General features: G+C 40.2%; 1 protein-coding gene across 1 annotated transcript; it reads left to right on the forward strand.

Moving 5' to 3' along the window:
• The first annotated feature begins 23,810 nt into the window (after positions 1 to 23,810).
• ECHDC1 (ethylmalonyl-CoA decarboxylase 1) lies at positions 23,811 to 60,517 on the forward strand. The gene is made up of 7 exons (XM_057409139.1): positions 23,811 to 23,859; positions 24,320 to 24,343; positions 31,768 to 31,989; positions 36,563 to 36,705; positions 41,410 to 41,462; positions 43,269 to 43,349; positions 59,893 to 60,517. Exons 3-7 carry the CDS (start codon positions 31,770 to 31,772, stop codon positions 60,296 to 60,298), a joined length of 903 nt encoding a protein of 300 aa, XP_057265122.1. The 5' UTR covers positions 23,811 to 23,859; positions 24,320 to 24,343; positions 31,768 to 31,769; the 3' UTR covers positions 60,299 to 60,517.
• Positions 60,518 to 61,150: the final 633 nt, after the last annotated feature.

The raw sequence follows: 61,150 nt of genomic DNA on the forward strand, positions 1-61,150 counted from the left end.
CACAGTAACTGTATGCTTAAGTGTACATGCAACAGCTTTTTATTTTAATGATTCTGTGTCTCAGTGCTTTCTGTCTGTGAATTCTGTAGGCAGAGCTCAGGAGATGAGATCCCAGCACAGCACAGACCAAGAGGAAAAAGAACAGCTGAGCACACCAGTAAAACAAAAATAGACATGGTAGCCCTCCTGAAAGGGGCATGGCTCTGCAGCCACACAGTCTGGCTCTGCATTGCCCTCAGATCAGGAAACTACAAGTGGGAGGGAAGAATCCACTCTTCCTATACAGTTTCACCCATATTCTGCTAGGGACAGATGCCATTTCTTTGACAACATTGATCTGGCTAAGGAGAAGCCAGAACAGCAAATATCGATGTGGGCAAAATTCATAAAGCACTGCCCATTTTTGTTTTCTTGAAGTATTACACAGCAGCAATAGTAAGTGGGTCTCTCTCTTCTTTTAGATGCTTTCAGGGAAATGCGTGGATTTTCTGATTTTCCTTTTTTTTTAATAGGGAGGAGCAAAAACCTTCATGTTTTTAATAGTCTGAAACCCAACACGCTTGAAACTATTCCAGAGCATTTCTGGGCTGGGATGTTCTTTGGAAAGCACCTCTGCATATCAAGAAGTTGTTCATGATGTTCATCTAGAATTTGTCTTTCCTCATTTAGCCTTGTCCCCCTGAGGTGAATTTCACAGAATTGCATCAGCAATTCTGATAAGCAAGCTAAAGTAATTTCTTTCTGCTTCTTTTATGTAACAGGCAAGACATTTAGCCATTTGATTGCTATTGATTTCCTTGGGAATTAGGTATCTAATACTTTGGGGATTTCAGCCAAAACTCCTTGAAGAGACCTCCTTTTGGTGCTTACAAAAATTCTTGTCAGTCTATCCACAGCTAAGTGCCATAATCAGCATTGAATCTTAGGGTTCTCAACTACTTGTCCCATATTCTTTTGCCAAGATTGGAAGGCCAAAATCAGTGTTAGACCTGTAAACTGTACAGCTTGGTAAGAAAAGGTACATGGGTAGAAGGGCCTTCCCCTGCTGCCATCCAGGTTATGGAGTGGAGAGCCATTCCATGTACTGGCAGCTCAGGCAGAATGAAATGGAGATATGTGGGGATGTCCATCAAAGGATGAAATTTGCTTGGATTTAAGTTGTTCAAACAGGAGGCTAAGAAAAGTAAGCCCCAAAGCAAACAAAATGCAGCTGGATGCATTTACTAGCGTTAGCTGTATCCATTCTCTGGCCACTTTGGGTTCTTACACCACAAGTAGTAACTAAAGGAGCTTTTTGAAAACTGAAAAAACCTGGCACTTTAGTGCTACCTTAGCTGGCTTTAAAGCATGTGCTTTCTTGCACTGTTTCTGCAGAGCGGATTTTGGAAGACAGTTCAGCTTTGACAGTGTGTCCTTTTTCAAGGGCTCTGCTGACCTTTCCTGAAAGCTAACAAGACAGAAGTGAGCCACCTGCATCATTTCCCCATCACTCCTCGACAGTTCCATATAAATAATAATACTTACAACTGGCAGCTGACATTTACATTGTGTAAAGAAAATTACCTCAAAGGAGAGAGGCCTCCTGACATGTGAAGTTTGTAAAATGATAGTGAACTTGTGTGTTCTGCAAAGGAAAATACAAAAATAGGTGAGACCCAGTATGGGTTGAATAGCTCAAGTGAAGTTTGACAGTTCTACTAGATATCTGTGTTTCATCACAACCCAAACATCTCCTTTCTGCCTTTAACAGCTAGGGTAGTTTCCTCATTAGCGTTTCTACTGCAGTCAGGAAAACCAGGGCATGCAGAAGCAGGCTCTGAATTTGCTGTCTCCTGGCTGCTCAGTTTTACCATCTGCCTCTGAAATCCAACTTTAACCCTGGGTTATACCTGCCCATTCATTTCCTATCCTGCTAAAATCTTCTGTCAAGTGCTGATGTCACATACTGGGTACTCCCAGACCCCTCTAGCACTGCCAAACGTAAAGCAGTGCTAAGGCAATATTTGATATTACATATGCACATATTGCCAGTATGTACTAGCAGGTACATGATGGCCTGGATTTCTAAATGATGCCTGTGCCTATGTGAAGAAAGACTCTGGTCTCTTTCCGCACCCAGGATTTTCTTAGCACTTACATTTCAGCACTCTTGGGTCCATAATCTCTGTGTGCTCCACTGACTGATATCATTGTCACCTGCCAGAGGCTGGTCCTAGCTTTCTACACACATTGCTGCAAATAGGTATCACCAGGTATTTACCAATTGCAGCTGGGTATGGTGGTTGGAAAAGAGCTCTCCTTTTGGAAAAGAGTCAGGGAACTCCCTGATTCAAACAGCCACAAGCATTTCTGCGTGCTCCTACAGTGCTGTAATTGCCATTAGATCCTGTGAAGATGAAAGCCAACAAGCCCTAACCCCTCAACATGCTCATACGGTGTGGTGGACCAGTGTGGTTTTACACAGGGTTTGTAGACTACTTCTAAAAGGTCTGTGAGAAGGCATTAAGGAAAGCAAGCCTTTTGTCACTACATTTAAATGAAGAGGCAGGCTAGATACTTGAAAAAAGATATAATTAAGAGTCAGCAAGTCAGGAAAGTTTTCAACCCACAGACCTAGGATATATTATTTTGCATCAGAAATATGCAAGTTAAACATCAGTATCAAACTGTAAGGTCCACTGTCAGCCCTTAACTAGATATAATAGAGATTTCTATGATGAGTTACTGTTGCTGTGGCAATTCATGAAGGCAATAGGCATGAAGGACCCCAGCAGAAATTTTTAGTAACATACTGAGGATGATACAGTTTATATTCTATCTCCTTTGGGTTTTATCTTTTGTCTTTTTTCCACGTCTCTGCTCCTCAACCATTTACATGGGAAACCTGTTTAGATTCCACAAAATGCATTGCAATCTGCTTTTCACATGTGACTTTCTTTTGTTGGATTAATATGTATGAATAAAATCTATAAGAAATGCTTGTAAAAAGCTGTGTGCAGCCTTCTGCTATGCTCAGTCCACACAGCCTCGCCAAGACACTTCATAAGCCACAATACAAAACATACCCTCCAAGAAAAGGATGGCACATCCACGAGTTAGTCCTTCCTTAGGCACAGAGGAAGCCAAGGGTCGCTGAATATGTGGCTGAAATCTCCCATATCACGGTGTTTCCAGAGAATAAGGGCATCAATGTAAAACATGAGCATTTGTGCTGACTATTTTGGTTGGAGCTTGCTTTTTGAGTAAGTATTGCTAATACTCCTGCTGATGGTGCTAGTTTGTTGTTTCAGTGATTTAAAGCAACCATTTGTTACTGAAATCTGGCTTCCTGTACACAACACTTCATCCAGCTACTCCAGTACTGAGTGAAATAGTTCATTTCTGACCTAAAAAGCTTCTAGAAAGAAACTAAAGACAACAGCGATGGAGAATCTGTTATACCATTTAGTATGTTGTGGATTGCTGGGTATATATATAGGTATGCACACACACACACATACACTAAGATTTATCAGAAATAATTCAAGAAAGCCTTTGATCTTTAGCTTATTTTTGTATGACTCCTGGACATAAGCCATCAAGACTCAGACTGTATTGCATATTCAGATTTCAAAAAATCCTATTTAAATTTTTAAAGAAAAATACATTATTTTTTGTAACATTTTGGAGTATATATTGATTGCAAAACTGTGTGGGCTTCTTTAAGGAGAATTGATTATGGTTTAAAAAATATCCTTTTCATTGTTTTAGGTAAATTGAATTCACTTAGAGTAACATATTCCAAAGCAGGATTGTGGAACACAAATCCATTACATGAGAAAAAAGCATTCATGGTCAAGTACTGCTTATTACTGCAGATGGAGACAAGGCTTAGCTTTGTAAGAAAGGTGCGGCCTAAGGAAACTGAGAAAAAAAACTCTCTTTTTCAAATAGCTTTACTATGCAAATCAATGCCCTTAACTTACACTTACCATTTAATACAGACAGTGCAGTACCTAAATTCAGCACTGTAGGTGAGACCATGTAATCTTTTGGTTGCACTACCCTTAGAAGATGATAAAATTTGTGAAACACTGTATTTTAATTATGAGCCTTGTAATGCAGGGAAGTCATGGAACCAACTTGTAGTTGGGCATCCTTTGAGGAAATGCTGGATAGAAAGAAATCTCAGAAATATTTCAGGAAAATTCAGGAATATCCCTACGTTCCCAAGAAATTATTCTGGTCTTCTATTTCTTAAAAGAAGACTGTGAAACCAAGATTTAACTGTAACTTCACTTGTCTTTCCCGTTGACACAGTTATTTACTCACTGTGTGTGAATAATTGCTAGAGACCAAACTGCTCTGTGAATTTGATCTTTATTTGCCTGCAGTACAGGTGTGTCTCTTTCAGTGTGTTTCTTGTCAAATCTGCTCATGCACTGGCATTGTTAGAAACTGCAAATTGGACACAGAAGCCATTCCTCCTGACACTGCTTGCCCTCAAGTGACAAGATTGCTTCTGATGGTTGGCTGTCAGGCTCCAATTCTGGCTTAAAAAAATCCCACTAGAATTTTCTTTTCTTTTTTCTTCCTTTTTTTTTTTTCCACATTAATTCCTGGAAGACACCAACATTACAGGAATTAGGAACTCCAGAAACTCTGAAGTAATTTCTTTTCCACCCAAACATGCTGTATGTGGGACATTTTTCCAACAATAAAGTGTTCTGTCAGATTTATTGCCTGGGTTCGCAGTTTGCATTGAATTTCCCCTCCTCACCATCACACAGGTTTATTGCCCTGTCCATATGGAATAAACAGCAGAATTGGAGATCCAGATCCCTAACATGCCTTCTACAGCTGTGGCAACTCCTCCTATTCAAAGGGAACTTAAAGCATCTTTAATCCCTGCATGGGAGCAAGGCATTTAACCATAAGCCTTTCTTGAATGATAAAGAGAAAGCAGATCCAGACCAGAAGATGGAGAAGCCAGGATCTCATACAATCTGTTCTGGTTTGAGAGATACTTCCTTGGTTTGATAAATTTTACTAAATAGGCACCCTAAGGCTAGCCTGGTTCATGCCAGAAGATGGTTTGTCTTCTGCATACTTCAGCATGATGGATTGGTAATAGAAAGTGCTCCCTGGCAAGTCAGGAGGCAGCTTTCGAAACAGAGGCTGATCCTCCATTCAGAAGAAGAGGCAAGTCTCATTCTGATGATTTTCTAATTGTAGAAATTGGGCTAAAATCCTCATTTGACATGTTATTCTTTTAATATAGGGGCTCATCAGAAGGCCTCTCTACTAGTTTGGAAAGCTAAATTACACCCAATTTCACTTTCCACACTGTGACTGTGGGCATATTCTGTTTTCTGGAATGTTCCTGCAGAAGATATATTTCTTCATTGGAAAGGAACCTTCCAAGACCACAAGAACAGCTGGAATGCATTGATTTTTAACTTATGACAAATATCCCTAGTTATGGTTTGCAGCAAGAACCCATACTTCATTACTTCCTAATGCAAGAAAACATTTTGTCTGCCTTCCTGATTGGGCTGCAATAGGTTATTCATTTCCCAGGAATGCTAATACAGTGGCTCTCTTCTTTCTCTTGTTATGGTCAAACCACCCAGGCAAAAGTTTGGGAATATCCAAGATTATTTTAAAGTAATTAGCACTCTGTATTTCATTACACTGCCTCGTTGAACTGCTCAGCTACCTAGGAGCAACCAAATGACAACATCATGCAAGCATGTCTTCATTATGTCAATCCATGAGCATAACAATGCTCATATATGTATACATATATTTCTAGCACTCGCAGCTTGTAGGTTGTAAAGCTGATGTACTAATCTGAAGCAGAAGGTTGGTTTGGCCTCTACTTCTTTTCTGTAGAAACTCAGAACCACATTGTCATACGGATGTGTTCTGGAGCACAGTGTTAGCACAATATACAGCTCTGCTTGCTAAGCATGTGCCACTGCTTTGAGACAAACCTGAAATGTGTGGCTGGGATTTTATTCTTCACCAGGGTGCTTAGGCACTATTAGAGTGATGAGGAAACTTTAAAAATGAGAATCGTGACCAGTGAGCCTACAGGGACTTTGACGAGCCACATTGCCACAGCAAGCCTCTGTCAAGCTTATTTCGGCTGGTTTCAGTGTTTTATTATTAAAACCAGAGGAAGCACTGTCACTTGTAGAGCTGGGCAATCTGTTAAACTGAACCCTATAATCTTTTGATGAATGGATTAATGGAAAACTTATCAAAAGGAATTTGTGTAAGAGCCAAACTATGCCTGCTTTTGAAGGGGACTGATTTTGCATGAGCCAGACTGTTCTGTTTTGGTTTCTTTCAGGTTTGGTTTGGTTTGTTTGTTTTGTTGGGTTTTTTTTTCACCAATACAATGAAAAACTTCAGTTTCCTCCTCTGCACACAAAACCAGAATTGTTTGAAGACTCTGAGTTTTCCTAAGGTCTTAGGGATTTGTTTCACCCTTTCTCCTCTTTTGCTTTATGCTCCCCCAACAGAGTTTGTAGAGCAACCTCAGTCTTAATCTGACTGAACAAACCAAATGGTTGAAAGGAATGCTGCCCTGCAAATAACACAATTCTTCCCCCTTGTGGCATTTCAGCAAAAATCACAGTTTGTGATATTTATGGTAAATATCTTGCAAAGCTGACAGAAACAAACCCTTGTGTTTCCTTTGTAGCTACAGGCAGGGAGAAGGAAGAGGAGAGCAAAGGTCTGAAGCAGCATTTGAAGATGATTTGTGTCTCATTTGACATGGTACCTCAAGGTATGGTAGTGACATTGGCTGCCCTATGGTGCACTGTCTGATAGGATGTTGTCAGGCCCTGTTGAGAGGTTATTCTGTTTTGAGGGGTCTTGTGCTCTACCAGTGGCACCATTTAACTCCACTCTGACCCAGTGATCACGGAAGTTAGCCAGGGTAGCATGTCCCTGCAGAGAAGAATCATTCCTCAGCAGTATCTGATAAACCTGCTCTTCTTTACCATGATCCCCTGCCATTCATTGAAGTAGATACTCTGACGCTCACTGAGGACTCCTGGCATTCAATACATTCAATGTGTCATTGCAGAGCACAGAGGAAGTTTCAGAGGAGCAGCAAGGATGTAACACCATGTCATTAATTTTATGAAATTATCAAAACATAATTTAAGGGAGTGTTTCGCTTGTCCCTGGTCTTCCTGTAGTGACTTGGAGCAATAAATCTGTATAGCGAATAATTCTGCTTCCCCACATTTAGACTCATTCCTTAATGCCAAATCCCTGCAACAATATACATTTGAGCTTCTTTAGATTCATAATTAAAAAGAAGCCAGACTCCCTGGAGAGGGGATGGAACACTCTTGGGTCACATTGCAGAAACTCTTGAAAGTGTCATGGTTTAAACCCAGCCATTAACTCAGTACCATGCAGCCGCTTCGCTCACTCCCTCCCCTTCCTCCTCCTGCTCCCGGAGGGATGGGGAGGAGAATCGAAAGAATGTAACTCCCACAGATTGAGATAAGAACAGTCCAGTAACTATGGTATAATACAAACCACTGCTGCTACCACCAATAATAATAACGATAAGGGAAATAACAAGGGAAGAGAATACAACTGCTCACCACCTGCTGACCGATACCCAGCCCAACCCTAGCAGTGATCTAACTCTTCTGGATAACAGCCCCCCAGTTTATATAATTGGCATGACATGCTGTGGTATGGAATACCTCTTTGGCTAGTTTGGGTCAGGTGTCCTGTCTCTGCTTCCTCCTGGCTTCCCCTCCTCCATGGCAGAGCATGAGACTCAGAAGGTCCTTGGTCAGAGTAAACGTTACTGGGCAGCAACTAAAAACATTGGTGTTATCAGCACTGTTCCCAGTCCAAAAGTCAAAAACACAGCACTGCACCAGCTACTAAGGAGAAAAGTGACTGCTACTGCTGAACCCAGGACAGAAACTCTAGTTCTTACTTCAGCCCCAGCACATCTTCAAGCCCTGTCAGCAGTATTCTACCTCTCTTGGAGACTTTCTTGTACCAGTGTGTGGCTGTCAGAGTAACTACCAGGGGTTACAGACAAGGCATAGCAGTGATTTAACAGCAGAAAAACACCCCTCCTGTTAAATTCTTTGCAACACCTTTAACTAAAGCAGAGCTGGGCTTCACTGAATAGCATCTGCACATTAAATTTCTTTCACTCCATGCTGCAGGCGAGGTAAGTGGCACATATTTCCACTGCATTTTTTCCTGCTTGGAAAATCAGAGCCTAAGTCTGCTTTTGATATGAAAAATAAAACCCCATGTGTACTTTTCAGTCTGTTTCAAGAGCCTGGCCTGGTGACTTTCTGTAAATTCACTCTGCTGCAGCAAACCAGCACTTTTATTTTTCATTCTGAGTCTTGAAATAGTAGCAACCTCCTATTTAATTTCCCTGGTAACTTGTACAGAAGAGAATAGAGTACTCCCTGGCATAGATCTGCAGAGCAATAACTGAACATCATGATGAGCAATTTCAAAGCATCATAAGTCTTTTCCACTGCAGGATATTTTTTCCTCAATTCTCCCATAAAACCCTGCCCACAGTCAACTGTTTTTACACCATCTCATTTGTTCCCACACAGGTTACCAAATTTACTACCACATTGGTCAGATCCATAAGTCTGCTACAGGTGTTTTGTAGCACCACAGGTACACAGTGGCCATAATCCCAAAATGTGCTTTGTAGCTGGTGTGTGTTAGTGGAAGTCTCAGGTCATTAACTAAATACAGCTGTAGGCACAGAGAGACTGAGATCTGGTCCTAATGTGGCAGCTTGGAAAATCTCAGTTTAAAATGACAGGTACGTGTGTTCTGCACAGAATGTTAGAAAATTGGGTCTTTTGTCACCTTCTCTAGTCAAATCACTTAGGCACCATGAGGAGCTGAATCACTAAGGAAAAAGCCAAGGCTGGGTTGAGGCAGTTATATCTAGGGTGGTGGAACCAGCTGCTGAAACAATGGTCATTTTGCAAATCCCTAATAAAAGCCAACTTTGTCAGGGTTATACAGCACCACTTTCCCTGTGCTATTAATCAGAGTCAGTCACCTCTTCTATATAGTACCTTGGAAAGGAAGCTTGTGACCAACTGGCAGCTGTTTTCTTCCCACAACAGGACTGGGAAATAGGCTCCTGCAAGACAGCTGAAAACACATTTAATGGAGCACATGTTGGACTATATCACAGTGAGGTGGACACATACCTGCCTCTATCTGATGAGTGTGTCCAGGCCATTTTATAGTTACGGTGATGTAACTTCTGCTACCTGCCTGTGATGGTGTGAGTGGAGGCAGGCCAGCTAGGGAGTATGATACTGGATTACTGAATTACAGAGAAACAGCTGGAACTTCTGACTCTGGCAGCCACAGCTGTACATAGGCTTTGTAGAACAGTCACGTTTTCTAGTTTTGAACACCACTGAGTGAAGTTTAGGTTATATCATCGTGTATTCCCTGGCATTTTTAAAAATGCTTGGTTTTATCCTCAGGGAGCATTTGTCCTTCTGTAACACAGTGTACTCAAGACGGCACTTGGTATTAGATATTGATTCATAAACTCTGGGAACCATCTCATCTGACCAACTGAACAAAACAGCATTTCACCAATTTATTCCTACGCTGAGTGTAATTATTTGAGAATTTGACTGGAAAATGTTTGAGTCAAATGCACACTAAAGGCTAAAAACTCACTGGTTCCCTTGGCATTTATTCCCATGGTTAATTTCCCGCTCGACCCCTGTGCTTAAAAAAACGGTGTTTATTTTCTCACATGAAAACATGAAGGATTTAACATCTGGTATTAACTGATTCATATTGGTTCACATCATGCTGGCATGAAGTGCCATATGAAAGTACTTCCCAGTACGTCCTCTTGGTGTGGACGTGGGAGTGATCTTAAAAGTCTTTTACAACCTAGCTGATTCTACAATTTTATGACAAAATTGAGCCAAGGCATATATGGTGCACAAACTCAGTGTGGCTCCTCTAAGCCTCCCTGGTGCAGACAAGTGCTTCAGGCGTGGGCTGTCTTCCTTGCCTGCTCACCCCCATCACTATCTGAGGGTGTAATTACCTGCCTGTCTGTGTTATTACTCAGGCATCCCCACTGCAGAAAGTGTGGCCATATCTCATAGCTTGGGTGGAGACATCAGTAAATGAGGAGTAAATGTTTCTAGCAAGAAGCTGCAACTCCTGAAATCTCCACTCTGAGGTAAGCCTCAGACGGAAAGCTTCATTTTATTTCCTTCTTCAAGTCAAGCCTGTTTACTGAATACCAGATCAAACTAAAATGAATATTGATTGCTGTGTTGCCTTCCCTGGAATTGTATCATTAGCTTCATCAAAGCACCAGCTATGGTGTCCTAAGTTCCTCTGTCCTGCTATAAACATTCCTACAGGGAATTTGAATTGGTTTATTATTCTAGAAAAACTGTATTTCCATTTTGTTTTGTTAAATTATCACTCAGTTACTTTGGGAGCGCATACAACTACAGTTAATAATTAATAACATTGTTTAATTGGGAATAAATGCTGACACAACCAGAAGCTCCTCCATTATTTGTTTTAAAGCAAATCCTGTGATTGCCCCAGACCCGGGTCTCAGATTGTCCCAGGTAGCAGCAGGAGCACCACAGCTTATAGCCTCTGCTTCTGGCCTCGGAGCTGTGGGCAGCTGTGCTGCAAGCTCTCTTCTTATGTCTGCTATGGTTGCTGCAACTCTTGCAGGGGAAAAAAGGGGCAATTCCACCCCAGGGAAATGTAGGCTGAGTCTGAGATCAGGCCACGTGGTGAATGTTGCTGTGAATCACATTGTTTCTGTGACTTTTGAGTCCCTGGGACTAAATGGAGCCCCTCATCTCATTTCCCTCTAGAAATTCAGTGCAGCACATGAGCCTAAGGATGAAGGATGTGTTTGGACATGAATCCTGTGTCTGCACTCAGCATCCAAGCTTATCTCAAAAGGCAGGTCTCAGACGAGGGCTATCTTGCTGTTAAAACTATCATTCTGGTTTTATGCTGAAGCAAGGTTACGTAGAGTACATACCTCAAGATTATCAAAAAACACCATTAGTTCAAAGAGCATGGTGAGATTGAACTGGACCAATTCTTTTGTAAATACACATGTATCTGTATATGTATCTATCTATTTATCTATCTATCTACAACACAGATTGCTTCCTGGTTTCTTCTCCAGCAGGGTCACAATGAAGTGCTACATGCTAGAGAAATTCAACTCAGTTTTCTCACCCAAGCCAAGTAAATAGATTAGGACCTCTGTCAAACAGCTATCCCAGAAAGGATGACCACCTGAGCATTGATATATGACACAGACAGCGTCTACTTGGCAGCATAAACCTTGCAGCAGCAAAGCTCAAAAAGCATGGCCATACCAAGAGATCCTTCTGTTTCACATTAAAAGTGTTGACCAGCCAATACCATCTTTGTTAATAGATTTGTCTCCTGTCTTGGTGAGGCTCTCTGTGCACAACACCTCACCCATCTTCTTCCCCTTCTCCTTTTTTTGTTACTCTTCTGACACTTCTCTTCTGCCTTCACTGTATAAACTTGCCATTGTTATTAATGTCTTGCTCCTTGTTCCTTCCTGTCTTGACTTTATAAGGCAAGAATACGGGAGCAGCCCCCTTGGAAATAGTAATTGTTATTACAAGGGGCTGAAAACTTCACTCTGCCCTGAGTGTTCTAGGTTCCTGTATTGCTATTGTGCTTCTGGGAGAGCTAGAAAAGGCAGCTACAGTCCTCAGACTACCCATATCACATGAGCTATAAAACCTGGGAAAGTGTGCCAGGGAACCCTGAACATCTTGGGCAGATGATCTTGTTACAACAATAAATTTCTTCTATGAGCTCATTCCGCCTGCAGGTGACAGATAGGCATGCAGTCCTATGATTTAATGCAGGCCTTAAGTGTGTAAGTCTGGTGTCACAAGAAAGCTATATTTACCAGAAATAATGCTAGGATCTGATTGCCTGTGTAGGAAGAGGCAGAACTGCTGTAAGGTGCATGCAGCTTCATGTATCAGACTGACTGGATCAAGAAAGGGATCTCAGAGCACAGGGTGATGCAGATAAAATGTCAAAAAGACATTAACATACTGAGGAATGGAAAAAGCAGGAAACGTTATATTTATTCCTTTGAAAAAGCTGTTATGATAGCTCAGACATATGCCTTGGCTATGTTGTGTCATTGTAACAGATGTATTGCATTATTGTTGGAATTTATTTTATTTTTACAAAGACAGACAGGCTGCCAAGAAGGAATAGTTTCTCTATATCTTATTGAAGCATGAGATAAAATTTGGGCAGGAATAATCAGAACTACTAGTTCCTGCTAAAGTAGCCTGGGTGATGGCTCTGTGGACCTTTATTCTGCAGCAGCGCTTGCTGAAGTGGCCCTATCATTCTTCTCACCTTCATGTTTTGTTCCTACACTGCACTTCCTTCCTTCACTATGCCTAGCAAAACTTCTTGTACAGTCACACAATGGATTAGATAAGAATTTATCTGTCTGAGAGTCAACTTTCTTTTCCTTGGCTTCAGTCAAAACAAACTATTGATTTGGTTCATGATCTGGATACACAAACCCTTGTGCCAACATGATGGAAGAGGCTTGGGTTAGGAATAAGCTCCTAGAGGAAGGTAGGGTACTACAGAAACTGCAGCAGCACTGCTATCAAATGTGGGGAAACTATTCATGCAAAGTCTGTAGTCCCTCAGCCACTGTTAGTGGTCATTCAGGCCAGCACATTAAGAACACAAGTCTGTAGTCCAATCAAGCACATACCAAGAGGTGTTAATGAACCCCATTCCTTGGCCTTGCTTCTCTTGCTGCATCATAATTAGCTCAGATGTTACTATGCTGTAAACAAGTAACATATACAAATCCATGTATGTAAATCCATGTATGTTCAGAGGGTGATGTAAGCAGGTAATCTGACAATTTGTGTTCACTTGCACTAAGACTAGCAACAGCCTTTTGGCCAGGCGGAGTTTTACAAAAGCATCTTTCTGGAAGCAAAGACAGACAAACCTCCTTTACTGCAGGAGCCAGGAGAAAAAGCAATGTAATAATTAAATCATAAACAGAGTGGGCAAAAATGGAGCAAAACCATGTAAAGTAAGTTTCTTTAGGTTTCTTTCCCAGGTGATCTGTCTCACTCCAAGGCTTGCCTTTCTTTCACATTGCTTGCCTATCCCTGCTGCTGGCCTACGCCCATAGTGCCAAATACTGTAAGCAGGAATCCCTGGCACCTGTGGGCATTTGTCCCTATACCAGACTGCATGATGGCAGATGCAGAGGCTGCCAGTGAGGATATCAGATGAAAGAAACCTTTACCAGTCAAATTCCTTACCTGTAACATGGGGAAGAAAGTGTTTACCCACCAGGACTTCCCTAAACCTACAGCATCTGGTAGTAGTAGGCAAAATCTAACGTGCACTCACCCTTACCTACTTACTCAATGACTTTATTTCCAAGGAATTTTGCCGGGTTAAATTTCCAAACATAATTTGAATTATTCTGTGAGAATATCCATTTTTAATTTTTTAAAGTTCATTTTTAGTCCTTCTTCAGCAGTCTCAAAAATGTGATTCAAATTATCATAATGACTCCAAAGAATCCAGATAAGAAACACAACGTATGTGTGAATATCACATTTATGACTATGATTTTTAGCCTGAAAATTATTTTTATGAGATTATGCTGTCTGCACATCAGTCAGTCTACACTTCCTTACAGTTTCTCAGTCCTTTGCTTATGTTAGCCAAGTCTGGCAGAGGTCTCCAGGTCTCAAATGTATTCAGATTCCCTAAAGTTTCATGTAAATGCGCTTAATGTAAATCAGTGGACTCGAATTCTCCTTCAGGGGAAAGTTAAGCAAAGCAACCATTACTCCCTCTTTCTGGCAGTGGTCATCCTCTGCTGGCAGCCAGCCAGCACACATGCTGGGGTGTGTTGCCTCTGCCTTAGGGTGCCCTATGGAAAATATTGGGCTGTTGCAAAGGAGCTAGATGAGCCACCAGGCAGGCACAAATCCATTGGAAAGTACATCTTGTTCTTCTGGCTTACAGAAAATGCTATCCAGTCAATCACAACACTGAGCCTCCTGGGCTTGGAGTACAGGGAGTAATGAATACTGGTCTTGCTGTGGTCCATTGTCTTCTCTCAGCATACAGACTCAAATAGCATTATGATTTCGTAAACTAAGATGGAATTTCAGTGGTCTTTAAAACAGTATTGATTGCACTTCAAAAGCAATGTGGCAGAGTAGAGGCACAGTAGTATATAAGGGACCTGAAAAGTCCCAGGTTCTTTTGTGGTGGCAGGGCAGGGTAGGAAGAATAATGAACTCAAATGGTAGTTATTGCAGAGAAAACTCTGGAGAATCACATCTAGTATTTTCTACTTTCTACTTGTCATGTTTGACAAAAAAAGAATCCTGAAAGAAAGGTCTACTGAAAGAAATGTTGCTAGCCCAAAGCGCCCTCCTTCCAGCTTCTAGTATGGAAGAGCTTATTTTTACACATTAATAACTTCTACTTGGTAAGAATGTGTTGTTCTAGCTCTTTGACAAATGGCTGTGATGCAATGGAGTGCAACAAAGGAAGAGACTGAAGTGCTGTGGTAACGGCATTAATACATGTCAGCACTGATGCTACTTACAAGGGTGTTTACCCTTGCTGTGTGAGCTGGCACGTGATCAAAGAAGCCTTTCTCATGCACTGCATCCTGGTAAATTTCCTGGTTCACTTTTATCCTGCGTGTCCCATCCTCCTACAATGACACAGCACAGCAGCTTCTCTGAGGCTCCAAAAAGTTGCAAAAAGGCTGTCAAGTCCCAGACAGGATTTTAACCACCTAGGTTAAATAGGCTTGAGATGAAGCTAATTCCCTGTGCAGCATCTTTGTGCAGAGTCTGTAGGAAGATTCATTTCTGTTATTTCCATTTGCAGTTGCTTTTTTTTTAGAGATATGATTATGCTCCCTACCCATCTCTTCCTGCTCGGATAAGGAAACAGAAAATGGAACACTGAAGAGCATGCCAGATTAGAAGCTGCTAAAATATATATGGCCAAAAATATCTGATTGATCACATTTAATGAATAATATTACCTAGTGATACAAAACACTTTATAAAGGATGTCTGTCTAGCCACCCATCTATCATTCTGCAGGAGGAGAAGGGGAGATGAGTGGAAAGGCAGGAAGTGCCCCTTGCCCCGTCATCAATGAGGCTGTCCAGGTTCTTTGCTCTCAGCAAAGATGTCATCCCAACCCCATGGGCAGAGCATCCTCCGCAGCCAGCTCATGTCACTCCTGTGCCTTCCTGTGAAACTGCACTGAGGTCTATACTCAGCACTGCACCAGGATGCATGCACACACACATGGGGCCCAGCTACCCTCTTAGCTGACTGACTCAGCCACCCAGTAATGCCTGGCTAACCAGTGTAGAAAGAAAACTAACACTAACCCTAAACACTTTTGGAAATGGTGACATAGTATCTCATCACCAGCTTTATAGCAGTATTAAAATAAATATATTAAATAATTAATTGTGATTTATTCACCCGATTCAGCAGTTAAAAGCTTGCAAAATTTGTTTTCTTGATATATTACTTTGTATGTTGGTTGTATATTGTACTTGGTATATCAGTTGTTTAAGCAGACAGAAAAGCATTCTGTGAAGATTCAAGCTTTTTGTTAATATTTTTAATCCTATTTTATTCACATGTATCTGAAAGACAGTAAAGAGAGATGATAAAATCTATGAAGTGTTCTTTATGCCATTTCTTGTCATGGTGGGCTGGTTATATTTTCAGATGTACTCCGCAGCATCATCCTGAAATAAAGTTGTCTGCATGTACAACCAGATTATGCACAACCAATGCAAGCAGGAGAAGCCCTGCTCAGGGACACAGAGCATGTAAATTTACTCTCAGACTGACTCCAGCCTGCAGTCTCCTGGTTAACTTTGATAGTCCAGGGATTTTGCACCTCTGTTACTTCAGGCTAGCTGGCAATGTACACCTCTCTAGATCATCTTCACTAAAGTAAGGTTTGACTGCACTGCTAGTGAAAACATGGCAAGAATGATAAGCTAACTCACAGAAATGCATATTCCATTGTTACTCATGTTAGGTCTTATTTTAGGCTGAAATTATTTATTGAAGAAAACCTAAACAATGAATTGAGATTTTGCATATTGTTTGTCCATCTTGTCCATATTATTATCATCTGTTGACAGGGGGAAATAAGCCAACACAGGAAGCATCAGTGACACAACAGGAGTCTTAAGAAGTTTATTTTCCTTCCAATTTTCTCTGCATTTGGTTTTAGCTTTCAATTAAACCACAAAAGCAGTAAATTTTGATTGTGTGATGAGTTAGAACATTAGACCTGTACAAGACTATGCTTTCAATGGAGGAAAAGTGAAAGGTCTGGTTAATCTTCAAAGGCTTTAAGGGCAGTAGAAGTTCAAGAATTTTTTCAATGCAAAACAAAAGCATACACAAACCCACCATTTTACAATATTAAAAAAAACACTAGCATGTAGGTATAAATGAATTTATCCCTAAATTAACTGCTTCAGAGACATGATCACAGCCATTAGCAGCTCTTTAATACAGTTAAAAAAATCTAGGTTTTAATACCATGAAATCTCTGGTGACAGTCAGAAGTTGCTTTTTATTAATTTCCTCTTTTACCATTACAGTATTTTTATGCACTTTGTGATTTAACTTTGTGTGGTCTACCACAAGATAAACTCTAAGCTGACCAGCTTTCCCATGTAAAGTCAAGTCCAGCACTCCTGGTGAACCTGGGGTCACTGGATTCAGCAGGCTGCTCTGCCCCTGCCCAGAAGAGAACCTCATTATCCATCTTTTGAAATATTTCAGCTGTGGAAGTGACACACTTACATAACACCTACTTTAGAAAAGTAAAACCATTTCTGCTTTCAAAGAGGAATGCTCTCCAGCTCCCGCCACTAGTTAATTCTCACAATTTCCTCTTTCTCCATAAAGTGTGAGCTAGAAAAATATTATGAGCAAAAAAATAGTGATGGCCAGAAAAGATGGAAGAGAAATGATGAAAAGGCAGTTGATAGCAGGGAGTAATGCTACCTTAAAGAGAAAAAAAAAAAAAACCAAAAAACCTAAATATATTCCAGTTCTTATTTATAAACAAAGCTCACATTGCATCAGTGTTTGCCATTTCACCCAGATCCATTTATTAACTCTTCACATGAAAAGGGGAGGTGCTACCAGATAAGCAGACAAAAAACAGCATTGATTTAGCATTTCTGCAACCCATGACCACAGGGGCCAGGGAGTGGCAGGCAGGGTGTAATTTCTCCTTGATGGCCAGATTTCAAAAACTCAGTCCCGAATTGAGGACTTCTTTGCTTTAGCTGCAGAGATTTGGCTGCTTTGTAGAGGAAGAACTTGCCATAAATGCGGTGATTGGTGAAACCTTCAGCCAAGATCTCTGCATAGTTTCTCATAGATAGACCTCCCACATAGGTATCTAGGCATGACAGTGCCAACATTTACCATATTTTCATGTTACAGCTACTGAGAACAACTGGAACTGTTCTTCCCCAACCTCTAATACTCCAGCCTCATGAGATCCCACTTGGAGTACTGCATCCAGCTCTGGGCCCCCCCTACATAAGAAAGACATGGACCTGTTGAAACAAGTCCAGAGGAGAGGCACAAAGATGAACCTCTCCTGTGAAGACAGGCTGAGAGATTTGGGCTTGTTCAGCCTGGAGAAAAGAAGACTCTGGGGAGACCTTAGAGCAGCCTTCCAGTACCTAAAGGGGGCCTATGAGAAATCTGGAGAGGGACTTTTTACAAGGGCAGTAAGGAGAGGACAAGGGTGAATGGCTTTAAACTGACAGAGGGGAGATTAAATTAGACATAAGGAAGAAATTCTTTACTGTGAGGGTGGTGAAGCACTGGCACAGGTTGAGCAGAGCAGCTGTGGCTGCCCCGTCCCTGGTAGTGCTCAAGGACAGGTTGGATGGGGCTTTGAGCAACATGGTCTAGCTAAAGGTGACCCTGCCCATGGCAGGTGGATTGGAACCGGGTGATCTTTAAGGTCCCTTATGACCCAAACCATTCTGTAATTCTATGAAGGAATGTGGTTTGGCAGGCAGAGTGGACCTGGTTCAGCCAACTGCTTATGTGACACCAAAATCAATGGGAGTATTTAGGGGCTTAATTGCTTTGCTGAATCCAGGCCAAAGAGGAAGAAAGCAAGATGGTTAAGCTGCAAGGCTCATATGTATATATATATATATATATATCTTTAGTCTGGAACACTTAGATCTTTTATCAATGTTATGATTCTCCCTAATAATTCACGGTGGTTTAGGAATATTTCAAAGGAAACACAAGCCTCACTTTCTGGCCCTAATTTAGCAAATATTTTTCTGTCTGTGTAACATTATTCATTCAGACAGTGCCATTTTCTTAAGAACAGGAAGACATGATTGAAGTGCCACAACAGGCTGTTTTTGCAGGTCAGAGCTGTATTTTATTATCTACAGCATTTAAGCATTCCTACCAATGTTATACAACTGCTAGAGACATCTGGACCTAATACCGAAATGTTCCATAATCTGTGTGTGCATGAATATTCTTGTGCCAGAATATTTATTTTAAACTCTCTTTGAAAGAAAGAACAGTAAGTTCAGAGAGTTATTTTTTTTTTTTTAGTTGTTTTTGTTTCAATAGTAAACACACCTCAGACAAATAAAAAAGAATAATTCCAATGCCGTTGTTGAAAAGATGCTTTTACTCACTGGTTGTCAGAACCCATACAGAATGACTGCATTTGCCCTAATTAATGGCCCATTTTCAGGAGAGGCTTTAATTAACAGCTGACATTTAAGCAGCACTACAATGTGCTGTGCAATTATCACCTGGCCTACTTCTGTGTGATCCAAATGCTCTTGAAAAAAAGGCAGGATGCCTTTTTTTTCCTGAAAGTTTTACAGCACAGAGTGGAAACAACTGAGGAAGAGGGAGGAAACACAGCCAGATCTTCAAGGGGATTTAGGGTGGAGTTTTCCAGTACCATTAGCCAGACCCAGTGACTGGCTGCCTCTTCAAAAGCGGGGCAGGTACTCATGCACCTCTCAGCTTTGCCCTGGGCCACATATTTTTAACCCACTCCCTCTCCTCAAACTGGCAATGCCCTGACCACCATGGAGAGTCATGAACAGACTACAACCGAACCTGCTGGTGAACTGGGATGGCCTTTCTCCTATCCGTCTTGTTTTCCCTGTTTTGCATCCTTGACGCTCACCTGGTAGCAAGCCAGACTGTTTTAGCTCCTTAGCCCTGGAATCAAAACCAAACTAGTTGTGCTTAAGCTCAATACAATGAGCTTAACTGGCTCACTGTGCAGTCACCCTTAGCCCTCACTCCTAAGAAGGGGCAGGAAGAAGTGTAGGGTCACTACCCCACAGTGGAGATGAGCTGGTATTTTAAGCTGTACTGTAAATAGAGCAGTCTTGTGAAATCAAATCTTATCTTGTGTAGGAAGGTAAATCGCACATGAGAATATTTTCGTACTGTCTACATTTCCTTCCAGAAAATTCATCAAATAACAAATAACAGTGCTGCTAAAGGGAAAGGTGGTAGCATGTGGCATGGGCCTGGTGGTCCTTTTGGCTGGGCTGAGCCCACTCTTCCAGAGGTGAGCTGTAACCAGAGGACTTTACAAATAAAGAACATGCTTTACCCTACCTATTCAAACTGTTCTATATGGCATGCAATAATCAAGTAGCTATTAATGTTTAAGTACAGCAGTATTTGCTGGGTCACTGAGAGCGTGATCAAACACCCAGCTTTGGTAGTGTGGCAATGCCGAACCTCTTTCCTGCTCTCCAGCCTGATGAGTACTTCATTATACTATACAAAGTGAAACACCTTTTGGCATGGGAGCCTGGGCTCCTTCCCCTCACCTTTTCCAGCATATACTGCAGCCTGATGACCTGACCACCTTCCCCATAGTAACTAGCTGCTTTGCTTGGATAGAAAAGAGCATTTACCCTGCCCGGATGACACACCACTTCCTATGCTGGGCTACAGAGGTGCATATTTCTTCCAGCCATGTCTTAGTGGAGCCCAGGGTCAGCTCTGCTGGTTCTCTCCAGGCCCAACACAGAGAACATAAAATAAACATATCATGGTAAGATGGGTATGAGCTACCTGGGAATAGCTGAGCCCTCTGTGGACATTTCTAAAGGCCAAATATTGTGCGGGAAATAACCCCAGTCCCATGTGCTGGTAGCTTTGATTCAGGAGGTGGATGGGAAGAAGAATGCCTGATGAGGTTGCAGTCCTGAGGTACACACAGTGAATACCCTGTCCCCAGCCAGCTCCTGCCTAATGAAATCACACCAAATTTAACTTGGCATGCAGGGCTGCATTTAGAAAGCTGAAGCAGCTCAGGGGTATTTCACATATCTGCAGTGGGGACAGGAGAGACAACTGGGGTGGCAGTCTTGTTAGTCAGCCTTACATAAATTGTCTCTTCCCACGAATTAAAGCTGCCAGGCACTGATGGGGTTTGGGAGCCTCCAGGGCTAGCCTATCAGGAAAAACAGAATATCATGATTTTGTAACCAGAAATCTAGATTTTAGAAAGATTTCAGAAATTTAGAAATAGAATGCTGGTATCTGCATCTTTTTCTGTACATCTAGTCTTTGGAGTATGCATTAGGCCATCCTTTAACCTGTCACATTTCCACAAAGGGCTGATTATATTTGCCTCCAAAAAATCACAGTCAAGGGACTTTTTATGAACTGACTGTGGGGTTATGTGTTGGTTAGTATCCAATAATCCCTGAGATTTAAGCCTGGACCTGTCATCGGTTTGTTCCATGCCTCTGAAAGGAGTTTGTAAAAATAGAGCCAGGGAGCTCTGCGTCTATCAGAACTCAATATTTCAGTCTGGCAGCTTTGGATCCAAGAGTGAAGTGTTGCTCTTTCAGCCAGTATACCGCCGTCAGCTTCTGGGTCACAGATAGAGAATGGGAATGTGCTAAATAATTCAGGTGGTGACCTGACTCTCCTAGGGCAGAACTGCTTTAGCAATGCAAGGAGAAAGTGTTATTGAAATAAGTGGGATTATTTGTATTAATAAGGACAAGAAACTTTGTGGGATTGTGGGTTGTTTTGTTGGTTTTGGGGTGTTTGTTTTTTTGTTTGGTTTTTTTTTCTTATTGTACAGCCAAAGATGCAGGAAGTAGTGTCATCATCCTGCTGGAAGTTACAATACGTAAGAAGTCTTTAGTGTCTGTTTTCAACCAGGAACCAATTCATCTGCTCATTTTGCTACAGACCCCATTTTGCATTCTGAGCATACCCTATTTCTAATCATCACATTGCATATGACACAATGCAATAAAAGCAAAAGTGAGGCAAACTGTTTATGGAACTGTAGGTCAGGTTTGTGTTGCTTCTGTTAAGTACTGCTAGGTGGCAATGTGTTACCTAAAAAACCACCCTCTGCTTCAGGCATTGCTGGCATGTGTCTGGGCATTGCTCAGCTCCAAAAGCGGAGGAGGCCTTGGAGCAGGATCTGCTGAGAGCTGTTTCACTCACACAGATTTCTAACTCAGTACTGAGGTTTTCCAGAAACAAATGCAAGGATGAATCCTACTGGAAAAACATCTCTCCTTTGTCAACACAAGAAGAAAAACATGAGGCAAGCCTACCTATGGTAATATTTCTGTTTACACCAGGGTGTTGTTATAAGGGAATAAATCCTTCTGTTGCATGAAGATAATGCCACGTGGGACTATAATATGTAATATTCTTACAGGATTAACAATACAAAACTGAAAATATTTATTCAGAGTGCAAAGATTTTGTTTTTCTAAACATATGATTAGTTGAACTCTTCTACATGTTCAATCATAATGTTTAATCAACGAGACCAACTTCAGGATATTTGTATTGACAGTTGGGTTGAAAAACAGCTTTAATAAAGGTGGGGAAGATATATTTCCAGATACATCTTTCAGCCATGCTACAAATACCTAAAACTGAGTTATCTTATGTATATGTATTAAGAAGGACACAGTAATAAAGACTGGCTTATATTTGCATATTGCTTTGAATACGCAAGTGATCTGCATTGAAACAAGAATTTTATTTCCCTCTATCTGGCACCTGGTGTGGTGGCATATGTTCTACCAAGGAGGGAAACCAATTGCCAGGAGAAGGGTAGAGACGGCAGGGTTCTGTGCGATGGTGACGTTTTAAGCCAGCTATACGTTTACATAAAATTGCAGCTAAGGATTACTCCCTTGTGACGCTGGGGTAGTTTGCAGCTGGCTCAGTGCTTCAGTCCAGTGTGTGTGCAAGAGATTGGCACACACTGGAGAGGGAGTATGTGGGAGCACGTCTGCTAGTAAGGACTTACACTTGGGCTGACAGGGAAAACAGATGTAAATTGATTCGGAGAAAACTCCAGGAACAAACTTGCCAGCAGAGTTTCAAGTTGACAAGCAGGTATTCTTTATTGCGGCGCCGGGAGACACGGGGATAGCTCCTCCTAACGTGTGTCCCCGAATTGCTATACAGGTCATTCTTATATGGTCACTGAGCATATTACATCATTTTCCAAAACGTTTCCGGCATGCATATAAAAATGTGGTGGTCTTTGAAGGTCTTTTACTTTTCCCAACAAGCTTAATTAACATTACAGACATAGCAATCATCCTGGCCTTCTACTTATCAGTTAGTTTAACTGCTCTCATCCCGGACATCTGCTAGTCCGGGATACTCCCTAGCAGATGCTTACACCAGTTTAATGGGTTTATTAACACTCCAAGCATAGCAATCATCCTGTCCTTTTACTTATCAGTTAGTTTATCTGTGCCCACCCTGGGCATCTGCTAGTCCCAGATACTCCCCATCCCCAGGTCCTGTCCTTCTATTCTGCTTTTCTCACACCTTTTGTACTGAGGTCCTGAAACTATGTCAACTACCTTCAAGCACCGCAGTTATTTTCCATTACAAAGCCATCAAACTTAATGTTACTTAGAACTGATTACATTTTGTACTTTTGTACCTCCTTGCTTCAAAGTGAATCTGGGGAGCCCGAGTCTCTCAATACGGAAGCATAGGTAGGGCATTAATGCTTCTCCTGACAGCGTCATCACGGAAAGCAAACGGGGCTGGAGGTTAGCGCGCATGTACTTCACTCTAGGCTGTATTGCCCTGGCAGAGGTGCATAGCCCAGCCTGAGCTACGTGTGGACATTCTTCTGGGATGCTGGACAAATAACTGTCTTTAATTACACTAGCTTGAATAGAAATACTGGGCTTTTTTTTTTAGCAATGCAGGCTGCAGGTTCAGGAAACCAAAAATAATATTGAACTGCTTGTGTGCTATTTAACAACCAGGGAAGCTAGCATGCATCTGCATCTTCTGCTGCAAAGCTGCTTTAAATTTAGGCTGCATTTTCAGTCCCAGAGGTCACAAGTAGATGTGGCATGGAGCAGAAGGCACCACAGCTCAGGCCGCTCAGCTGCGGGCCCCGAGTCTGCCTGATGCTCGCAGAGGCTCAGTTTAATCTCCTTTGCTTCCCACGGGCCTCCCTCGGCACCGGCTGCTCCCCAGGGCAGGTGAGCTGCAGGCCCGCCTCAGAGGCCTCGCCCCTTCCTGCCCCGGCGCTGAGAAGGATCCCGGCACCCCGGCCCGGCCGGCGCGGCGGCAGTTCCCGGAAGGGCTGCTTTCCCCGCTGCACCGCCCGCCGGTCCCCGCCCAGCGCCGGGAAGGGGAATAGTGGGGCCAGGTCAGTGCCTAGCCGTGGGTTTCTGCTTGCCTCCGGCCAGCTGGGGGCCTGTGGCGCTCGGGGACTGCCCCTGGCGGCCCGCCGGACCGCAGGGCGAAGGGACGAGGGTCTGTGTCGAGCGGGTTGCTGAGGTGGCTCGGATCCTCTACAGGGCCTCGGGCTAGCAGTGGGGAAGAGGAGAAGCAGGATTTGGCCAAGAAGTGGGCGGACGGGAGGGAGGCGTGGTGAGGCGCGGACCCTTCGGTGCCGCTGGGTGCCTGGGTCGGAGGCGGGGCGGTCTCGTCGGTGCTGCTTCTGCCTGAAAATGTTAGGCGCTGCTACCTCTCGTCACTTGCTCGGCTTCAGCCCTGAGACCAGCCACTTATCCCTGCCTTGGGCCCTTCTCACTGTGGAGCCCATCCATGCTGGTTGATATGTATATGTGTGTGTATATATTTATTTGTTTGTTTGTTTTTAACAGGCCATGCCAGAAATGCTTGCCTAGGTAAGACCAGGTGTTGCAGTGTACTTCTCATGATTTTGGCATTGCACAAGGTCAGCAGCAAGAAGCCTCTGCTGGGGAATCACAGAACACCAGGTTGGAAGGAACCTCAAGGATCATCTGGTCCAACCTTTATAGGCAGAGCATGACCTAGAGTACATGTCCTAGCACCTTGTCCAGTTGAGTCTTAAACATGTCCAGTGTTGGGGAATCCACCACTTCCCTAGGGAGATTATTCCAATGGCTGACTGTTCTCATTGCGCAAAATTTTCCTTTGGCGTCCAGTCAGAATCTCCCCAGGAGTAACTTGTGCCTGTTACCCCGTATCTTTTCCGTATGACTCCTTGTAAAAAGGGAGTCTTCATGTTCTTTGTAGCCATCCTTTAAATACTGACAGGATTTTCACCCCCTCTTCCCCTCAAGTTTTTGCGTTATTCCCAAAGTGACACTGTGCAGGATGCCTTTGTTTCCTGAAATGTAGTGTGTAGAACAGAGAATCAAGTGACGTGCTGACATGGTGTGCTTCTGTTAGTTGCCAGTGCTGTACAGGGGAGCAGGAGGTATACTCCTGAGAATCACATGGCCAGTTCTGTTACCAGAATGCAGTTTCGTTGATGCTTTCATCAGGAGCATTTACTGGTGCTGGTAAGGAGAACAGTAGTAAAAGGGTACTGAAAGGAATTCAGAGCACTGCTCAACTACAGAACTTTTACAGTCTTCAAGGCAAATCAATCCTTGGGAAAGCATCAGTATTTGCGATTACATCTGGCATGAATTGATCCTTATGATTTCGGGGATTTGGTGACTAAAAAGCAAATGGGGAGTTGGCTGTGGTAGTTTCCATTCCTGTGAAGTAGCACATCGGTTCGTTTTAAAGGTGTCTGAAATACACCTAGCGGGCAGTGAACTTTATGTGAAAGTGTTTTCTGTCACTGTTACAGAGGACCCTTTGCTGACAGAGGCAGAGAACCTCTTTAGATCAAAGCATTAAAAAATAAAGGGCCCATGTGCTTCTTGCAGAAGTTAACAGATTCTTGCTCTCACCCTCTGCTGTGAAACTCAAGAAACTCGAGATCTTGTACTCACCATGTAACCACAATCAAAGGTGGTGTCATATATTTATGGAAAGACTTCCTTTGTCAGCTGTTTTACATACTTGAATACTATTATTTTTCACTAGACTTGGGTATGTTTCTGTGTGATGCTTTCACTAGGTCTTCAACATAATTAAAATGTGTTTAAAAGAGAACATATTTGGTTGGGAACAGAGAAACAACTCACATCTTAACCTTAGCCTGCAGGGACCATTAAAAGATACAAAACTTAACAAAGAATAAATAATTTGGAAAACGCATAGCTTGCTATCCCTAGAATTGACATGCTCAGAAATGAGGAGAAAAACGAAGGAGAAAAAGAGAGAAAGAGAAAAGCAGAAAAGAGATGTAAAGTGTAAGCCAGCTTAAAACTGGAACTGCAGATGAGAGATTTTTTTACTTACAATGTTAAAAGGTTTTTTTACATTATTTTTATTTCACATGTGCATGATTTGAAGCCATTTCAATTAGTCAATTTGGATATCTTCTCACTTCTTGTTCTCTCGGCATCTGGACAGGTAACCATTGTTTCTAATGATGACATAGAGAAAATAGGAGGCCCAACCTTTTTGTTCTCAACAGAAATACAGAGGCTAAAAACCTGCCCCATATAATACCAGCTACTTCTAAAACCTGTTTTTAGATTAGTTACAAAGTTCTTTAAGTATCTTAATGCTGAACTAGAAGGACTATTGATCCTACTTAATTTTTCCCCAGTGCAGGTCCCAGAAACAACGTACTAAAAATTTGAACAGGATTCAGAAGTTTGAAAGCCACAGAATCTTGAGAAAGGCATGAGCCTGAGGCAGCTCCTCTTGAACTCGGTACAAGTTCCTGCTTTGTGTAGTCATGCCATAGAGGATGTGCATTTTCTGCCTGGAGGAGGCAGAATTTTCCAAGCTTTGATTAGTTTCTGTATTTGTAAGTTACCTTTTGTCAGCAGGTTTTATGCTGATGATCCCTCATCATGCTTAAGATCTGCTCACTGCTTTCTTCCAAATGAAGGAAAGCCAGCTGGAGAGGTGATTGCCCTTATATTGCTTCAGCTGGTAATTATAAGAGTGGGAAGAACCTGTCAGATAAGATGTTTAAGTCAACCTAAGCCACAAGTAACTGAAGGGAAGAAAAGAGATGCATAAGCAGATGAGGTAGGTGGAGGGTTCTGAAACCTTCAGGTGAGGAGTGGTGACAAGCAGCCTGTTCAGCCAGTGCTGGAGAGGAACCCTGCAGCTGAGGCCTCCCTCCTACACCTTTCTTGTGTCTGAAGACAGGGTCCAGTGACTCCTCTTCCCTATGAGATCTGTACTTTTGATTTGCATCCAGGCCAGTCCCCTTTGATCTTCCTGTTTCTGAATTCTTTCTATGTTGAACACTGGCGTTTATTCCTCCTCTCCCCATCATCCACAAGCCCACTTTCCCAGGTTCCAGTCAGTTGGTGTTAATGGTTTTCACTAATTTTCAATTTTTTTTTTTTTTTTTTTGTGTGTGTGTGTATAGATGTACTATTTTCATGTTTTAGTTGTATTTCTCCTTCACTGCCCTTTCACTTGTTTTCATGTTACAGGGTCAGTAGTGCCAGTCCTCTGCACTGGGTCACCACTTGCTTCCCATTTATTAGTCAGTCACTGCAGGAACCTGATGAAGTCACAGTGACTGTCACTGCTTTCTAGTACAGATGAATGCCTCCCACAGTGACTGCTAGGATACCCACACAGATCTGAACTGTGAATCATCATCTTCGGTTCATGTCTTCTATCCCTTTCTCCATAGCCTGTTTCACAATTTTGTGCTTGTCACTGGAGTTGCAGCTGCTGGAGGTCTTTATCAGATCAAGTTCTCTTGTGCTTCTTGAGTCATCAGCTGCCCTTGATGCCTTTGCCAGTGTCACAGAAATGCCTTTCTAATTGCTTTTTTTTTTTGTTGTGGTTATGTCATTTCATTATTTTTCTGCTTCCTGAGATTTCTTTTGTGGATTTAGTATGTTGGATCCCTTTATTTCTGCTACACTTTATCTCAGCATACCTTAATCCAAACCCAGTAATTCAGTTGATCTATTTTTTGTGTGTGCTGGTGACTCACAATCTGCACATCACACCTTTCACTTCCTGTCATGTGTGAAAGGGTACTCTTATTTTCCTGATGTATTGAAAGCACATACCTGCATCTTTTGTCCCCATTTTCTTTTTCTCCTCACTGGTGTCAGTAATTCAGGCCCTGTCTTTGAGTTGGAATTTTCGCTGCTCATATATTTTAACTTGCTGATTATTTCTGTGTAGCTGCTCTGTCGTGCAGCATTTCTTGTTTGTGCATGCAGCTCAAATGCTCATTTGGGCACCAAGTGTCCAGTTCTCGGGTTTGTCTTTGTTCTTCTACCCATCCAGGAAGTTGGCAACCTGCATTCCTTACACTTTGCTCTGGCCGGCTATCTTAATGTTTTTCTCCTAGTTGCAACTGGCAACACTGCTGGTGTTGCTGTTTGATACAGTGTGTTTTAAGAGTAAAAGCTGGGGTTGCAACAAAGTAGTGGTGAATGACAAGAGGAAATACCCATGTTCAAGAGCTGAGGCTTAATAGTTTTTCAAAGAATCTGCTCAGGAAATATTGCTGCTGTTGTTATCCCTAATAAGAATAAATATTAATTATTATAAATTAATATTATTAATAAGACTATAATAATTATTATTTTATTAACATTGTGAGAGGTGAAGTTTAACAGCAGTCACCAGAGGCTTTCGGAAGGACTGATACATATACATACACAAAAATACATATATTGTGTGTGAGTGCATGTCAATACATATATTACTCTTGAATAATGTGTGTCATTCCTTTGATACTGAAGTGTTGACATGTGATATGTGTTCCTATTAACTGAAGTGTTGACATGTGATACGTGCTCATGTTAATTCACAGTCTGCTAGCCCACAGGCATGGGTGTTATAAAATCACTTGAGTGCCAAATGGGATTTAAACTTTTGTTTTATGTAAGAAGTACAATAATTGCAGAATGGAAGGCTATTGGTGTCCATACTATCAGCTATCTCTTGGTTGTCACCAGTGACATGTAAAGCTTTAGCACTGAAAACATTTGAAAGATGTTAATTGCCCACAGTGTTTGTTATTCCAAAGCTATTCCTATGCTGATTTTGTTTTTCACTATAAAAACTGTGCATAAACTGTCTGTGATACAGATGATAACAGGTATAGCATGTCTGACTTTTTAAAATTAGACTAAAACTTAATTTCTGTAAGTGTATCTAAATAGACATCATTATGTTAAAAGTGAAAATCTGAAAGCTTTAGTGTAATAAATATCTCTTAGCATATCCTACAAGATTGTGTGGGTTACTGCAACAGTCCTCTCTTGCACTGCTTTCACTTACAGTACAAAACGTCAGTCTCAGTCATGCTATGGATTGTGAGTGCTCCATACTGATTAGAATTTAGGATGTTGGTTGCCAGAGATCAGTAGAAATCCCTTTAGTTTGTGAGAGCTGTAGCAAAAATATCATGCTTTCCCTAGTGGTTAACTTCCTCTGACTGAGCTGTTTAAATTCTTGGTTTTATTTTAAAATGTACTGGGTACTGACTGGTACTGTAAGAGATGGGTTTAAGAAAATAATTCAATGATAATACTTTGCATGAGTCATTAATCATGAGTCATGATCAGCAGGCAGTGGTGTCCAATTTGTTTTCTAATCCTGCAGTTGCTGCTGCTCTTTATTACCATAGTGATAATATTAAAGAGCTGTTAATGCATATAACCACGCAGCTGAAAATGACAGACACTTTTTTTCAGTGGAATAAAATTTTCATATCTTAAGTTTGGTTTGCTCTGTACATTTTTATTTTCTTTTTTTATTTATTTTTTTTTTGACATGGGAAATCTAGGTATTATAAAGGTGATCAAATGAGTATAATTTGGCAAGGAGGTTAACAGAACAGACTTTCCGCCCCCTCCCTTGGTTTTCAAGCCAATCGTTGTGCCTTCCTAGAGAATTAAATCCAGTCTGTCTGTCTATAAGGACTGTGGAGGCTTTGTATTCATTAAAACTTGGAAGTTAATTGTTCAAGCTATGCTTTGCACAGTTTTATTGCATGAATGTGTATTAGGGAATGACTACTGAGGTTTAGAGAAGATGGAAAGCAGTTTCTCTTCTGAGAGCCTGAATATAAAAAGAATCATTTAGCTGAGAAATGCACTCTGGAAACCTGTTTTCACTCTTAAAAAAAAATTTACCAAGATAAGTGATTTTAAAAGCTCTGAAAGGTGATGGCTGAAGTGTTGCAGACAATATTAGAATGTGCATAGGTTGTGAGTGTTGGGCTGATATTCTTTACAAAGCAATGAATCTTGTATTCAATTAGATTTTAACATGATTAAATTTTAATTAGTTGTATTAATTTACACTTTAGAGTAGAAAAGTTGATTCAGACTGATTAAAACCTTGAATTTAGTAAGGAACTCAGAAGACCCTTCAAAGTATCTGAGCAGATGGTAAAAATTGATCCTTTTACCTATTCCAGTGTATATGACTTTATAATGCATAGATTCATATAGGCCTTACTAGTTTCTTTTTGTTGAACTTGTGCAGTCATGCTGGTGGATGCAAAGTGGCGGGACAGGTATGAATCTACTGGCATAGATGGTTCTTTGAAATCAGCTGGTGCAATGTGTACTCATCCGCATCCCAGAATGTGGTTGCTGTGTAAACTCCTGCTACATTTCAATGAGGATTATACCTGCCCCGACAGAAGCATTTTCCACTTTAGTGTAGGATGGTACAGCCAGGGACAGATAAGTGTTCACCTGAAAGGTTTGTTCACTTCTTTCATTATGAACTAATTGTATGTGGTTTTTTTTTCATGTGTGTGTGCGCTTGTTCATGTGTATATAATAATTGTTTTAAGATTTCTAAGTCAGGATGCCCTGAACATAGCATAAAATATAGTTGTCACTAAATTTTGTCTCACTGAATATGTTTGTGTTCTGGGTTCACCTTGGGAAAACTTTCCACGAGCTTCTTGCCAATTTTTAAAGAGTCTTGTTTCTACCAAATACAGGTGTGAAGTAAAAGTGGTCCTTTCCCAGTTCTCAAGAAAAAAAAAATTAACATCTACCATATCTTCTGGTCTGCTGTATCCATTAAAAAGGTGGCTGGGGCAAAGCTAGGACTAGTCTAGCAAATCACAAGATTTATATATAAAAAAAAACTCTTTCCATGTCCTGTGGGGATTTTGATTCCCACTCCAAGAGGCTTCTAGGATTACTTCTTTTTCAGACCAGCTATCTCTAGTTCAGGCTTTACCCCATTTCTTTCAAATCACTTGTAAGCTACTTTCTTTAATACACCTCTTTCCAAAGTAAATAAAATAAGGCTGAGCCACAGATCAAGAATAATATTTGATGACTTCTGTGTTTTTTTGCTAATACACTCTACAATGTAGAGTGGAAATAGCAGAGGAATAAGCCATGGCTGTACTGGTACATAGAAATAGTTCACCACTATTATGTACTTATATAAAAGACGGGTGTGATGCTATATATATATAATACTGTTGTATGCTTTTCCTCCCTTGAAGTACTGCACAGGTTCTGGTGCTCTGTGTCCAAGAAAGGCCACTTCAAAGTGCTACTGAAATGACTCGGAAAAGCATACAGCTACCAGGGCTATTCAGACTAACTAGGTTTAAGACGGAGTGTGATAAACGTGTTAATGGAATTAGGTGACAGGGAATGGACCTCAGTGTAAGAATGGTCTTCAGTTCTTAATTTGTGTGTTCCTCAAGTATTTCTCTCAGGAAGGTTTTTCTGTAATAGTTGCTAACTGAGAAACAGGAGATCCAGATCCTGAAAACTAGAGGTTTTGATATAATTATTCCTCCAACATAGGTGTGAGTTTGGAAGTTTGGGTGGTTTGGGTTTTTTTTTTTTTTTTGTGTGTGGGGGGTGAGAGAGTTTTTGGAAGATTAGTACAAAGTCGGTCTAATGGAATACATAAGAATTTTACTACAGTTCTTGAGCCTTTTGAGTTCTGCACACAAATACTTTTGGGTAATTTTTACAATAAAGTATTTTAAATAATATAATTAAATAATTTTTACGAGAAAATATTTTAAAAGATGCTAATTTCTGACTAAACTAATAAAATCACTTCGTAAATCTTCTGTTAATTTTGTGGAGTAATTCAAACTAAGAATTTTGCAAATACAGTCTGCAGTGATTTGTGTAGGCTTCTATGATTTCATCACCTTTAACTTCTGCTGTCCTGCTTCCCTCTCTGTCAGAGGACTGAGGTGGATTTCAAATATTTAACCCCTCCTTGTTTCCAGAAATGGTCATTTTTATGTGGAAGAATTTACTTCAAACTACAAAAGAAAGGATACTCCAGCAGAGAAGGATGTCAGTGTATAGCCAGACTCATGGCTATCAGGAAGAACTGATAAAGAAGAAACTTCAGCAGTTTGCTGGTGGATCCATCAATCTTACCAAAGAAGACAATGGCATTGGAATACTTACTTTGAACAACCCGAAGCTAATGAATGCATTTACAGGTATTAAATAGTTAATGGGGTTGCTGGTTTGGTCTGTTTTTTTTTTTTTATCTTTCAGTTACCCATTTTAGCATTTTGCCTAAACAAAATGAAAAGCTGTGCGTTACTATTCCTTAACTGAAAGAAGAAGTGTTTAAGTTTTATCCGGATGTGCAGAAAATGCCCACTGTTCTGCATAGTAGCTTTGCCATATGAATATAAGAAATTCTCAACAATACAGGGACAGTCTGGTAGAACATTTTTTTTCAGTCAGTACAATTCTGCTACTGTGCCCTTTCTTGTATCTCATTCTGTTGCTACTGCTCTGGGAACGTACAAGGGTATTTTTAAGGGGGTGAGAAGATGCCATCTTTGTTTTGTAGGTGTTGTAGAAAGGGTGGCTTTACTTTTTTGTTCTTTACCTAAAGCCTTCCCTGTAAACTTCAGCTTCTGTAATTTGGTCTTTTCCACTTGCTCAGACTGGTTTCCATCTCTTCTTCATTTGTTTTATGTCCAAAATACCCGTAACTAGTTAATTAAGATCAGATGAGCTGGCTATTCTCAGCTGCTGAGATCATATTTAATATGATTTTATACTGGACAATACTTAACTATCAAAACCAAGTGCCCTATTTTATTAATCTTGTATTATGAGAGGATCTTGACCTCCAAGGTATTTGCCATCTCTCCTTAACTGTCTAGAGTATTCAAATTTATGCCATTCTCTTCAGATGTAAGTGCACAGGTTCATAGTCTGCATCTACCTGAGCTGGAGCTGTGCATAAGCCTTACTGGAAGAATGCCCTTATCTCTTAATATTTTGAAAAGGATAATTTGTGTCATTTTGTTAATTACTTTTTTTTTTCCTGTTTTATTTTCCTGCCCAGTTCTCACAGTTCCTTTGCTGTCAGCAAGTATGTTTGCAACCCACTAGCAAAACATAGAGCTGTTTACATGAAGAATGCCAGTCTACTTCTGCTAATGATTGTTAGCTGAAAGGAAGAAAACCTAAGAGAACAACAGAATGAGTGTCAATGCATCTAGATGTGTCTACCTTTTCTCTTGTTTCCCTGTAAAAGCTTGTGTATAAAATCATTATCTAACTTGAGAAGTTATAGCTAGAAGATGTTAGCATGGGGATTCTCTTTCTGCAGGCCTCCCGGTCAGCATGCATGATGTTGTGCAATCATAGTTACATTGTTGTTACTTCTAACACATTGGGTTTTATTTTTCAGTCGAAACAGAGCTGTGCAATGTGCAGCCTTTAGACTGTGTGCTCTTAGCTTCTTTTGTTGTGGAAGCCCAGTGTGTTATTCAGATCAAATGTAACACAAGTCAGCTTGCTTAAACTAAACTTCCATAGAAAATTACAACTATGTTCTCTGTTTTCTAAGTGCTTGGCAGAAGGAGCTCAACTAATTTGTTGAAGTGCTGAGCAGTTACCGCTGCTATTTAGGCCGCTGGTACCTGTGCTTTAACCATATGAAGGGCTATATAATGTTAATGTACTGAAATCATATTGTACATCTCATGTTGGGTACCCAAGTTAGCAAATATTTTTTCTATATCTTAGTTAGAGGTCTGTAAAATAATTTCATTTCTCCTTATAGGACTGCTGTGAAACTAACATATTGGTGTATGTGAATTAGATGCTCTGGTAACAAAGAAGAGCTATAAAAAGCTGTGAGGAAATTAATAATTCTTTCTCTAGTGCAGACCCTGATTAGCATATAGCAAATGAACCATGGGATCAGGCAGTTCTGTTTTACAGTAGTGTGTAGAGAGCAGTACTCCATTTTGTTAGGTAATAGACACAAAAATTTGCTGTGAAAAATCTTGCTATGGCAGTTCAAGAGATTACTGCTTCTTTCTAAAATGTGCCTTTGCTAGAGACTTTCGTTGCTACAGGAGGGAGAGTAGACACAAAATCATGCTGGCCACTTGGCCACTGTGGTGGAAGTATGAAAAATGATGGGATGTGCAACCCCTGAATTGCCCCAGCAGACCTTCATCAGCCAGAGCCTGTAGATTACCCCACTCAAATAAATTCTGTTCTGTTAATTCTGTGTTTCAAAGCTTCTGGATAGTGGCAGATGTGAATGTATATATAAATGTATGCTTCCTTTAGAAAGCTGCAAAACATCATTAAACTGTTGAGAGAAATCCTATTTGCCAGGCATTTACTTTACAGAGCAGCTTTTTATCTCGAAGGAATTATGTTTATTCTAAGCTTGAGCAACTCACAGAACCAAAAGCAGAACAAAATTGTTGGCAAATTGCTAATGGGCAATGTGGAGGTTGTTATGCCTTGTTGTTATGCCTTTTTTCTCTTCTTAATTAGAGTCTGATAGCCACCTGTTTGAAATGGTCTCTTTGGAAACAAATGCTAATCAGGTCAGTTTAAGCCTGGTGGAACCAATTTCAGCAGCCCAGCCTTTTGCTGAACTAAAGTTGAACTTAATTAAAAAAAGAAGGAAGCTAGCCAGCAGGAATTAGGTAATAATGGTGATATTTTATTTTCTAGACTTGACTTTAACACATTTATTCTCAGATTATAGTTAAGATGCAACAAATTATCTTTCCAAGTAGGTTTAGTGCTGCACAAACTTACTGGTATTAAATACTGAAGGACCAAGACTGTCAGAATGAGGATTTGCTTTAGTACTGTGTCCTCCTCATTACATCAGACATGATGGACTGTATCTATTGGCAAAATAATAGTTCAGCATTGTCTGTAATGGAAGGGATCCTCTCCCAGGAGGGTGGGACAGGTTCTTTTGTCCCCTGCTGTTGCATGTAACTGCCTCATATGGTACCTCTTTGTAAACTCCATTTTTGAGTTGACTAGATTTTTGGTTCATAATACTCTGTGGAAAGACTCTTCAGTACCTCACTGCTTTGACTGTTAAAAGCATCACCGACAGTGGCTGCGCTGTATCTTGATTTCGGCAAATCTTGGGTGCCAGCTCAAATACCTTTCTTGTAAGAAAACTTGGGAAATATGCAATCCATAGGGTTCCTGCACACCTTTTTAAACAGTGGCATATGCAGAAAAGTCACTGTTGAGTATACTGTCAGGCTGGGAAAGCACATCAATTGCAGACCCACAAAAATCTTATCTAGGTCTAGTTCTGCTCAGTATTTTCATTCATGGCTTGGATGATGAAATAGAAGGTGAAGTGCTGAAATTGTTAGATGACTACAGATTAGAAGAGCTTGCTTGCAAGAAGATTATTATTTGGAACAGAGGAATGGAATTTAAAATGATCACACAAAAACCATGTCCAAATTATAAATACAGGAGGAAAAGGAACAGGTTAAAGTGCTGGGATTTTTTAGAGGATCATAGTCTGGACCTGACAGTGGGGAAAAAAAAAACAAACCAATGTCATCCTGGTATGTAATATGTGATATCCACTTAATTGTTGCCTTCCTCAGGAACTTTGTTAGAATATGCTATTTTAGTGGCTGAGACCAAGCTTAAGGTGGAAATGCTTGACTGAACATTTACTCTTGACCTGGTGCTGGGAAGCTTTCTTCATAAAGAACTGTAAGGAAAACAAACACAAAGGAAAAAAAAGAAATCTCCCACGTGAGAATGGCTGCTAACAGGGAATTTCAGAACAGGTTGACTTCTGTGCATGCAGGCATAGGGTCAGAAACACAACACTCCTGGCAGAAAAGGAAAGAGCCCTTCAGGGTACTAATCTGAAGTATGCTTCTGTCTGAAGAAAGTAGTCCTGTCCATTTAAATTCTTGTCAAGAGAGTGTAAAGCTGAAAGTGTCATCTGTATGTAGCCTGTTTCTGAAATTAGTTTCTAAAAATGTTTCCTCTTAACTGTAGGTTAACTGAATAGAGTCATAGGCATTCAAAGAGGAACAGCTTGAAGTGAATGCTGGGTAAGCTCAGTTGGTGTGGAATATGCTACAGTCTAGGATGAGCTAGAAACAGGAATCTGTAAAGTTCCATGTCAGAAAGGGTACTTAAGTGAACATACAAAAATATTATGTTTAAGCTAGAAATAAAAAGCTAGTACTGTACAATCCGTGTATTTGGACCCTATGATATACTTTATAAAGAGAGGCTTTCTAGAAAGGTACAAGAGGGAATCAAAAGATGTTTTAGAAAGATCTCTTTTTTTTTTTTTCTTTTTAAAAGATTAAAGACGCTTTGCACCTATTTTCAAATATATCTTTATTTTCTTACAGATGGATACTTCTAAATGTCTTTGGCCTCCAATATAATTTGTTCCTTAGCCATTTTTTAGGACTGGTTGTAACTTGAGCCCACCTTACACATGATTCTTTTCTGTACTCTGCCAGTTCTTTGGGCAGAGTGAAATGGCAGTAACAACAAAATGACTACCTGGACAGTTATAGATGGATACATATAAGTTCATATGTCTTTCAGAATTTTGGGAAGTACATCCTTGAAAAAAATATATATGTCAGTGCTTGTGTGCTTTCCCTTGTGTTTATAAGCCCATCACTTATTAACAATAACTTGGTTTTGATGGTGGAAAAAATGTAACATAAACCAAAATGGTGATAATAATTTCCTGTTAAACATTTTGCTTCTCCCCTCTTGTGACAGGTACTATGATGCTGGAACTTCAGGAGAGGGTAACAGAACTGGAAAACTGGAAAGATGGCAAAGGCCTTATTATCTACGGTGCAGGAAACACCTTTTGCTCAGGATCTGATTTGAATGTTGTCAAAGCCCTATCCAACTCCCAGGCAAGTAGTGATACAAGCTAAATTTTTTGAGAAAAATAAGCTTTCTGATATTCTGAGATCCTTTTCAGAAAGAGGTGTTGCACTATGCTGCTGCTGCTATTTTACATGCAAGTCACAGAATGGAGCTTTTAATGGTTGAAAAAAATGCTGGCAGCCCCTCTAAGCCATGGCTTAAGTGTTATTGTAATTGATTCATAACTCTGAATTCCTACATTATATATTCTTTTTAGCCTTTTAAAAATATCATTTCAGTTTCTCAGAGCAACGTATGGTGAATTCACACATAAGATAAGCTGTGCTTCAGTAGTTTGACCTTTAGCTGCAGATACAAGTAATCATTTCTCATATATTGTTAAGTCAAAACCAAATTTAAGTAGCGTGGCTGCTGTTACAGAAAGGTTTGAATTTTGTTAAAACTGCACTTGGACCTGCATAAAATGGAAGGAGAGATGCAATTCTTGTGCTGTAGTTCAGTCAGGTGTGTTATGTGTGTTACTGTGGGGTTGAAGAGGTCAGGCTTTGATGGCAATTTTTCACTCATAACACCCATCTTGACAACTTTGACATGTGCTGCAGTTCTTTTTATGGGTTATTATGTGGTTCTTGGCAACATCTGAAATAGGACTTTATCAACTGCAGGGAAAAGGTGTCTTCTTGTGCTGCTCTTACATCCTGGTTTGTCATTGTGGAAACTGGCATCCTGGTGCATTTCTGTGACCAGTTTCAGGATTTAAACACACAACTCAAACATTTAATTGAACATTCCAGTAAGAGCGCCAACTCAAAACTGATTAATATGGTATTTTGTCTTTGGTGATGATTTGTTTCTGTTGATGAAACTAAGTATCATAAAAGCCGCAATGTCTTAAATATTTATGACCTGATTAAAATAAATTGGATGGTCCAGTTTTCAGAAGGTATAGGAGGCTTTGTTTCCTTCGTGGAACATTGTAAGAGGGATGATTTTCTTAATGTGGAGATACTATGCTTTATAGATATAAATGGGGAGTTTTCATTTGGATTCTATATAGGCACGGTTATTTAAAAAGTATAAATGCATCTGTGATTTTGGTTTTGTGTTGTTTTGGTTTTTTTTTTGTTTGTTTTTTTTTTGTGTGTGTGGTTTTGTTGTTCTGGGTTTTTGTTTTTTTTTTTAATCTGAAGTTTTCAGCTTATTTTAGAATTATAGTAACAGAAAGGAGCTGCGTTCAAGCATGGGGCCAATTCTTACCTGCAGTCTAGGCTTCCCTTCAGACTTCTGCATTCAGTAATTTTCAGTGATTCTGCTTCCTTACTCTCTTTGACATTTGGTGTTCTGCCTGTATGTTTATACAAATTACTTGGAACCACTGCAGTGGCAGAGAGGGGTCTTGTAAGGATTAGGGTCCGTAACAGATGTACTGGGCAGAATGAAGTGTATAGGTATTAAAAATAACTTTGTTGAAAATTCTTTTCAAAGAATCCAAATCTCATGCTAGTACTGAGAGTGTAAAAGTCAACAAAAATGTTCTAAGAATAGTTAAACTGTTGCTTTCTACTTCCTTAGGAGAGTTTAAACTATTTATTCTGAACTGAAAGTTTACTTACACTAGCCAACTCTTAAAACATTTGTTTGGTGGGATTTAATGATCTTTACTAAGTAAAATTTTCATAGAATAAGGAATAGCATTTGCTGTTCTTTAGTCCCACAGAGCACTGCTCTCTAACTTGCTTCATTTGAGAGAGTTTTGTCTGCTTTCAGGTTAAAAGAGTGTTAGGTTAAGTTTTCTGTTCACAGGCATCCCTAAGGCAAAAAAAAAAACCACCTAAAACCAAAACCACAAGTTAATAGCTTTGTGCCTGAACTGTTACTCTTTTCCCTTATTTTTATGCAAGGCTACTTTAGCTCATAGCTTTTAGTAATTACAGAAAACACCTTTATTTTATTCAACCAATTGTTTGAGGGAAGATCATATTTTTCATAATCTGCAATAGCTTGTCCTTCCCTGTAAAGGCAGGGAATAATGGCCAAGGCAGAGAATAAAGGAAAGGCAGAATAATGGCCAAGAATGCTGAAGGATTTTCATGCCCCCTAGTGGCTCTTCGTCCTCCTCTTCCTCTTTGTCCTCTTCATCCTCCTCCCATGTTCAGTTGTTCCTAACCCTGAAACAAACCCAGGTCCTCCACCTGAGTTTCTTTGGTGAGTGCTAACATTATGTGACCAAATCACAGAACACAAATTAATAGTGGACTTTTAATTTTTATTTTTTTTAATATGTATATATTTCTTTCTGTCTTTCTAAGCCTGGCTCTCAAGAGCAATAATCTCTTTCTGGAGTGAGACTTGAAAAGCTATCTAGCTGAAAAGCAGGAGAGGCTCTTGAAAGGACAGCTGAAAAGGAAGAGGCATAAAGGAGAATTTCACTTTCCTGGGTCTAGAAGCCCTAGGACTTCCCAAGCAGGAAGCCACAGAGGGTGGCCTTTTGAGCAGTTGGAGATGATCTGGAAATGCTGTACTGTCTGCAGTAAAAATGGACTCAAAGCTCTTGCAGCAAAAAGAGCTAGAAGTATAGTTTTCTACTTTATGAAGGTGACTTTCCTGTTCCCTGCTTCCCCTAGCCCCAGTGCAAACTATTAATCCTTTTCTTCCAAGTGCAGTGCATACTGTATTTTACCTCACTTTCTGCTTATTAGATTTCTTCTTACTCCAAGGATGGTATTAGAACTGAAAATGTGATTATTCCACTAGACTCCAGTGAGCACCTCTCTTATTCAGATAAAATACTTATCAGGAAGGTTTGAAGGGTATGTTGGCCAGAGCTCAAGTAATTGTGATTTATTTTTTTCAGAGTGCTTTCTGTGCCGGCATTTTTCCCATGCAATACACAGTAATCTCTCTACCACATGAGAATATTAAGATCTTTCTTTTTGTTTGTTCAGTTATAACTGCATTTATCAAGCTGGTCTGTTCTGGCATTAATCTTTAATTACCATTTTGGATTTTGGTATGAATTGAGATGGCCAATTTGAATGCAAGGACTCTGATGTGATGAAATGAAAAATTATTTTCTCTGAAGAGCTTTTTTGCAGCTTCATCCTCATGGTTATAGTATGGAAATTGCACATGCCCATGTCCAAGAGGTGGTATCTTGTATGTTTGTGTGGGTTTTTGACTCAGTTGTTAAGACAGCTGTCATGGAGGATTTGATTGTTCTTTAATTTGGAATGGAAATATTGCTACTAGTCCCAATGGTTGTAGGAGATGGCTACAGTGATAACTAAAAGCTTCTCTGTAAATCAGTGTGTGCTGGAATTTTCAAGCAGGCCTTTAACGTAATGAAACTGAATTCACTGGTTCCTGAGTAGCGACTGTTGTGGCAGCTTCAGTCTGCTGGAGATCTGTCCCTGGACATCATATTGCTGGTTGATGTTAGGTAGAGTAGGTCTTGGGAACACATGACTAATGACAATAAATCAGTTGAAGTTGACTTACTATTATTTCAAGGTCCTATTCCATGATGTACTGAAGACTTACTGCGTATTTTTTCTTTCACTGAGGTATGAGTCAGGAGCTTTTACCTAAAACATATTCTTTACCTTAACAACCCCTGTAAAACTGCGTTTTAGAAATCAGTAAATGTCAGTAGAGATGTTTCTCTGTTCTTTTTCTTGCTGCCAATAATTAAGGGGGGAGGGGGTGCGTATGTGGTTTTTTTTCAGTTGAGGATTTTGAGGTTTTCATTTGGTTTTTTGAAAGAAAGGCTGAAATTGGTATTGACTAGGAGCTTTTGCTTCTACAGTGTCCAAACATATATATATTTAATCTGGATTAAATGGCACATGTATAGTTCCATATGTATATGAACATGGCCATACTGGGTCATTTAGCCCAGTCATTTTTCAAGTTCCTGGTTTATACTAGATGTCTGAGAAAGAATATAAGAACAGGGAAGGGAGATAGAGAATTATTTTGCTTGAAAATACTCTCTTAGTCGCAGCAATTTGTGACTAAGACATCTGGAGCCAAAGGTGTTACCTTGTATTTAATAACCTTTTGTCAGTTTTTCTGTCTTGACTGTATCTAGTTGTTCTTGAATTGATATAGGTTGTAATGCGTTGCTGCAAAGTGCCACTGTTTAACTGCCTGTTGTATGAAGAAATACAGCAACTGGTTTTATTTGAAGCCCCTTAGTTCTTGTACTAGAAGAGAACAATTGTAGCCTATTCATTATTGTTTGCAAGCTGACATAAAACATAGAGGAGTGAAATAAGAAGAATCTTCTTTCTGTTTTCTGTTTTGGTTTGGGTTTATGTTTGCTTTTTCTGAAATGTTGTTAGCCGAAACTAGAAAAAAGGAAGTTGGGAAATTGATAAATTGTATATTGTCTAAAACTTTGTGGATTTGGAACAGGAAAAGGTACGCAAAGCTCTGTAGTCCTACACAGACTTTTAAAGCTCAACTTTATGGGTGTTTAACTGGGAGTAAGAAGAGGAAATTATGTACATTTTCACATAATAGGAATTCAGTATTGCAATTACTTTAGCTGTAGTTTAATTATAACTGAAGTTCACATAAATTGATTGAGTTCTGAATTTTTTTATTTTTTTTTCTCACCAGATTGAGACCAGGTTTTCTGTTTGTACGTAGTGGGGTTGGGCTGGAATTCAGGCAATATTAACCACATCAGGGTCACTTAACATTTTTTAATTTCCTGTTCTTTGTAGGATGGGATGAATATGTGCATGTTTATGCAAAACACCTTAACCAGACTTATGAGGTAATATATTTTATTTACCCTTCTTTATGAAGTAATTATAATTATTGGAATACATGTTGGCTAACTCTTTAATATTATGTTTAAATTTAAATACATAGTTTCAAGTATGTAATTTTGAATCCCAGACCTTGTATTTACACATTAGTCAGGTAGGCATTTATGGATTTAAATTAGGCCTTGACATTTTGCAACTTAATAGTTAATAACTTAATTAATAAATAGCTTAATAGACTTGCCAGAGATTGGAACAGAAAAAGACCCCTATAGGTTTATATGTGGAGGGTCAGGATATACATAGAGTTAAGCAAGTGTAGGCCTTCAGTATTTCTAAAGCTGTATTCTGTAACTCAGTGGAAATCAGTAGCTCTTAAAAAACAGCCAGGGCCAGCTCATGCAGCCTACACAGGTAACATTTATTTAATATATTTATTTAATCTTCCCACTTCATAAGAGGAATGTATTCAGTTCTACCATCTGGTACTTCTGAAAAACACTTTTTTCTTTCCTTTAGATTTAGCTTCCCTTAAGAAATCACATTTCTATTAAATCCATTTTTGGTACAGTTTGTCTTTTTTGCTGCTCAGAGCTCTTTGAAGATAAATATTCTTTGTTTTCAAATAATCTATATGAGAAAGTGTTATGAATTAACATTATGCTGTACAACTGTGCAGGAGATTGGAGACTTAATGGTACTAGTTTTTTAAGGAATCCTCAGGATTAGAATCCATTTGTATAAATTGGTCTCTGTATAATCAGAGTTCATGGGGCAAACCAAAGAGGACCAAGATGCCTGAAGATTAAGCCCTTACCAGAGGTGGTTTGACTTAGAGTACATTAAAGCTACAGTTCATAGGGAGCACTGAATTGCTGTCTGGGGACATTTATTGTTGATGGGACCAGTCTGCCTCAGGGAGAGCCGAGGCTGATATATGGTCCTTAAGAGGATCAGCCTGTGGATGGAGGGGACTTGGACCCATATCTTCTGGTTCCCCATAGTCCACATTAAAAATGAAGTTACTCTCTTCCAGTGGGTTTACTTGTGCCATGTATTGTATGAAGTGTACTGCAGCTGGTAAGTGAACAAAACAGCTGTATGGGCATGCAAATTCTGGGACTAACTAATTGTCTTAATTTCTTAAGGAATTTAGCTTATCTGAAGTCAGTCACTGTTCATTAGTATTCATTACACAATGGCAGTAGGGAAAGTGGTTCTCCCTACATATTCTTCCTTCCTTCTGTCCTTTAAATTACCTTGAACATGATTAAATACAACACCATCAAAGGTAACTTACTGCTGCTATCCTCAAAGGATGGATTTGTCCTCCAAAAGAAAAGTTTTGTTGATGACTGAAATGGTAGTGCTGTTTGAAGAAATTCCTGAAGATGTCATGCTAAATCTCATTATTTTTTAGATAACCCAGCCCTACAGTTCTTTGTGTCCCTTTCTACTATTTTCTGTAGTGTACTGGCTTAGAGTCTTGTCACTCCTTCTTGCAAATAGTCTTTTTTGGTATAATCTATAGCAGGTATTTTTCATAACACAGTACTTGATCTTCTTTACTTTGATTCTATTTAATACATCTGTCTCACTGTTTCATTTTGGGATTCCATACCAATTACAGAAGACTCATTTTGGTGTAACTGGAATTGGTATTGTGCTGCTTAGCCACAAAGATGTAGTTATTTAAATGAATTTGAACAGTATATTTTTCTGAACTTTTACTATAGAGATGGTTTGCTTGAATTCTTTTGTCATTTGTAAAGGACTAAAAGCATGAATTTTGCTTGCAAAACTCTCTTGTGTAGATTGCCTTTGATCAGTGTTGCACTAGTCCAAGGAAAAGCTATTGGAGGAGGAGCAGAGCTTACCACGGCATGTGATTTCAGGTAATATCACCAATTTGAGTAGTTGCCATGTTGGACCATAGATTTGATAACTGTACCTAGGAAATGTGGGGAGCTTGAGCTACCACTTTTACCAGGATTCATGTACCTGAATTCCAAGGCATTTGGAACTGGGCTTTGTCAGCAGACTTCACAGGGAAAAAGGAATTTTGGGTTTGCTGATAGTGCAGAGGAAAGAGTATTTACTGCCAAGTTATACAGTTTGAATCACTGTGTAAAACAAAAGCAGTAAGGAGTTTTAGCAGCCAGCTGTGTTACATACCAAGTAGGTCCAGCCTCTCACCCCTGAGTGAGAGGCAAGAGGACTACAAAATTGTATACCCCCTTATGTCTTTATGTGGCTGACATAAGTAAAAATAAATACATAAACCTCTCCATTAGTCTGGTATTTTGTGTTCTAGGTTTATTATTTGTAACATAACTTTGTGCTGTACAGTTTTTCAAGCGAGTTCAAGGTGCAGAGGAAAGCAAATGAGGTTCTGTTCCTATTCTTTTTCCATGGAGGTGCAGGGATTTGCCACCAACTAGCAAAAACCAGAGGGCTTTAATTAAAGAGGCTGAATGCAGAACAGGAACTGGAAGAAACTGAAACAATAAAATGTCACTTTATTTAAACAGTTGCTAATGTGCAAACAGCCTGCAGATGTAACAGGATAAGCACTGTGTGCAGCCTTTCTGAAAATAAGGAGGTTTTAGTGAAGTTTTTATGCAAGAGAAGGAAATGTGCTCTTTAAGACGGCCTTGGTGCCTGAAGTGAGAAATAAGTTGTCCAGGACAAGCTGAAAGTACTTACACAAAAGTAATGTGAAGCAAAGTAAACTAGAATATTACAGCGCTGTTCCAGGAGTCAGGAACAGGCTTTGGATAGAGGAGATGGTATCTGTGTTGTCTGAGCCACTTGGAAGCAATCTTCCTTTACTTTGAAACTAGATGTGGCCAGATCTTTCTTCATATCTACACATCTGAAACCCCAGCTCTGACTGTGGCCTCTGAGTACAGTTTGTATTATAAATGCCTAGTAAACATGCAGAGAGGTACTGTGTTTGACAGCTGTGGCACTGACAGGAGAATACACCTGGGAGACTTAGTAGACCTTTCTGTATCTGTGAGTCTATTGACAGAAAGAGAATCTTGTTATCCCTAAATAGGAGTTTAGGGGATGTGAACATAATGAAATGGAAATCTTTTGGTTTTCTAAAATACATAGTCTCTACTTTTACTCCAGCTATGCTGTTTGACATACTGTATAATTATAGTCACTGTCAAGTAGCTCTTATTTGCATGAATTGAGCAGCTGCAGTTCCTCTGATGTACTGCCATAATTTTCATTATAGCTACAGCTGTTGATGCATCTTTGATTACTTTCTAACACACCCATCCAGTGCAACTAAATAATAGCAATTCAGGAGGAGCAAATGGGACTTAATTAATAGCAGCAACAAGATAGAGAAACATAATCTGTGCTGCTGTTGCTGTTGTTGCTCCAATTATTTGAGAATTTTAATACTGGGGGACAAAATGTGTTTTTTTGGGGGACTATGAGTGGATATTAATGGAACAGGTATTCTTCCCTGATTCTCTAGATGCCAAAAGAGGAACTTCAGAACAGAAATCGTGAAGTTTGTTTTCTTCCTTGAATCAATTGTTTGGATATTTTATTTTATTAAGAACAAAGTGAGTTATGGCTGGTTTTAATTCTAAATTTTCAAATCCATTTCTGTTTTTCATAGTTACAGTGTAAACTACCAAACTTCTTGGTATTGGCCTAAAATATTTTCTTATTTTTATCTTTGCCAGTTTATACTACATTAACTATACAGATATTCTTAAAGTGACTCATTGGAACCAAGTGGCTTATGTACCTTCTCTGAAATGTGCCCTTGCAGCATGATGCACATCTCTGCTAATGCAGAGGTGTGGACAAATCCGATTTTAAAATAGCTGAGTTGGTTTAAGATATTACTGATCTGTTCTTCCAGAGGCCGTTCTTGTGGTTAATTGTCTCTTACTCTGTTTTAAGACAGCTCATTTAAAATTGGATTAGGGAGGGCTTGCATGAACTCTGGTAGATTTATTGCTGACATAAGAACAGTGATTAAAAGTGAAAGCCTCTTAAGTTGCTCACCTTTGATCTGGGAGGTCTTCTCAGAACATCTTATTGAATCTTGGCTGCTTTATGGATTGTTGCAGTATGACTCTCTGTAAAAGCAACATCCTTGTAAAGATTATAAACATGTGACTGGGGTGGTGGTGGGTGAAATTATTGTCCAGAGAAGGGCAAGGTAAAAACCCTTTCAGACTTTCTGTGGTATGAATACTGGGAAGATAAGACTTCTGACACTGTAATAATTTATCTCAATTATTTCTGTAAAACTGAATAATGTAAAACCATGCAGATATGAAACTTGTTTGGACATCTGAGCCTTTTACTGCAGTTTCTCATTAAGCCTAGGCTTTTTTCAGTATGCCACAGCTGAATATTCTGAGACTGTGAAGATGGCTCCTGGGTTCTTCTGCCAAATATGTGTATGTTGTGGTTCTTCATGACACTTCAGCCATTTCAGTGACATGCACAAATGAATCAGTGATGCAATTTTACAAATGATTGAAATGAAGTACCTATTCTGAGTTCCCTGTATGCAGAAACTTGAAGTGTATCTTGTACTTACACAATACATAAAATTAAGGAGAACTGACTTGGCAGGATTGGTTAAGGAATTTGGACAATTGTAGTGGGTTGTTGGGCAATAAACTAACAGATATGGGGCAGAGATGGTTTGGTAATGAATCCATTTGTGCAATTAGTAGATCACAATAATCTCTGAGGACAGTATCTGCAGTGGACTACCAGCCAATAGCCGAGAAGACTAACTTTGATTCTGAGCTGTTTTGTCTTCTATTTCACGTTAGTGCCTTTGAGAAAACTCCCTGAGGCAGTGTCTGTGTAAGTCTTTTAGATACATCTACAACTTTGAAAATCTGGTCCTATGCCACTTGGCAAATGACTTCCATTGTATCTGAATGCTGCTGAAAAATACAGTCTCTTCCCCACTACCCTTTTTTTGCTTCCTAATGCCACTGGAGTCAAAATAGAGGTGTGTCACTACCGATTGAATCTAGTTTAAAAGGTGGCATCTCCAGGCAGAGGATGAGAGTGAAAAGATGGAAAGCTACCCATTTCTATGACTACTGACCTCAGAAGTGCTCATAGGTAGAGGCAGCAGTATTCTCCTTTTCCTTTTTTTTTTTTCATTTTTTTCAAAATAAATAAATCTCCTATTTCTTCAGCTGTAGTTAATATTGCACACTTAAATCGCAAAGAGCCAATTTCATTACTCTTGTTAGTGCTGAGCAGTATCCTACTTCATAAAAAGTGCCATTGATTTAAAGAGGTATTTGCTTTCTGAGCAATCTTCTGCCCTGTGTCTGTAGGAGTGGCAGAATCAAGCTTTTAAAAAGGGAAGAAGCTTATGCTAATAACACTGTATTTATCAAATTGCCCTTGCTGCATTTTAATTGGATATTTTCTGTATTTTTTTTTTGTGAAATATGTATGCATGCTTACTATTTCATTTTAAGGTCTCAGGCTTGTTCCATAAAATGCATAAGAGATACAATGAAATTCACTGCTGTCAAATAGCTTTTGGGGTGTGTGTTCTTGTTGTGACTTGTGTTTATTTACTTTTACAAGAGTGTGTTTAATGCTTTAAGTGTAATTTATATGAAATGAAAGAAGTAGAAGATGGTATAACCACTACATAGAATAGATCTAGGTTCACTATAACTTCTCATTTGTTGCTTCTTTCAACAACAAAAAGAGTGGGGAGAAGCTGGAAACACCTTACTATTTTACAGTAAGCTTTTCCTTATGGAAATAGGTTTCAGAGTGTCAGAGCACAAAACACTAGCTTCTTTGGAAATATTTCACTGTATGCAAGGCTTTGGGCTTTTAGTTTATCAGGAAGAGCTTTTAGGTACACAAGATGCTGCTGTTTGAAATAAAGGTGCCTCAGTACATATTAGCTCTTTTCACTGGACAGAGCATGATATGAATGTAACGGGATGGGTTTCACATTTTCATGAGTTCTTGCAAAGTCCAGGCTGACAAAGCACTTTTCATTGGATGTGACTCTAACATTGCTGTGCATAGTCAGAAAAGAATCAGCGGCTGAATCTGAGAGTGGGTTCTCTCAGCTTCAGGTGTTTGCTATATGCCACAGATCACTTAGCTATATAAAATTTTCCTCTCTATGTATATGTGTGTGTGTGCATGTAAAACCTCCTTCAAATCAGTTGCCAGTTTTAGAATTCCATTGCAGTCATGCATCACTTCACGTTTTTAGAGCCATGGGAGTTTTGTTAGTACAATTTTCTAACGAATTTTCAGAGGTGGATTATAGTTTTAAAAGTTTCACAGTGCCTGCCTTTAAGAAGACTGTTTTTATTTTCGACCTAGCACACTTGATGTCTGCTTAAGTAATCACAGCACTGCTAGAAATGGACTTGAGAGCTTGTATTTTTGGGTTTGTTTTTATGGCCTGGTTTGGTTTTTTCCTTTATTACCAGTTTTCATTTGGGTTTGAATTTCATGGGTTCACAATCTTCCAGGCAGAAGATTTTTTATGTAGTCCACAGTTCAAATTTACCACTGTTTGACTTTACTGGAAATGTAAATAACAGCAACATAGCCTGAATTGGAGTTGATGTTTTTTTCTGGGGTTGTCTTTTTGTAGGGATTTATTTCATTCTAAGTTAGATTTTTTCCTTTGGGAGGCCAAACCATCTTATCCTAGGTGAATGAGATTTTTGTTATCAGCATGCATCTACATTTTAGACCACTTCTACCATGCAATCTTATGTCCTTTCTGTTGAACAATCCTGTCTGCAGCTGATTCTGTGCTGCACAGGAATAATAAACAAAGATAATGGAAAACTTAGATAAGATGGATTTTAGGGAATGCAGAGCTGGACCCATGCTGATTCTTGCTGAGACCCTGGGCTCTCAGTACACTGTAGGAAAGCATTCAAGTTTGAAGGAGAGTTAGTTTAGGAAGAGTACAAATGCACTGAAATTGTCCATTATGCTTGCACCTGTGAAGTGACTGATCCCCAGTTGAGATAAACTGCCTGCAGGTGTTTGAGTTGGATGCTGTATTGCTGATCTTCACTACCAAAATAATCTTTTAAATATGTATATATATATATGTATATATAAATATGTGTGTATATATATTATCAGACAGCTCATGTGAAGTCTGAGAAGCACTTACCTGTTCCAGTGTGCCAATTCTGAGGTGGGATTGTATTGAGCTGTGGCTCCATGAGAAGGATGGACTACCTGAACAGCTCACTTTGGTGCTTGAGAAGAGTGTCCCTGCTGCCCATTCCCAGCTCACTGCTGACCTCTGGTTTGCCATGCACCAGTAAAGTATGCCTATATGAGTTGAATATCTCACTAGGAAGCAACAGAAAGCCTATATGTTTCCTGTCCTTACAGTGAGTTAAAGTGGTTTGTACAGGGATAGACATAGTATGGCTAGAGCAAAGGAGGAACTCAGCCTCTAAATGGTGACAGCTCTAGGGAGCTGTTAGGTAGCCTCAGTTTCCCCTGAAGCCACAGCTTTTAAGTGGCTAACTTTGCATTTGATCAGCTTCTAGAGAATGTCTTCCAGAGTCCTTGTTGTCTATCTCATTTCCTCAGTTCTGTCCTGTGCTACTGTGAAAAGGAGAACTAGTCCTTTCTTCATCGTTCCAGGTAACAATATAGTTAATGTTGTAGATAACTAGAGGGTAATCATCCACATCAGAGTCAGTTTATTGAAATGACAAAATGTTCCCCAAGTTACTGTTTCCCTGGGTTTTTGCAAGGTGTGGATCTCAACTGACTTCCGTTGTAAATATTGCCTTTGCAATCGCAACTTCCAGTCTTCTCCTTTACCCCACCCCCCCACCTTTTAGGTTTTTTTTTTTCCCCTCTAACCATAAGCAACCCAATGTCTTAGTGAAGAGCTGTGGAGGTTGGACCTTTGTGTTCCTCTTCCCTCCAGACATATCGAAAATCATGTGAAATAAGACTGTCAGAATCTATAAGCCTTGGTGGCTTTAGCTTCCTGCTTATTCCTGGATTCTGTAGTTAGTGAGCAATGAATTGCTACTTCTGTAACGCAGCAGTCACCATAAGAATAAATCAAATTATAAATTCTTACGTTAAATAAATTCCTATTGCGCTTAAACTGTTGTATGTGTATGAACTTCTACTCTATCTATGGTCTGTTGCTAGGTGTTATCCTCCAGTTGTTTTTTGTGCTGATGTGTTCATAAACAGAATGCAAATATATCCACTGAGGAAAAATCAGTAATTTCAATTAGTGTGGTTTTGTGTGTGTGAAAGAGAAAGGTTGTAAACAGAATGATACCAGGGAAATGATACTTTTAGTGATAATTGGTCACACTTTTAGGCGTATTTGTGGGGAATCTCTTACAGTTTGCTGAAAATGAGCCTGTTTATTGTCCAGCTAGTCTGAACATACCATCAGTTAGTGATGTGAGGCTGGCTGTAGTTCCCTGTCGGTGTAACTAATGAGCTATATTAAAAAGTAGAGAGGCGAAGAAGCTAAGTTACTGTTTAATGTAGACTTTTAATATTAAATTCTCCATCCCATTTATGCCTTTTATGAGTCACTGTGCCCTCATCTCCCCTGAGAAAAAAAAAAAGGGGCAAAAAAAGAAAGCTCTGAATTCATGCATCATATCTGGAAAAATGAAAACTTGGGTCACAGCCCCATGATCATTTAAAAAACAAAACCAAACCCACAACTTTCAGCATGTTTTGCATGTTTTGTTTGAGATTATTAACCTGACACAACGACAACATTTCATTATAATTTAATCACCAGTGATTTCAAACAAGTGTATGATCTCTTCTTGCTTTAGTCAGAAATTGTTGTGTAGGATGTGCAAATGCAGCATGAGTAGCACTGCACGCAGATGCTAAAGTATGTGTTGCTGCCTAGGTCTTGCGAAGGCCTGTTATTTAATGTGATGTTGCAACATATTTTAAATCCTTTAATGCTGTGGGTTGCAGAAATATGATGTATCAAATCCATCATAAAGTATTACAGCAACTCAAGCCTTACATCTCTTAGGGCTGATGTCAAGAAATGCTGTACCTTTCCAGGCAGCAGAGTTCAGACCAGTGAGGTGATCTTTGCCTCTTTGACATTTTAGGTGCCAGGCTCTGAGCCAGAGTGTTGGGAAGCTCCCCCTTGCCTTTATGTATTGGCAGCAGAGATGAGCAGAGAATATGACTGAAATGTTCCTGCTTTAAGAGAGTTGAATTTGGTCCAGGAGAATTTTATTCTGTTTTCTTTGGTCTTTATCAAGACCAAACATATGCGATAGAAACAAAGATGTGGGAAACCAAAGTTAAAAACATTGATGTATGTGCTGCATCAAAATGTGTACATAATTTTTAAAAATACAGTATTTTCAATTTGAAAACAAGCTCCAATGTCCTTTTTTTTGATTTCTAGATGAATACTGGCATTCAGACTTGACTAACCATGTCAATTATCAAACCTGTTTACCTCCAAGCGGTCATTCTTCATAGACGAATCTGGTAAAATATCACTGGATCTTTTATAATGGAAATTTTTGCTTTTGTCTAAAAGGCATATCTGTTGTTGAAGATGTTTGCTTGAATTAAATCCAAATAGCTGTAGTTCCTTTTTTGGAAGGAAAGACTCATGTAGCATTTTAGATGCATGAGTAATTTTTATGTGAGCATTATTTTGGCGTTCACTCACTTGTGTATTGAGGTTTTGGCAGCCTGTGAAGAATAGCTAAAACCTGCTTCGTGGGTAAGACCCGACTGCTATGTTAGATGAGAATTACTCTGAAAATGATTGTATGGTAGAGGAGCGTGTCTGGGACTGACACCCACTGATACCAGGGTAATACAAAAAAGGTCAGAGCTGGGAATTAGAAGAGGAGGAGAGTTAGTAAGACATTGGTCATTCGCAGGGAAGGAGAAATGGAGTGGTACCCCATGGATTGCTTTTGTACAGCTGTGGGGAAAAAGGAGGAATCCAGGCACTACATTTTGAACAACTGGGCATTACTCCCGCTTTATGGCTCTGGTGATTCATGCTGTATGCAGAGTTTATACTACACACTTCAGGGGAATTAACAGCTCCCCGGTGTAAATATCTGTTTTATTCTCTTGGTTCTGGTGCTCTTAAATTGTGGTATGAGCCTTGTGTGCTTTTGTAAAGCCATGCTGCTCCTTCTCCATGTGTGCACAGGGGGTGTTGTCAAACAGATCTGAGGCAGCAACCAGGGACTGGGGACTCTATTGCTAATTGTGTAATTGTAAAAATCTGTGTCTTTTCCAGTTGGGAAAAGCCTTTTAATTTACATTTCTGTTATTTTCTGGATCTCCTCAGCTCGCTTGAATGCTGCAGCATGAGAGGGGATGAGGGAACACTGTGTGGCTCAAGCAGCTTTTGTGCTGCATCACAGCTTGCAAAGGGGCAGCTCTGTATGTACAAGCAGCATTTGCTGCCTTGCATGGTGGTGATTTGGGGGAGGGGGGGGGTGCTGCATGAGCCCTTGGCCAGCCCTCTCCCCATCCCCACGGCCCCCTTACATAGGGCTGACCATCCCCTGCCACCACTGGTGGGAGATAGTGCCCTGAGCTGCAGGATTTCCCTGTGAGCATTGCACATGGACCTCAGGAAGAGCCATCCTGGGAAATGGGGCAGATTTGCTTTGCAATTTGACCAAATAATTTTCTTTTCTGTCAGTTTATTGCAAAGTGATAGGGGGAGGAAAGCTCATCTTACTTCCTTTAATGCTGCTGTGGAGTTTTGATAAGTCATGGTTTTTTTGATCCCTATTTCTTGCCCTGTGATCTGTCACCTAATTCAATTTTTCATTCCTGCTACAGAAAAAGGTCTTTCTGTAATTTTAATATTCAGCCTCATTTATCCCTTTAAGGAGAAATGTAGCTTTTCATGGCATGTTTTTCTCTATCTGGCTTCTGTGAGGCCACAGGTGAGAAAGTGTCAAGCCTGAGTAAGAAAATAGATTTAAAACCCCTAATGCAAATCTACTGGCTAAAACTGTCTGTAGCTGACTTCTGAGAAATTCTAGTCTAGAATGAGGTTGGAAGAGCCATTTGTGTGTATGGCAGCCAGTATGATGCCAAGCATCACCTGCAGGAAACTTTTGGGAGGTCCTACCTACCTTGTCTCAAGGCTGCCCTGCTCCCTGTGCAGTGTGTTAGCAGCAGTTTATTTCCCTGTGTTTCTTTCCTTCCATAATCCTGCTCTCAAATTAACAGTCTGTCTGGCCCTCTTTTAGCTACTCTCCTTTGATCAGGAAAGTGCTTAAGAAATAAATGTTTTTTCACCTCTCTGGTTATTCTTACACAGTCATGTCTGCATCGGTTTTAGTCTGGGGCTTGCCAGATCACAGACCGTGTGCTCTGCTGCTTTTTGCTGTGGATAGGCCTTTTATTAATTTTTCTCAGCGCAGACTTTGCTCTTGATTAGATGATGGATTTTGGGGAATGCAAGTTTCTGTATTTGCCTGTTACAGTTTAACTCCTGTTATCCAAAGGATCTTTTTCTAAGTAACAGTATTATTTTTGTGGTTCTTCCCTGGAGTGGCTTCCTTTGAAATCTGTAAACACGCAGCCTCTCTGACTTGACTTTGTTGCTTTTGGAGGCTCATCTTCCATTGAATGTCCCAGTGTTTGAGGAGTAAATGGTGGGTTTATCCATACCTTCAGCTCCTATTTACTGTCAGAGACCATATTCCTCCTAAAATGGCTTATGTCTGTTTAGCAGTTTCTGTTCTGACGTTTTTGTGTTCCATCTTTGCCTTCAACTGTTTTCTTGTTGCTACATCTTCCTTTTTTTTTTTTTTTTGATCCAGGACCCTACTTTTCAGAATTTTGTCATTAACCACGTTTTTTGTCTTTATATGAAAATACAACTTTGTTCTTTTTCTGCATTTCATTTGACTCTGGGTGATGTGCGAAAACATGATTGAGCCATGCTATAAATGGTTGTTTAAAGGTTTCCTTTGAAAAGTGTATCTCTTGTTGTTTAGGTCCATCTGCTCCTCTCTGGGAAGTGCCAACCCAGAACATTAACTCTTGCTCAAGAAAATAATCTGTAATTAGGAGTGTATTTCTTGATGTGATTTTTGACCCTGATCCTTAGAGTTTCACAAAATGTGTTGGAAAATCTAACTGGAGGGTAGCAAAGGCAGGTAGGTAGGTGGTGGTAAAGGCAGCATGTGCTGGGAGACGTGAGACTTTCCCTAGTGCTTGATTCTCGGCTTTTGTTGCAAGTGGAGGGGAAATGGATGTGCTAAGAGTGTTACAAAATAATTCAGTAATTATAAATAAAATTGCATATAATCTGTAAGACAATTTGAAATGAGCTGTGAGAAAAGTAAGCTCTCGTCTTGGTGAGATTTCTTAGGCTGGCATCAAGCCTATTCCTTTGACATGGAATTTCAGAGTGTGCCTAGAATGCTCTGAACTTGAGAGGCTGGTAGGATTTTTTGCATTTTGGTTCTTGGGTATTATTTTAATTTATTTAAGCCTCATGTAAAGAAGGTATATCAAGTTTGGTGTTTGGGGATTTTTTAACTACTGAGAGGGTTTGAGTTGGGTGACTTTCTGATGGGCTTATTAAAATATAGCTGGACCTAATTCTTTCAATTTTCTGTAGTAAAGGTTGCATTCCTGGAGTAAAGGTTACAGATTAAAACTCATAGACAGGAAAGATCAATAATGTGTATGGTCTTCTCTTACCCTATCGACATTTGGGATTGCAGAGCTGCTTTGTGCAATTGTATCAAAGATATGTACAAGGAGCATAGTTTCCCCAAACTCTTTTAAACCGCTTTGTCTTCATTTTTACATTTTTTAGTGGCTACCATTTAGGCATCTGTCAAGTGACTCTGACTAAAGGATTCCCAGGGAAAGCAAAGACTCGGGGGTTTATTTTTATGACGCCAATGTGGATGGACTATCACCAAAAGCTTTAGTTTTAACAGTTTTACACTTTGTAAGTCTCACTTCGTGTTGCCGCAGCTCTGAAGCAGCAATTCCTGTAACGTCTAATGGTCTTATTCTTTCTCTGCATAGGGCAGAAATAGGAGAAGCTCTCCATGAGTGAGAAGATATGGGAGAGGAGCAAGGGGAATTAATACCAGCAAGCTGTGCTGGGAGAGCATAGAACAGTCATGGCTGGCCAATATTGACTGCATTGCTGCAGTTCAAAAATCTGCTAAATATAATTAGAAAGGAGTTATTGATTAAATGTTTAATCAGGGCTTTTTGATCCTTTAAAGTCTATCCAGTTAATCAAGTGATATTGACAGATAAGTGAAATTATGACTAGCTCTTCCCAGGATAAATCCACTTGCTAATATATTCAGTGAATTGGGATGGGGGGTGAAGGATTGGTGATAGTGTGTAGTGGGATAACTGAATTTCAGAAAAATCTTTAGCTCTTTTGTCTAGCAAATCCATTTACACAGTACCTAGGTAATTTGATGGTGTAGTGATAAAGATAGTGACGAGACACTGCACTGGATAGGCAGAGGCAGAATAATTAGTCCCAGCTTGCTTTTTGAAGGAGACTATCTTATTCTTGAGGGTCTAATTCTAACAACATCTGTCACAAAAGTTGAAGTCAGGGCTGGAAACTATGCATCAGCAGCTTTGCTGACCAGCTAAATTATTTTAGTGTAGTACTGCATATTTCTTCTGCAGAATATTCTTCCCACAGTACCTTGCTGCTTCAGAATTCATTTTTATTGCAAAAATGACTGGTTAATGAAGTTGGTTTAAGGTGAGTTTCTGTAATAACCACAGAAGGCTTGTTTATTGGAATATTGAACTAGGCTAAATCTAGGTGTTTGAGATTTTTTTAATTAAAAATAAACCCCTGTATGCTCTGCAGTTAAATACTGATGAAAGTATTCCTAGCTTTCCAAGTAAGATTTATGGTCCTAAAAATATTTTGAGAGACTAAATACTTATACAAGAAACGATGTAACTATTAGAATACAATGTTGTCTCATAATTAACTATCAGTATCTAGGTTTCCAGGTTAGGTCTCTGCAGGCATGAACTACAGCCTTAATTTCAGTCAGCACTCTTAATTTCAGGCTTTCTGTGGCTTTGTGAAGATGTCAGTGTGGTGGTTCTTGTTTTCAGAGCTATACCAAGGGATTACTTTTGCTGTTAAAAGATTCTGGAGAAAGTAGGAAAGAGATTTGGAACAAATTGCCAAGGAGGGCTTATATATGGGGCCTCAAGAGTTTGTATTTTAATGCTAAGGAAGTTCTGTAGTTTCTTTTATGTGCATTGACATCTGTCTGTGCATAGTGGGCAGGATAGGTTTTAGACACATTAAATGGGAAGCTACATGATACCTGGTGTATCTTTCTGACTCTAAGATTTGGAACGCAGGTATCAGAGGTGGATTGAGCACTAGGTACATGTTAAATCTCTGCAGGGCCACCTGCCATGCTAAAAAAATGGGGAGAAGGCAGTGAGCCTGGAAGTTTCCAAACTGCAGTGTGTACTGCATGAACAGTTCAGGACAGTGTGCAGTAGCAGCAGTGCTTGACTACTTGTGCAATGGTCCTTTCCCAAGCTGAGAACCAGGTGCTGCAGCCCTCTGTGATGCCAGCAGCCTCCCTCCATGGTGTGCCAGTCTCATGCCAGCTAAGAGGAAAAGATTGCAAGTCAAGAGCTGTGTCCTTACATGACATTGAATCGAGCAGGGATGGGAACAGAATCCAGGTTGTTGACAACATGTTTAGTGTTTTAGGCATACATTTTTTACATTATGGGTTTCAGAAGCATAATGGTAGGAGCTTTTAAAATGCATAAAATAGAGGATGGTATTTGTCCCTTCCTAGTAAACTTCATTTGTGCCTTTGCCTTGTCAGAATACTGAATATAATTCAAACCCCGAGGTTCAGGAAGTGATGAGGTAAGGGCTAGCACAGATTTTAACATAATCTAAATGCTGCCCAGGGAACTGATTTTACCTGTTGGGACATCCAGTTCAGTAACATCAGTGACTATAAAAAGGAGGTATGAAAAGCTGAGAAAATACATTTTTGTTTGTATTTGCACCTTTTATTGTATATCTCCAGCTTCAAGTAGCTGGGAAATATTTTAGCAAAGGGAAGCATAGCTGTTAGCTCACAGCAAGAGCCACCTTTGAGGAAGCAATTATACCTATTTAAGGATAGGATTTGTTTGGTTGCATTGTGAGTGGCAAACAAGGCTTTCTCCTCACGTGTGTTGCCAGTGATGTGATGAGATGTGACATGACAGCTGGTAGTCTGTGGGTGAAATGAGATGTCACGGAGTGATGGAATTCTCCGATCAAAGGTGGAGGGTTTGTAACATTTAGTGCATCTGAGGGCATTTTAATATGTACAGCACAAACATTTGCTGTAGCTCTTGTTTGTTTTAGATGACTAACCCAAAATTGGATGTGGCCCATGGTGGCTGTGCTTTCCTCCTAGGGGGGTTGTAGAGCTTGTAACATGGAATTATAATGTTCTTAAAGGTTTCAGCTGCACTTCGATGCTTCTATTCCCTCAACCTTTTATTTCCAGTTTAAGTTGTGAGGATTTTGCTGCCCTTTATGTTTTCTAAGGAGGTTTCTGTGCTTGTAAGATCTCCAGTTACTTTGTACATTAATTACATTTAATAAATATTTTTTTTTTCAATATCGTCATGTAACAGATTTTCTGCTTTTTTTTTTTAGGCAAGGAAGGCATGCATCTAGGAGCCCAGTGGTATAACCTTCCCCTGGGATACAGGAAATGCAGATTTTAATTCTCTTGACCTGGAAGACAAGAACAGGCATACTCAGTCAAATCAGGGTTTATTTTGTGTTCATCCACTATTCTGTCTCAGGCAGGGCAGGATTAGGTGAATAAGGTATAACAGCTCAGAAATGGAATAGTGCTTCGGTCTTCTCAGCTTTTTTGATGTCTGCCTCATTATGTTTAGTAGTGCTTGATATACTTTTCTCACATAAATTCATCTAATGGGAGATCAGCTCTGTCATGTCCTAGAAGGTAGACTCAATTCCTTTCATAAAATAAAAGGAAAATACTTATGCGAGGTTGTAGCTGGTGATGTTCAGAGGCTGATTCCAGGCTAGCTTGGCAGTGGCATGAAACTCTTCAGATCTGAGCTCAGGTCTCCACTGCTTCCTTGAGTATGGGGAGAGGTATACCTAACAGAGAGTGTGATGGCTGGCTTCTGTAAGAAATGATGTAACTTAGAATCATAGAATGGTTTGGGTTGGAAGGGACCTTAAAGATCATCCAGTTCCATGACTTTCTTAAGCCTGAAGGCAGTCCAAGACTACCTTTACACCTTCCACTAACCACCACTTATCTCAGTATTTTCTGTGGAGCTTGCTCAAAGGAGCATTGTAGGGAGAGGTGAATTCCAGTGAGATTCTGGAAGCTGCAGCCTCACAGCCTCTCTGTGGATTTAGCTGTCAGTCATTTATTTTCCTTTCATCATGCTCGGTTCCATTTTGTGAGGGGGAGGTGAGGACTCCACAGGGTAGCAGAGCCTTTCTCACATACTAAACGTTTGCAACTTTTTCCTTATTGGCGCTGATGGGTCAGCTGTGCTTCGAATGTAAAATTTGACTTCCCATGAGAACCTCAGAGCATGCTGACCCAGCTTCCCAGATGAGTCTGTATGGTGCCCTCAAGATGTCCACTGAAATGCCTGTCCTTAAGGCCTGGCCCCAGGTACCTGGGACAGTCTGAGATTCAACCTTACTGACCTGCAGTGTCTGTCTTGTGATACTACCTAGAGGTTGTCTACATCAAGATGCCTAGCTGCATATGACTGCTTCTTTTAAAATGCGTCACATCACTCAGCACAGCTAGAATTAAACCCTTAATAATGTTTTTGTTATTGCTTTCCCAATGGGACACCGGGTGCCAGCAAATTGCAAAGTAAGCTGAGACAGTGAAGGAGTTTTGGAATACTTGCAGAGTCTTCCTCTTGGAGATGAGAGACCTGAGCTCCGTGGGATTTGCTGGGTTTTGGAAGCACTTGCTCATGTTAGCTAAAAGCCTGCAATACATTGCGCTCTTCCTTTTGTCACACAACCTTCCTCCAGTATCTCTACAAAAAGGCTTTCATGCAATCTGGCATGTCAGCTGTTGCCTTTGTGCATTGTGTTGGGTCTGGGATAAAGCGTAAGCTCTTCAGCCCTGGAGCTTTATCGTATGTCATGGATGCTGGTGGTGCTCTGGTTAAGAAAAAAGCAACCAAGCGAACTTACAATTAACAATAACTAAGTGGATTTGGGAACTGTGAGTTCTTACAGGTAGTTGCATTTTTTTAAAGGTTTTCCTATTCTTTCCCCTTTGAAAGCTGTTCATCTTGGTGTTTTCACTATGGAAAACTGCATTGTTAGGAAACAGACTTGTATGTAGGTCTCAGTATTACAAGATATATCTTCAGAAAGCCAATTAGTGCTTGAAGTAGAAGCTAATCTACTTCACAAGTATAATTTGTCTTACAAACAGTAGCAAGCAACCACGCTGCAGAGTACCATCTTAAGAAAAAGCAAGTCTAGTTTGTTTCCATACATCTATTCTGTGTGTTTCTGTTTCTAGAGGCTTTTTCCACTAACCTAATGCGTGTGTCAGTGTGAACACTGTGTGGAGACAGTACAATGCTGCAGCATTGCTCCTCCAGGGAGAGGGCTTAATCAGCCCTAGGGTGAGTTGATAAATTAGGGAGGTGACAGACTGTAGAAAAGAAGCAAAGATGTGAAATCTTTGAAAAGAGAAATGTGACTCTACCTTCTGTAGGGGAGCGGTTCTGTTACACACTGTAAGCAATAGATAAATAGAAAGCAATTCTGTTATGTTATGAGCTATGAGTTGTTGGAATGAGCAGTTAGAAACCAAGCTCACATGGACTCCAAAGTATGGAACAAAAACCAAATCAACTGTGCTATAAATAAAGCACCAGGCTGCTGACAGATCTTCCCCAGTGCAGATCAGTAGTAAGATCACGATCCATTCTCTTGAGAAATACGGTTTGTGCATTAGTATGCTTGAGTTTTACCGAAAACCCTGTTGTTTTAGGCATGAACTAGCAAGGCAGTGTTGGCACTGTAAGTGTAACATGCCCTCTGCAATTCTATTTTCAAATGCAACTTAGAATCGACTACAGGTGTCAGTGTGGGCACTGAGCATCTTTACTGTGGCAGCTTATGTATCTCATTTTGAGGAGGGCCAAAAGCTGCAGCTGAGGCATGGGATGTTGTAAAAATTAAGGTACTCCAGCTCTGGCTATAATCAGCATGCTGTCAAGTTGTACCATCAGCCTTTGGGGGCAGAGGGGAGGAAAAAATAGAAAATGGAGTGCCGTTGAGCTGAAAATGGAAGTCGATGCATAGATTGACTGTGTGTGCTTGTTCTTCATTGACAGATTGATGACACCTGGCAGTGAAATTCGATTTGTCCATAAGCTCATGGGTCTGGTGCCAGGCTGGGGAGGAGGTGCCCGGCTGGTGCGGATCATCAACAGGAGGGCTGCCCTCCAGCTCCTCAGTGGGGCTACCAGGGTGGACCCCGAGAAGGCTTTGCACCTTGGGCTGTCGGAGGAGACACTCTCATCCTCGGATGAAGCTGGAGCATTAGAAGAAGCCCGAGCCTGGCTAAGTCAGTACACAGAGGGTCCAGCCAGCGTGATTCGGGCTGCAAAAGAGGTGGTGGCAGTGGGAAGAGAGCTACCGCTGGAAGCAGCCCTACAGACAGAGAAGGACATTTTTGGAACTCTGTGGGGTGGGCCTGCCAATTTGCAGGCACTGGCTAGAAGTCCAAAACATAAATGACCGTCAGTGCATAAGAAATGTTCCTGACCTTTTTGCAAACAAAGCTTTCGCTAAAGCAGGCCTTTAACTGAATCATTTAGGGGCTTCATCATTTAAACTGACATTAACATTCCAATCGTTCACATCAGGCAGACATATTTGGTGTGCAACCACATAGAAATCCCCTGCAGATTCTTTGCTGTCCTAATCATTCACTGAATGGAGATGAGTGAAATTAGTATGCAATTCTTCTGGAATGAGGCTGAAGATTATTTTCTTCAGAGTTAATTTTGGTTTTCTAACTGGTATGGAAATAAATTGCTTGAAAGATACAAGGTGTATGTATTTGCAGAACAGGTGCATCTAAAGCTGCAGAATATGAGTTTCCCCACATGAGACTAGTGTCTTTAAGCAGCTTGGAAGCGATGGTAACTGGTGAGAGGATAGCTTTTGTTTTTTTCTTTGTCAGTCAGTTCTTTTTATAATTGATGAGAAAGTATCCAAGGATACTTAAATTTTAATTATTTTTACAGGAGAAGCTCTGAGTTACTGAGAAGTTTATAGCCCTCGTTCAGTGATGGTGATTCAGGTTTTTAAATGCATTTAGGTGCCATCTCACTGTTTGAGGAGCCAGCTACCTACATCTGCATCTGCACATTCCCATAGCCTCCACCTGCGCTGCTGAGCATATACAAAGCTGCTGACCTCATTCTTTACAGAGAATCTAGCTGGAATCTTGGAAGCCCATGAGGTACCATGCATCCAAATGGGATACCCTTGACTGACTGGGTGGTCTGAGTACTCTAGCATTCTGGAAGGATGTATAGATCTGTCTACCTTTTTCTTCAGCGTATTTTTACTGGTAGAGCATAT

This window comes from Pezoporus wallicus, unplaced genomic scaffold (assembly GCF_028554395.1).
Source record: "Pezoporus wallicus isolate ANWC-B61680 ecotype Strahan unplaced genomic scaffold, APGP_CSIRO_Pwel_v1 contig_3817, whole genome shotgun sequence".
Lineage (NCBI taxonomy): Eukaryota > Metazoa > Chordata > Aves > Psittaciformes > Psittacidae > Pezoporus > Pezoporus wallicus.

Coding starts and splice junctions, on each gene's coding strand:
- ECHDC1 (XM_057409139.1), top strand. CDS start 31,770: ATGGTCATTTTTATGTGGAAGAATTTACTTCAAACTACAAAAGAAAGG. Junction 36,706..41,409: donor AAGCCCTATCCAACTCCCAG/GCAAGTAGTGAT, acceptor TGTTCTTTGTAG/GATGGGATGAATATGTGCAT. Junction 43,350..59,892: donor ACCACGGCATGTGATTTCAG/GTAATATCACCA, acceptor CTTCATTGACAG/ATTGATGACACCTGGCAGTG.